General features: G+C 37.3%; 11 protein-coding genes across 18 annotated transcripts; all 11 read left to right on the top strand.

Annotated features, from left to right (window-relative positions):
• Positions 1-15,571: 15,571 nt before the first annotated feature.
• LOC110857195 (DBH-like monooxygenase protein 2 homolog) lies at positions 15,572-19,491 on the top strand. The gene is made up of 9 exons (XM_022105803.2): positions 15,572-15,948; positions 16,350-16,508; positions 16,617-16,744; positions 16,830-16,941; positions 17,011-17,256; positions 17,509-17,669; positions 17,930-18,249; positions 18,530-18,707; positions 19,041-19,491. The coding sequence occupies exons 1-9, from the start codon at positions 15,616-15,618 to the stop codon at positions 19,378-19,380; spliced, it is 1,977 nt and encodes a 658-aa protein (XP_021961495.1). The 5' UTR covers positions 15,572-15,615; the 3' UTR covers positions 19,381-19,491.
• Positions 19,492-20,694: 1,203 nt separating this feature from the next.
• LOC110857297 (oocyte zinc finger protein XlCOF28) lies at positions 20,695-22,469 on the top strand. The gene is made up of 3 exons (XM_022105914.2): positions 20,695-21,016; positions 21,089-21,487; positions 21,697-22,469. Exons 1-3 carry the CDS (start codon positions 20,909-20,911, stop codon positions 22,021-22,023), a joined length of 834 nt encoding a protein of 277 aa, XP_021961606.1. The 5' UTR covers positions 20,695-20,908; the 3' UTR covers positions 22,024-22,469.
• Positions 22,470-23,820: 1,351 nt separating this feature from the next.
• Positions 23,821-24,981, top strand: LOC110857203 (RE1-silencing transcription factor). Of its 3 annotated transcripts, none has more exons than XM_022105814.2 (3): positions 23,821-23,882; positions 23,970-24,157; positions 24,226-24,981. In XM_022105814.2, exons 2-3 carry the CDS (start codon positions 24,029-24,031, stop codon positions 24,535-24,537), a joined length of 441 nt encoding a protein of 146 aa, XP_021961506.1. In that variant the 5' UTR covers positions 23,821-23,882; positions 23,970-24,028; the 3' UTR covers positions 24,538-24,981. The 3 variants fall into 3 exon arrangements, with proteins under 3 accessions (XP_021961506.1, XP_021961504.1, XP_021961505.1); XM_022105812.2 differs by having other exon boundaries at positions 23,821-23,900; XM_022105813.2 differs by having other exon boundaries at positions 23,851-24,157.
• Positions 24,982-27,321: 2,340 nt separating this feature from the next.
• LOC110857202 (zinc finger protein 431) lies at positions 27,322-30,479 on the top strand. 3 transcript variants are annotated; one of them, XM_022105811.2, is made up of 5 exons: positions 27,322-27,649; positions 27,731-28,222; positions 28,902-29,096; positions 29,165-29,554; positions 29,700-30,479. In XM_022105811.2, the coding sequence occupies exons 3-5, from the start codon at positions 28,965-28,967 to the stop codon at positions 30,036-30,038; spliced, it is 861 nt and encodes a 286-aa protein (XP_021961503.1). In that variant the 5' UTR covers positions 27,322-27,649; positions 27,731-28,222; positions 28,902-28,964; the 3' UTR covers positions 30,039-30,479. The 3 variants fall into 3 exon arrangements, with proteins under 3 accessions (XP_021961503.1, XP_035713712.1, XP_035713711.1); XM_035857818.1 differs by lacking the exons at positions 27,322-27,649; positions 27,731-28,222 and having other exon boundaries at positions 28,768-29,096; positions 29,700-30,072; positions 30,197-30,479; XM_035857819.1 differs by lacking the exons at positions 27,322-27,649; positions 27,731-28,222 and having other exon boundaries at positions 28,765-29,096; positions 29,636-29,903.
• A 1,113-nt stretch (positions 30,480-31,592) lies between these two features.
• Positions 31,593-33,225, top strand: LOC118438075 (zinc finger protein 708-like). The gene is made up of 3 exons (XM_035857820.1): positions 31,593-31,867; positions 31,936-32,325; positions 32,478-33,225. Exons 1-3 carry the CDS (start codon positions 31,748-31,750, stop codon positions 32,808-32,810), a joined length of 843 nt encoding a protein of 280 aa, XP_035713713.1. The 5' UTR covers positions 31,593-31,747; the 3' UTR covers positions 32,811-33,225.
• Positions 33,226-33,760: 535 nt separating this feature from the next.
• Positions 33,761-35,623, top strand: LOC110857313 (zinc finger protein 629). 2 transcript variants are annotated; one of them, XM_035857817.1, is made up of 4 exons: positions 33,761-33,820; positions 33,915-34,096; positions 34,165-34,599; positions 34,744-35,623. In XM_035857817.1, exons 2-4 carry the CDS (start codon positions 33,986-33,988, stop codon positions 35,071-35,073), a joined length of 876 nt encoding a protein of 291 aa, XP_035713710.1. In that variant the 5' UTR covers positions 33,761-33,820; positions 33,915-33,985; the 3' UTR covers positions 35,074-35,623. The 2 variants fall into 2 exon arrangements, with proteins under 2 accessions (XP_035713710.1, XP_021961618.1); XM_022105926.2 differs by having other exon boundaries at positions 33,783-34,096.
• Positions 35,624-38,466: 2,843 nt separating this feature from the next.
• LOC110857120 (GDNF-inducible zinc finger protein 1-like) lies at positions 38,467-39,090 on the top strand. Its single transcript, XM_022105724.1, has 2 exons — positions 38,467-38,643; positions 38,716-39,090. Exons 1-2 carry the CDS (start codon positions 38,467-38,469, stop codon positions 39,088-39,090), a joined length of 552 nt encoding a protein of 183 aa, XP_021961416.1.
• Positions 39,091-39,680: 590 nt separating this feature from the next.
• LOC110857119 (zinc finger protein 799-like) lies at positions 39,681-40,348 on the top strand. Its single transcript, XM_022105722.1, has 3 exons — positions 39,681-39,791; positions 39,868-40,251; positions 40,331-40,348. The coding sequence occupies exons 1-3, from the start codon at positions 39,681-39,683 to the stop codon at positions 40,346-40,348; spliced, it is 513 nt and encodes a 170-aa protein (XP_021961414.1).
• Positions 40,349-41,550: 1,202 nt separating this feature from the next.
• On the top strand, positions 41,551-44,221 carry LOC110857118 (zinc finger protein 182). The gene is made up of 6 exons (XM_022105721.2): positions 41,551-41,951; positions 42,135-42,177; positions 42,311-42,474; positions 42,537-42,659; positions 42,737-43,138; positions 43,266-44,221. Exons 3-6 carry the CDS (start codon positions 42,397-42,399, stop codon positions 43,512-43,514), a joined length of 852 nt encoding a protein of 283 aa, XP_021961413.1. The 5' UTR covers positions 41,551-41,951; positions 42,135-42,177; positions 42,311-42,396; the 3' UTR covers positions 43,515-44,221.
• Positions 44,222-47,022: 2,801 nt separating this feature from the next.
• On the top strand, positions 47,023-49,070 carry LOC110857320 (zinc finger protein 888). 3 transcript variants are annotated; one of them, XM_035857822.1, is made up of 4 exons: positions 47,023-47,096; positions 47,169-47,350; positions 47,429-47,824; positions 48,084-49,070. In XM_035857822.1, exons 2-4 carry the CDS (start codon positions 47,234-47,236, stop codon positions 48,330-48,332), a joined length of 762 nt encoding a protein of 253 aa, XP_035713715.1. In that variant the 5' UTR covers positions 47,023-47,096; positions 47,169-47,233; the 3' UTR covers positions 48,333-49,070. The 3 variants fall into 3 exon arrangements, with proteins under 3 accessions (XP_035713715.1, XP_021961625.1, XP_035713716.1); XM_022105933.2 differs by having other exon boundaries at positions 47,054-47,350; XM_035857823.1 differs by lacking the exon at positions 48,084-49,070 and adding an exon at positions 47,904-48,040 and having other exon boundaries at positions 47,054-47,350.
• Positions 49,071-49,340: 270 nt separating this feature from the next.
• LOC110857309 (gastrula zinc finger protein XlCGF7.1) lies at positions 49,341-51,397 on the top strand. The gene is made up of 4 exons (XM_022105924.2): positions 49,341-49,458; positions 49,531-49,721; positions 49,806-50,213; positions 50,425-51,397. The coding sequence occupies exons 2-4, from the start codon at positions 49,602-49,604 to the stop codon at positions 50,833-50,835; spliced, it is 939 nt and encodes a 312-aa protein (XP_021961616.1). The 5' UTR covers positions 49,341-49,458; positions 49,531-49,601; the 3' UTR covers positions 50,836-51,397.
• The last annotated feature ends 2,910 nt before the right edge of the window (positions 51,398-54,307 follow it).

The following is a 54,307-nucleotide window of genomic DNA, read 5'->3' as shown; positions in this document are numbered from 1 at the left end:
ACTGCCAGTTGAAAAAAAGTTTTTAAAATCAACTTTTTCGCCGCTAAAGTTCAAAAAGGGGAGGTAAATGTGTTTTTTGTGGTAAAACATTAATTTTATGTGGCGAAAAGCATTGACCTGTATTCCCCCTAATTATTTATACATTTTTGATGTGTAAGTCAAAATTTTGAAAAATTTTGACATTAGTGGTTGACCCTTCTCATAAGCCGGATTGAGTAAGTTATGCACGGTGCGGTTGAGGCCGAGATGATGAGAAACTCGCGGCCTCCTTCACTCAATGGTCTGGATGGAGGTAAAGGTTTCTCATCATCTCGGCCTCAACCGCACCGTGTATAACTTACTCAATCCGGCTTATGAGAAGGGTCAACCACTAATGTCAAAATTTTTCAAAATTTTGACTTACACATCAAAAATGTATAAATAATTAGGGGTAATACAGGTCAATGCTTTTCGCCACATAAAATTAATGTTTTACCACAAAAAACACATTTACCTCCCCTTTTTGAACTTTAGCGGCGAAAAAGTTGATTTTAAAAACTTTTTTTCAACTGGCAGTTGTTTCTCTCGCCTTGTGATTTTTTAAAAATACTTCCACTTTTTGATCAAGACTGCATGCATGACCCCCCAAGAATAGCAATTGCTGTTTCGCTGTCGGTTCTGGGAAAACTCTCTTGTGGTGGGCCTCTGTAACAGGAACGTTGTAAAGTCGTTCGCCACCGAGGGAAATATTGTAACGACGGAAAATTTGAATTGATCGAAATTCACGGCGTATAGACCATAATTATATTTTACGATTGAGTTCAAGGTCTTATCGAAAAGTATAGTGCTGAAGCTAATACTTCCGATCATATCTCTGCTCACGGTCTTGTTGATTACTCTCCAGTGGGAATAAGTGAAGTTGAATTTTTGTTAGAGAACGGACAACAGGCAAAACTCGGATGAATGAATGGCATAAAAATTTCTTAAAGCTAGGGTGCAATCACCCTCTTGCTGAATACTGACAGCACCAAAGTGTTGCACTATTCTCCTCCGGAGATTCAAATTTTGAGCGTCCCACGCTAAATCAATTTGACGAAGGGTGAACGCCTCGCTGAATTTTTCTTTAATTAATGTACCATCCTTAGAAGGACAGAGCAGACATGGTATAAACACCGATTCTGGGTGATTGACGCTGAAAAGGACTAATTTTGAAGGGCCGTGTCCTTTAATGTAACGGTCGTAAATATCTCGGTTATGGGGATTTTCGACATATGCGAATATGTAATCAGCGGCGGGAGAACGTCGTAATATCTCCCAGAGAACGTAGCAGTGTTCCACTATTTTTCCTGATTCGGCGAGATCCACGAAGACGAGGAAGGTTCGAAATTTGTGGAAATATGGGATCGAAGTAAGATACGGGGGAGCAGGATGCTTAGAAGATGGGTCAAGTATGAATGTACCGATTAATTGTGGTGCGTAATTGTTATGGCGGGTCATGACCTCGTGTAACGCGTGGGAGATTTGAGACTTATCATTATTTGTGAGGAAGTGGAGGTCACCACCGCGAAATATGTTTTGAAAATCCCACACAGCTTGTATCAGTTGGTAAAACAAGGTAGCTAGTAGGATACACTGATAATTCATTTTTCCTATTGAGCCGGGAATATCAGTAGAGTTTACAACATTTGAAAACTATCTACCCAGACTACCAGTTTGTACTATAAATTTATTTGTACTATATTAGGAGACTTTAAAAATGCAAACTGGGTTATGCATGCGCAAAATTATTTTACCGATAATTTGCTTGTTTGAATTGTTGATTAATTTACATATCAATTTCCAACGCGGTTGATAACGCTTTTATTCAAATACTACTTAAAAGTGTGTTAAAAACCAATTTTATTAAGCACTTCAATAAAACAATAGATTTTGGCTAGAAATTTGCCTTCAATTTTTATTGAGAAAAATTGCTACTCATTTTCATTTGAGGAAAAAGTTTGTGCTCGCACACTTTGAGCCATTAATTCTATTAAACTTGCACAAATTTATATGTATTTATCATGCCTGGAATTTCTTACAAGAATTTCGAAGTGTTCTCCCCACCACTTATAAAAGTGTTCTCCCTACAATTTTTTTGAAGTGTTCTCTGCAAATGGAGAAACCTCATTTTATGACGATTTTCGCTGCCCTTGTTATGAGAAAAGTTGTAAATAGCCCCTTGGCTACCAGATCACACACATTTGCGCAGTATTGGATTTTCCGTTGACGACGAAACAAATCTGCGTTCTGTATAAATTCCCCTACACTAAAATTTCTTAACAAAGTATTTCCTTGGTATTTTTCGGAAAACTTATAAACTGGTAAAAAGCGTGTATTTTTTTCCAAATTTACCATATACTGGAAAGTGTTTCTAAACTGTTTCTAAAATCTCAAAAAGTGAATTTTTCGTAAAAAATTCAAAAATTGAAAACTTGTTGAAATTTTTATTGGTTTCTATCAGGTGTAAGTATGAAATCAACATCATACATACTGAAGGGAAACATTATTCTAAAAAAATACTAGAGAAGTTAAGAGAGAGAGGAGAGTCAGAAATTTTCTATTGTCATAAAAATATATTTGCATAAGTAAAACTTACAATGCAGGTCTTTCATTTGTAAATGTCAGATTTACATGGGACCAATTTTGATTTGTCCACCACAAAAAATAAGCATAACGAAATACTTCGGTAATATTTCCGAGCATATATATGCACAGGCAGTCACGTTTTTATGAAGTTGTTATTTCGATTTTGACCAGACTTATTTTAAACTTTGCACATCGTATCTGGCTGTCCAAATTTTTTGCTTTTTATTGAATAACACGCACGTGTTATGGTTGGTGGTGGAATTTAAAAACAATTTCAAGCAGGATTAGAATGTTTCAAAACGATTGAAATTTTTGAATTTCAACCAGATCTTGCAGATTAAAAAACAAGCTCAAATAGCTTTGATGTTGAAACTACTGATTCTGTTTCAATTTGTTTGATACATACATACATATTTGCATAGATATTTGATGTATTTCATTTAAATTTTCAAAATTAAAATTGAATCTTCTCATTGGAGTATTGCCACAGTTTCACGTGGTCTTTTCTTACGGATACCCTTCCCTAATTTTCGGGGTACAACAAAAATTACTTGCATAATACAATTACTTAATTTTTAAAGATTTTGATAAATGGTTGGACTTTAAGCGGTTCTCCTATCAAGTCAGAAATTTAAGACGTTTTCATATTTCGCTTAAGATTTTATCAGTCAAGATTCTTACTCACAATGCGATGACGCCAGAGCCGTCTCGCTCCGATTTTGACGAAACCATGAAACTGTGTATGAAGCCTTGGGTAAATAATTAAGCAGGTGTTTCATAATGCTCAGTTTAAACGAAATTATGACGGAATTTCCATTTTTACAGTTAATATTTCTTGCGAAGGACCTTCGCATCTTCATGCATCGCAGAATCTGTTTTCCTCCTTCGCCGAAGGAGGAAAACAGATTCTCGCTTCCGGATTCCATTAAAATTAACTTAAAATGCGTGGACAATTGCCCACACCGAAATTACCTGATCCGTGGCTTTCCTGAATGCGCGTGTTTTCGATTGTGGCGTAGTTTTTAAATATACTTTCATCCAAAATCAGGATTATTCAAAAAGCTGTGAATTTTGTAATTTGAATGCTATTTTAAAAATGAGGGAACATGTTTGCTCAAAATTACTTCCTTGAAATTATTTCTGATGAGTTTTAAATTTTAATTGTAGTTTGGAATTTTGAACAATGTTTTTGAAAGAAAAGTTTTCTTAAATTACTCAACGTAATTCTTAGAAAGAATGTTCGTTCATTTTTGAAATCGGATAAATATTGGAAAATCTTTATTTTTGATGAAAATTTATTTTTTAAATTAAGATAGAAACACGTGCATACTGGAAAATGCAACATGTTTATGCATGTTTCCTTATGTGAGAAATTTAAAATGGGTACACCCAAAATTCGAGAAAACCACTCCCGCATTTTAAGTTTAAACAAAACTATGATGAAATCTGTAAGAGAAAACCTGTACTTTTCTCCCTTGTGAGAAAAATTGCACGATAAAAATGCCAATTCTCGCATAAAGATTCCGTCATAATTTCTTTAAGATTGAGAATTATGAAAAATCCCGAAATATGTTAATTATTTGTCTAAGGCTACATAATTATTATTGTTTCGTCAAAATCGGAGCGAGACGGCTCTGGCGTCATCGCATTGTGAGTAAGAATCTTGACTGATAAAATCTTAAGCGAAATATGAAAACGTCTTAAATTTCTGACTTGATAGGAGAACCGCTTAAAGTCCAACCATTTATCAAAATCTTTAAAAATTAAGTAATTGTATTATGCAAGTAATTTTTGTTGTACCCCGAAAATTAGGGAAGGGTATCCGTAAGAAAAGACCACGTGAAACTGTGGCAATACTCCAATGAGAAGATTCAATTTTAATTTTGAAAATTTAAATGAAATACATCAAATATCTATGCAAATATGTATGTATGTATCAAACAAATTGAAACAGAATCAGTAGTTTCAACATCAAAGCTATTTGAGCTTGTTTTTTAATCTGCAAGATCTGGTTGAAATTCAAAAATTTCAATCGTTTTGAAACATTCTAATCCTGCTTGAAATTGTTTTTAAATTCCACCACCAACCATAACACGTGCGTGTTATTCAATAAAAAGCAAAAAATTTGGACAGCCAGATACGATGTGCAAAGTTTAAAATAAGTCTGGTCAAAATCGAAATAACAACTTCATAAAAACGTGACTGCCTGTGCATATATATGCTCGGAAATATTACCGAAGTATTTCGTTATGCTTATTTTTTGTGGTGGACAAATCAAAATTGGTCCCATGTAAATCTGACATTTACAAATGAAAGACCTGCATTGTAAGTTTTACTTATGCAAATATATTTTTATGACAATAGAAAATTTCTGACTCTCCTCTCTCTCTTAACTTCTCTAGTATTTTTTAGAATAATGTTTCCCTTCAGTATGTATGATGTTGATTTCATACTTACACCTGATAGAAACCAATAAAAATTTCAACAAGTTTTCAATTTTTGAATTTTTTACGAAAAATTCACTTTTTGAGATTTTAGAAACAGTTTAGAAACACTTTCCAGTATATGGTAAATTTGGAAAAAAATACACGCTTTTTACCAGTTTATAAGTTTTCCGAAAAATACCAAGGAAATACTTTGTTAAGAAATTTTAGTGTAGGGGAATTTATACAGAACGCAGATTTGTTTCGTCGTCAACGGAAAATCCAATACTGCGCAAATGTGTGTGATCTGGTAGCCAAGGGGCTATTTACAACTTTTCTCATAACAAGGGCAGCGAAAATCGTCATAAAATGAGGTTTCTCCATTTGCAGAGAACACTTCAAAAAAATTGTAGGGAGAACACTTTTATAAGTGGTGGGGAGAACACTTCGAAATTCTTGTAAGAAATTCCAGGCATGAACGATAACTTTAGAACGGATTCGAATTTCGACATCCGGTTTTCGTCAACGTGTTTCTAATTTTTGGGGACGGGATGAGTTCGAAGATGGGCGTTGTAGGTCGTAAGGTCACGGCGCCACGGTGATGACGCCAACGGTCAAAGGTGTCGAATTTTTTGTTGCCACCGTTTTAGACGTATTTTTGGATGGGGATTTCAGAAATCGCCATCATTTCGACGTGCGATGACCGTGTGACCGTGTAGACGACGCCAAAGTCGAAAATTGTCGAATTTTTTGTTGCCACCGTTTTAGACGTAATTTTTGGCGGGGATTTCAGAAGTCGTCATCATTTCGACGTGTGACGACTCCATGACCGTGTGGGAGGTGTCGAATGTCTAAAAAAAAGACTTGTCATGTGGGGTGTCAATTGAAAGGTATTGTCGTGTACGTTTGAAGTACGTGGCTGGGGGTGTCATAACGGGGCAAAATGAGATGTGGGGTAATGTGAGACAATGACGGGAAAGTGCAGTAAGACGTTGTGGGCGTGCCACAATGACAATTCCGTGTGTTTTCACCCCTTTGCTACATTTCGTTTGCAACGGTTTATTACTAGATACAATTCAAGTGGAAAAATATATTCGTGCATGATTTCCGTATGCAAACAGTAGTGGAAAATTGACATTTGACGAATGCAAAAATCCTGCCAAATACATAATCATTCTTAAATAGCATAGCATAATAGTATGTTCTGGCTTCGTCCCTCCGTCTAGGTGATATTTAACTCCAGAAGGGTAAACGAGGTTTACTAAACTTCGTCATGTTTCAGACGGATGGGTGTGTTGTACCCGAGGTAATGGAAATTGGGTATTCCGTCTTTCCATTACTAATAAATAAAGCCTTACGGTTTAACCTAATCGCGCGAGGACAATTGACAGTAAAGTAAGGAGCGATATTTATTTAGGAATTATGTGTCTGTATTCATAAAGCGTATTTTTTATTACATAAACATAAATAGATTTGCTTTTTTCACATTATGATTACACACAGGTTATCATATACACATTATCATTATGCGTATTCTTGTATTCGTTCTCTGACAAGGGAACATACGATGGTGCCCAATGAGTTGAGGATCGACACCTACATACATATACCAAACTGACCACAATACATTACTTATTCTACGAATTTTTGTGTAAAATTCACTTTTCACTTTCGTCAAGTATTTATATATCTGACAGTATTTACCAAGCGTGTATGACAATCGGGTTGCCAGCGGGAGAGGTCGGCCTCTGATCCATCAGGTCGCATACATATTCTCTTCAGAGATTAGTCGAATTTTTTCGAATTTCAAATAATTCGCATCTAAACATATCTATTGATTTTGTACAAAGGTATTACCTTACAAATTTGTTAATTATGGTTTTGGTTGCCACATTGTACGGTTTTCCCACTTCCTGTTTTATAACGCCTTTACACGCCTTTTCTGTAACATAGACACATACATTAATAAAAAAATGGATTCTTACAAAATCCAGCTGTGGTTCGTGACGAGATAATTTGCTATCGAGCTAAATAAATAGGTATGCTAAAATAATTGCCACCGGTCACTTCATTTCCATAGATAGAACTACATATGCCCACTTTCTGCGATAAAGGATTTCAATGAGAAGTAAACATTACGCAAATGAGCTTGCACGCTGGAATAATTCTAAAGTAGGTATGCAATTAACGTTATGTTATTCTTCTTGGAAACCTAGCCAGGGCTCTCCATTTATTTTAATATGTATGTTTTGAAACATTTTGCCAGTATAATTTCGTTAATAAGAAAAAACTAAATATGTAAGCTCAAACTTATGTCAATGGTGATGTTAAGGGCATTTCTTATTTTTCTTATAACTCACTTTGTATTCCGGCCTAGAAACATTAAGCTTCTTTAACTAATGTTATTATGAAGCCAATAAAACATATTATATGTGTGCCAAAGTTGTCAACCTAAATTGATCTCATGCAGTTTAAAAATAAAAATGTGGTCCATTATTCTGAGTATTTTGATGGTCACTTTGCATTTACACGTTGTTTCAACGAGTTTTTGGTTAACTCAAAATTATTTTGGCCAATGTATCATTCAGTTTGTGACGTTTAGCGAAAATATTCGACCATTTAAGGATCCCCCTACATATTTCTACGACATTTCAATTAATAACCCAACTTCGCCTGCGATACTCAATCATATTCAAATTAACGTCACAGATTTCCTAACACTGGGACCCGTCAAGTCAATGACGTGGCTAAACTCACGATCAGGTCGAGAATTGATTTCCGTACTTCATATTGACAATGCAATGATTGCTAAAACACTGGCGAATAGACCAATGCACTATTACATTCAACTAAAGATAACTCGAAATTTTAATCCAGAATATATATTTCAATACACACACGAAACTTTTAACTCGATGAATTACAAACATTATTTTGAGCATATCGGTAGATCCAAAATTATTATTTTCAATCTAAACTTACCGGGACAAATGTTTATACCATGCATAACGTGCTCTGGTTCAACTAGTTCACAAATAAGTACGATGCCAGTGAATGAACTTGATAAAGTTTGGTGGTCAGAGAACAAAAACTTCAGGCAAAGAAAAGTCGACGGACCGGAGGCATATTCCTTAAACGAATTTAACTGTGACGTTAACTATGTGATAGAGAAAAACACAGATTCTGGCTACTGTAAAATTGTACACCTCTCTAAAACCTTAAACTTTTCAATGGTTCCTTATCCTAATTCAGGAAATCAAGTCTCTGGTTTGGGAATGCGGAATACACTTGCAAAGTCCATCAAGGCCTTAGTCAACGATCCACGTTTTTATGAACCGTTTTCAGTTGAGTTCGAGTATGTCAAATTTTCGATTGTATCACAGTATCCCCATGCATTGGAAGGTATGGTAGCATTTTTATTACCGCTTAGTGGTTCGGTTTGGATAGGTCTTTTAGTATTTTGTGTAGCAATATGCTTGATTTCACAAGTAGGAAAAGAGGAGATAAATCCTACCCTAATAATCAAAAACTTTTCTGTAGATATTATAAATACAACTGCCATACTGCTAGGCCAGGTAAATGAAGACAATTTGAAAATATTTACCAAACGAACTTCTGGAGCTTCCTTAGTCTTAGTTTGGCTATTTTGCGGACGTTACATTATTATGGATAATCTGTACACGGGATCCATATTCTCTTACTTGAGTGCTATTCAACCTCCAGTTGTCCCAAATACAATTGCGGAATTGGTGGATAGTAATATTCCAATTATTACCATGAGCGGATTAAGAAGCAATACATCAATTTTGAAAACGTTCATCATCCCAGCACAAGTAGAAAGTTTGAAAACTGAAAATAAATCTTTCGAGCTATTCTTGAAGTTAAATGCAAAATTAGTCTTTGTCGATGCATATAGCTCGTTCGTTCAGTTTATTCAAAATATTTTAAATTTGGACGTATTAACACATTTTAAGGCATCGGTGGACACAAGCAAAACATATGCCCTTATGGATACGACTAACCAATTTAAAGTTTTTACTGATCTTTTAATGGCAAACGGAAGCCGTTTAATTATAAATTCGAAGGACGATTCACCTTTTGTTTCTGTCTTGGTAAATTTTGGTTATGGAAACTGTTTTCATGCACTATTTTCAAAAAAGCTGCATCAATTAAGTGCTTCTGGCATTGAGTCAAGGTGGCCGAAACTCGAACAAATTGGTGCTGCTGTACATGCCATGAGTAGACTTTATGGTTTCAGTTACAAAAGACATTTTGTGCAATACGTGTCAACAAGTGCGGATTTCAACGCTCCAATAAGTGAAGAGGAGTCCATTAAGTTGAAAACTGTTCAATCTATTTTTATTTTGTGCTCCATCCTTCATGTTTTTTCATTCATTAGTTTAGTTATAGAGTGCAGAGTAGGACTTATTTCGTTTCTTAAGCGTATTATAATTCAGGTCACATACAGTACAAAATATCTACTCACTGCTTATCCTCATCTGATGTGCGTTCAACGTGCAATTAAAATAATTGCTAATTTATTTTGCCAAATACTTACATGTTAACGAATTATTCTTCCGATTAAGAAGAATTCTGAAATGGCTGTCTGAACAGGAACCTCTTTATTTTCTAAGTATGTGCACAACATATACATACATTCTCAAACTCATTGTAGTTTCGCTGATTTACTTCGTTACAAGTAGCAAAGACATCATTTGCCTCAAACAGAATTCTTGCACGACCAGAGGAGTTAGCACTTCAACAAAATTATTGCCAAACTGCAACCTCAGCGGTCTTAAAGACCTGTCAAATTTTTTGGCATATTTCGTCCTGCTGTCTCCTCTACAATCTGTTATCCACTTTTGACTCATTCCGTAAACCTTAGCAGCTACGGAAAACATTAGTAGAGTGAAACTCAGCGCCAATAAATAGCTCCACATGAACACCCCTGCTATCAATTCATGGCCCGAGTGCAGCAACTTTATCGCCGCGAAGGAGATCACGATTTGCAGAGTAGGTATCAGAATGGCTGTCCTAAAGAAAATCTTGTCACGGATGCAAGCGTTCAATAATTTTTCGAGGACTTGTACCCTCCTGTAACCCGTATTATCTGCGATTTCCACTTCCCACTGCTTTACAAAAGTTCCAAACTCCATCCAAAGAAAAGCGGTGCCAGTTAATAGAACCGTTACGAGATAGTATCCCGCCCCTGCTCCGCCTTGCATGAAGACGAGAAACTCTAAAGCCGCGAAGGTAGCCCGTAGAAGGATGCAATTTTGAAAAACTTTTCTTGACGAGCAAAGCATCGTACTGGACAGGCCGGGTTGGCAAGGGAGGAACATCACGAGTAACGCATGTGCTATAGAGACACTGAAGTAACCAAGTTCCAGAGCGTGAAAGAATAGAGTGAGATAGATGAGGAAATTGTTCTTCTTTTTAGGTTTCTCGTCATCTGCAAACAAGAAAGTCATATTTTCATAAGAATAGAAAACTAAAGATGAGTATGTACATTGAGGCATTTCACGTGAACCTTCGGAAGTCCGTAGCCACGTAAGCTTATACAATTTACGAACATCTCAAGTTCATTGTGCTTGTGAACCCAAAAAACCTTTAAAGGCATGTATTTAGTCGATCTTCATACGATTATGTGGTTACGTGGACTTACGAGGGTTGACGTAAATGCCTCATTATTTTTAAAAATTTTTTACAAGGGTAGCCTTTTGTGAAAAATATGTAATTGAGGAATTGTGCTTGGACGTAGTCAGGGAATGTGTTACATCGTATCAGAAACGTTACAATGGTCAAGGATGCTATCGCCGTGCCGAGGATTTTTTCCGAAAGACTTGTCACGCTTTTTGTAACCACTGACCAAATTTTTGCGGTGATGACAAGAAATTGCAAAAATGTGAACGTCTGCACAAACATTGCCTGCCTTTTAGAAACTGTAGTTATTTTGCCAGACGTCTTATCAAACTTTACGAATACACAGTGAAATTTATTCCCTAATGCTAAATGGTGTTTTACTTGTCGGAAAATTAACATTTTGCTCATTTTTATAAAATATGGTGCGACCTGGATCTTTATACGGTGTACACGTAAATGAGCAACGAGTCATGTAAGCTTTCCAGGGCAATGGAGAAAGCTTAAATTAGAAAGTAAATTGTATCAAATGTTTGCCAATGTAAGGGTAGGGACATATGTACATATCCATGACAAGGATAAACATTTAAATATTTATTAGATATGTTAATCATCATTAGAATCCCAGGGTTAAGTCGGAAGTGAATAAAGACATATATTTGATTATTTCGGACAACTGGAACTCACTTAATGTGGAAAATTATGTGTTACACGTTAAATACATAGCATTACATAATTGCTTCCTTGCGCAGAGGTGACCTTCCAAGAATAAATATATAAAATGAATGTCTTGATGTTAATATAAACAACGTGAAAATGTTTATACGGTGAAATCATTTGTGTTAGTCACCTCATTTGCATATTTTGACGCATTCGCAAGAGAAATAGAGTTTATGGAACATGGAAAGCTGAACAGAGGCATAGTGAGATTTATGCAAATGAGTTGGCACTAATAATTCCACTGGTACATATGTACGTAGACTACCTCACCGTTAATTGTACATATAGGAGAGCGTAAAATACGAAATCATTAATTTCGTTTGTGAAATACTTATCATCCGGAAGTCCATCATGCTCAGGCTCAACAACTTAATAACTTTTCTTGTTCTCTTGGGAATATCGTCTTTGCATGAAGACTTGAAGTGACCACGATTTTTTTAATACTGATGTATTTAGATGCATGCACTTGATACAAATGGAAATTCAAATCGAGTCATTCCATTGGAGTTTATGTATGTATGTACATAGATTTAATTTTATATTAATAGGTATTCATAATTTATCAGGATTTCAAGGCATTTTTACACAAAATTCAAGTCAAACTTATGAATCAAGTTCTGAACGAAAAGCCATTTCTGGATATTTCCATTATTGTAATTACCTAAATGACTTTTGGGAAGAACATTTTGAGACAATAATTGTCAGTTGGGGGCAGGGTTTGCTACCCCGGGTTTTTGTGGGTTGGGGTTTTTGGGGTTTTTGTGGGTTTTTGGGGTATCAAATCTCCGGAAAAACCCTAATGCTTAATGGGGTTTTTGCGGGTTTTTGTGGGTTTTTGTGGGTTTTTGTGGGGTTTTTGTAGGGGTTTGAGGCAGATTGAAACAAAATCCCTTAAACTACAACGTAGATCAATGCTAATTAACTTTTCTGCTTCATCTTGAAATTTTGAGAATTTTCATTTGCGACTTGAATTTCCAAATATCATTGCATATTTCCAGGTTTACATGTCAAACATGAATTTTCGATGTAAAAGTCCAAATCAATGATAACGGTTAAAATTGCATGTTAAAATTGTATACTAAACAAGTCGCCGCGGCATTAACAAAATCTTTGCATTGTTAACAAAATTCCGAATTGCTAACAAAATTTTGTGCTGCTTTCAAAATTCCTAATGACCAAAAAGCTCATCCAACTACTACATGCATTGTATAATTAGACCTGCAATATTCTAAATTTCAATTTCGAAAGAAATTCATTGAATTTTCTGGAAAAATTTCTTTTGGAATTGGTAACATTTGTTTATCACTATGAGGTATAATTAAGCAATACATTAAGAACCTTTAATAAATACCCTAATTCCATCGTGGAAAACTAATATGGAAATTGCAATTATTTTGCAAAACTCAACATATTGGAAAATGGGGGTCCGTAATCGAGGCAGCGGCCAAATTCTGGTGCAAAATTATTTTCAAAATTATTTAGAGCCATACTAAAGCAAAGGTTTAGTCAAAACTTGAATATCTCAAAATTGGCAAAAAATTCGCACATTTTGGCCCAGATCTCGAAAACTGCTGGTGGACCCCCCCTTTTTTATTACGAATTCATTACCTACACAAAATTACGCAACTTTTAAGCTATCAAACTCGAAAATCGTTGGAAGATGAAAAAAACACTATTTCATTGTATATATCTATCTTAATTAGTTTATCTCTAATATATAATTTTAGGAATTCTGGTTCAACCTGCCCAAAAATCTACAAAAACCCACAAAAACCCAAAAACCCACAAAAACCCCAAAAACCCCGGAAAAACCCCCCGGGGTTGGGTTTTTCTACAAAAACCCCGGGGTTTTCCGAACCCTGGTTGGGCGTTTCTAATTTATACTCACACCTACATAAATAAGTATACCCTCGAAATATATAGGTACATATGGACCTATTTAGGTAGTCCACAATTTCTACTGATTAAATTGACACTACTGTAGGTGGGTTGTTGATATAATAAATATGTAAATAAGTTTAACCTGCCTATTCCGGTGGTGGCATAAAATATGTATAAATGATTCCTTCAATTTTCATGACAAATCAGAACTTCACATCGTTCTCTACTTTTGTCAATAATACGATGCAATTTTTTATTAAATAGTAATACAACTTGAAAATAACTTATTTTAGTAAACGTCGACATAGTTATGTGCATACGTAAGTATGAATATTTAATTGATAAGTAGGCAGCATTCCCAACTTACTATAAAATATAGGAAAAAAATAAAACTTCGATAGCTAAGGGTTTATAAATTTTCCATATTTTTCCATCTATGGGGCGTTATTGTCAGTAGAAAATTATTTATCAACTGTTTTCCATGGAAGCGGACGAAAGGTTGAAGGTGAAGTTTTAAATTTGCCAAATTTCAGATTGTGTCCGGATGTCATACAATTCGGTGGTGACACTGACTAAATAAATATTAAATAGATACTTGTTGTAAGAGTGAATATGTTACATATTCACTCTTATTCATATTTTAAACTAATTTCACGAACAACGGGATTTGTCGGTGCTAAACAAACAAAAATCCAATATAGAGAAGAATATCCATAAATTAGGCGTAAGATGGAACGTATGTAAATTACTATATGAAAATGTTAAAAGCTTACCTGACCTTAAAGCACATTCTCTATTCTGGCATACAAATAAATTTACAAGTACGACAGCGTGTTAAATTTCCTGCAAAATATTTACTTGCCATAAACTCATTTCACGTTTTAATTGTTAATTAGAAAGTGATGAAAACTGTTTGCTCTGCTGAATGTATTTAGAGAATGGAATTCTGTCCATCCTGTCCATCTATAAACATATGGAATCAAATTCCTAAGCTCATTTTTGTTTACCCTGGAAAATTGTGCTGGCCTCTTAATAATTGAAATAACTGTAAATCCAAGTCAGAATATGATTTCGCAAACCCGTACAAATAATTCCGTTTCCTGCTTGGATTTAGTTCCCATAGATTATCGGGAATTTCTAAAGTGTTTAATACAGAAGATGAATTTTCAAAACAATCTTGCGGAATAAAAGCATGCATGCTTGGTAAATTTCCGAAAAACTCCTATGGTGTTCCAGCAAAAGTTTCGCAAAACCTTGCAACCTTTACAAGTCATATTGCTATGCTTAATTTGCGAGATATACGAAGGTTAATATGAGTACGCTAATTAGTCATTAGTACTAAATTATTCGAGCAACTTGCGATATGGTAATAAATTAATTCGTTTAAATGATGCCATAATAAATCCTTAGGCATTGCAAGAAATGATTCACATCCTTACAGAATGAAGTTTTTATCAGTTCTCTCATTATCAATTGTATGACTCATTAGCACCCATAAATCCGAATGAAACATGTCACACGCTTCAGGTACATCACGACGCAGATTTATGTAAATAAGCTATCAATGACTAATTTGCAACCCACTCAACAGGTACATACATTCATACCTGCATAGGAACATTATATTGTGTTGACAAATTATTGAAAAGTTCACTGTCGGCAAATGTATATCTGTTTGCTTTACAAGCCATGTGCCACGAAATGCAGATAATTGAGACAATGCGAGTCAGGATCAGAAAAGCATGACCTGTTGTGTCACACACTTTATAATGGACTTAATAAATTTATTTCCACGGAGGGTTGCAACATATCAAGGGCGACTCAGACTCAAACAAACTTCCCACGTTTTGGGTATTTCCCTAATTGGGGAATTAAATGGGGCAACTATGTAGAATGCCCAAATTAATTCTACATGGGCACATTTGTGGATGCGTATGTATGTACAACTCGATTACGAAATAGGACCCGTGAAATGTTGCAATTTTTCAAGAACTACAAATCTATCTGTATTTCAATTATATGTACGCATCGAAAATCTCAATTTCGACTGGATATACATACATAAGTTCATTAAACTTTGTGTGTAAAAATGGATATCCATTTTCCAAATTTATTCGTCCCTCAATTTTTTAGCGTGTAACTATTGAACCTGAGTTTTGCGATGCAAATAGTGTACATCCAATATCAAATAATTATACACTTAATCAATCCAAAGTTAATTAAGATAACAAAATCCATGACGTTTACACTTAACCTGTCCATAAAAAGGCGTTCAATTCCCTCGTTCATTCGTCACTATTATCTCCGCATTTAATAACTTCACACGTTTACCAATTAAATAAATAAAATGTCCAATTTTACTCTATTTTGCTCTATTTTTTCCGTGTTCCTCATTCTCGCCAAGTTTGATCAGACCTTAGCCACGTCATTGCTTCGTGGTCGCCAAGACAACCAAGATCCGCTCCGTTATGTAAGAACAACCTCAAACTGGGAGCAATTAGATCATGAGGGAAGAGTTCTGCTGGGTTGGACCGTGAACACGGACGAGGGAACGATTACCTTCGAAGTAGAAGCGGAAACTCATGGTTACGTGGGAATTGGCATTTCGCCGACCGGAAGTATGACCGGGGCGGATATTTTCATCGCGGGGGTGCATGATAATGGAAGTTCGTACTCTTCCGTAAGTCAATAAAAATATGCTGCCAAAAATTTATATGGACAATTAATCTTTGGGGCAATTCACGCAGTCATTTGTAACTCATAAAATCTGTAAGTTTTGAAAAATGATTTTACAAAGTTTATCAAAATAAAAAGACCTCCTGGATCTGAGTACATACATATATTTACAAAAACTTTGAAGCTAAATTTTCCTTAGAAATATTTGTAAAGTTTGGAAAACTCCGCAAGTTTAGACAATTTACAGACTTTACAATGTTAGAAAGGAACACGTGAATTGGTTCTTTGCGTAATGAAATCGCATCATAATTTGTTCGAAATAAATTGATTCATGTAATTTAACCAACCATTAACCATTTTTATAGCTATTTTCAAAATAAATATGAATATTTTTCGAAATTTCAGGACAATTATGCCACCGGATTTTCGAAACCAATCCAAGACACGCACTCCGACTGGGTGCTCCATGAGGCAAGAGAGTTCAAAGGGCTTCTCTACAATCGTACGTACCTCAAATTTTCTCGACTTCTGAACACCTGTGATGATCAAGATTATCCAATCGGGGTAATAAAATAGCGTAAATTTTATAAATTCTAAATATGTATGTATGTACGTGGATTCATGTTTCATGTAAATACTTATGTTATTAACCCTCAAAAATAATTTATTTAGATGGACACAACCAGATTAATTTGGGCCCTGGGTACCTCGGATGAGATCGAATATCACACTTCTAGCAGTAGGGGAACCAAATCCGTAAATTTATTGGGAGCTCCCATGCCGGAAGTGGACTTAACAAAGTATGTACTGATACACATATTTGCATATTATTTGGGAAAAAAACTTCAAAATTAATTGTACAAATTTTTACACTGATGTATGCAGAACGACCGAGTGGAAGATGACGTTGGATATGGAGATGCCACAAAACGATACCTCTTACTGGTGCAGTTTCCATAAGGGACCCCAACTCGCGGGGAAGCATCACATCGTGGCGGTAAATTTAAATTTAAATTTTAAGCCAAAAGTGAAATTTAATTTACCTATGTAAATATTACTTCTTTAGTTTGACGCCTTTGTCCCTACCCTCTCCGCACTTGCGCATACGCATCATTTTGTTCTCTACAACTGCTACAATCCCCTAAATTCCACCCCTGTTGGCGATTACTTGAGAAATTACACAGTTGACACTGGCTTCAAAGGGGATCACTGCTACGTACCGTATGATCAAGATGCGCCTGCCGATAATCAGATGGCGTTTTTAACCTTCTTTTGCCAGGAATATTTATACGTTTGGGCTAAAGGAGGAAAGGTGAGACATTTAAATACACACCTATCATTCGTTCAAAAATAAGTAGAGACAAAGAAATCTGAGAGGTTATCTGGCAGATTAATAGACTCTCAGATGTTAACCTTTTGAAAAAATTAAGGCTTAATTTTGTCGCTATATTTTTTGAACGAACAGTAGAAATATGAAAGACAAATTTTGATGGGCTAAACTCAGTAAAAAATTGACGGGGATTTTATAAAAAAAATGTCTAATTACGTTTTTATGCACATCTAGAAAATGACCTTCCCCCCGAATACGGGGTATCCAATCGGCGAAGAGGAAGAAACTGATCGCGAATATTTCTACATGTTAGAGGTTCACTACGACAATCCCGACGAAATTGCTGGTTTAAGATTTGAAACTGGAGTCTCTTTCTACTATACGAATGAAATACGGTATGTAAAAACCGAAGTCAATTAGCAGTTTCATTAAGTCATAGGCATCCAAATAAAATTCAATCTTGTCTAAAACATGTTTTGGAAAATCAAAACAATCGAAAAAATCGCTTTCACTAAAAGTTGTAACACCTTGTCAAAATCGGATAAGATCAAAATTTATTTAGCTAAAATCGGATAAATCTAAAACCGATTTTCCAAAGTCTTCCAATTTCGGATAATCCATTAATTTTTTCTCAGACGAATCTATTATTTTACAGTGAACATGACGCCGGCCTTCTTATGGTAGGTCATCAGGTCAACCAAGCTCTCACCGTGCCCCCGAACACGACCAGTTTTGTCACCGTGGGCCACTGTGCGTCTTCCTGTACGCAAGAAAAACTTCCGCAAGATGGCATCAAAGTCTTCAACTCGCTACTGCACTCCCATCTGTCGGGCAGGAAGTTGAAGCTTCGTCATTTCAGGGGGACCGAGGAACTCCCCTGGCTCGACTACGATGACCACTACGATTTCGACTTTCAGCAAAATAAACACTTAAACAGCGAGATCGTCGTGTTTCCAGGGGATCACATGACTTATGGTGAGAACCAAATTACCTACATTTAGTCGTTGAGCAACTAAAGGAGACGAGTGACTTAAATTTGCGTAACTTGATAGATTTTTAAACATGGAATAGATGCATCATTTCTATATACAAAAATCTGCGAGGATCATTCGTCTCCGTTTTGGTTCCTAAACAAGTTTTGCTTGACACCTTTTGATTTCCGATGTACAGTAGAAAGATTAAATTTTGCAATGGGTCGATTTATGCGAATTAGTCTACATATTTAGTGCTAATTCGTAAATTTTATTTTGCACAGAATGTACCTACGACTCCTCCTGGCGAAAGGGTCAGGTCGTCATTGGGGATTTGTCGACCAGGGACGAAATGTGCGAGGCCTTCATGTGGTACTATCCCAAGATTAACGTGGACATTTGCTCGTCAAGCTATAACGTCGAACAAAGCTTGGCGGACTTGGGAATCACGAATTACACGTAGTAAGTAAATTTTTCATAAAGTTTTCACGTGCACGATTGTAACGTAATCAATCAAACATCTTAAACTTGCCAAAGTAGATTTCCGCCAAGTCAATAAGTGACCTCAAATACATACTATTTTTTGCAATATTTTGCGAAAAATAACACACGTTTACTCTAACTAACCAAGATTTTGAATGTACAGAATCAATTTACTCAAATCATATTGTAAAGTTACACAGTTTTTAAAACGGAGAAATAATTTTGCAAAATTTGTTCAAGTTAATTTCTTCCTGCCGAACTTATCGTAAAAATTTTCTTGGCCAATCTAACTATAAATATTCCTAAATTTAGTGTCGATAAGGTCGGGCAACCTGACATTTACATTATCGAGCCCGCCAATTTGCGAGGGGATTATGAAGACTCTCTCGCTAACAAGTTTGTCTGGACGGAAGAGTTCAAGCGGGAAATGGAAAATAAGCGAAGAAACAGTTTACATGATGGACAATGCTTCGGATTAAAGGATATGGAAGCACCAGCCGAGTTCAGGGTGGGTTACCCCGAGATAAGCAAGATTTACGAACCGGAAGATATTTGCCAATCGTATGTTCCACCCACCACACCATCTGGAACAGGAAGAAATACAATTTTCTATCCCACCATTATTCTGCTTTTAATATGTGGCTTATCCTAAAATGCGCAAGTCGTTTGTAAGCTAACTACTTATATAAATGCACAAAGAAAACGTCCTCAGAAATATATCGTTAATAGATGGAATAAAAGCTTGATTTTGTCACAAAATACACATTTTATTTATTTATCCGAATTTTGTTTTTATCCATGTTTATGTAATCAATATAAATTTCGTTCTTACTTTAGAGGTAATATTCCCTTCTTTCCACATTCCCTCACCGAGCAAATTCCTTTCATTTCACGTACATATATACGTGACTTGGCTCTCTGTATGAGAGTCAGGATCGGAGGTCAGGATCGGAGTCAGGATCGGAGGTTTGAGAAAGCTATGAAAATTTTGTAAGATATTTAATATGTTTAAGATACTTCAATAGAAGAAAAACGTGTTAACGACTTAATTATTAAGTAGCGTCAGCTACTTATTGTGATCGTTTTGTCCGTCCGTCTGTCCGTCTGTCCGTCCGTCCGTCTGTAAGCAGGATATCTCCAGAACGAGTCAACATAATCAAACCCTGTTTTCGCCATTGTGCTTCTAATTTTTAGTTCTCGGTCGAGTTCGAAAATGGGGTCAGTCTGACCACACCCCACAGCGCCAGGGGGTGTGGTCCAAAATTAAATTCACTTTAATTATCATATGGGGTATCATTTGAAAGGAAATTTCGCCGCGAATTCGAAGACGTTAATATTTTTGACCTTATGACCTTGGCGACGAGGTCAGAGGTCAAAAAATGCATAATTGTCATATGGGGTGTCATTTTTAAGGAAATTTGACCGTGGTTTTGGAGACGCTGATATTTTTGACCTCATGACCTTGCGGACGAGGTCAAGGGTCAACATAATATATAATTGTCATACGGGGTGTCATTTTAAAGGAAATTTTACAACGATTTTGGGGACGTTAATATTTTTGACCTCATGACCTTGAGGACGGGGTCAAGGGTCACAAATAAATAATTGTCGGATACGGTGACACTTTAAAGGAAATTTCGATCGGTCTGACGCTACTTTTTTACATTCGTTTGTAAGGGTTTATTTTAATCGTCAATCGAATCATTTGCATTACTACCGAATCTAATAAATACAACTACATATTTGTGAAATGTATGTATACATACATTTCCAGGTATCACTATGAACTATTCACACTGAACTGAGTTCTTATAACCTCTGTATTTAAAGCAAAGATAATGGATATTTGATTTAAAGCATTGGTTATTTTGGTCCGTTTAATCACCATTTTTCCTTCAGTTTTACACCTGGTAGCTGTAATTTAAAAAGGCAACCTTTGTCATACCATGCAACCCACCACTCGTGTCATTTAACATTAACATTATTCCTCATGAGCACTGGGACTACTGAAGTGACCAAAATAAAACTAGATAATTTATCACGCATTTTAACACCCAAACTTACTCATTTAACACTGTGTTAACCAAGTCGGATATATATTTGCACATTAAACAGTCGCCGTTTGGACAATTAAAAACATAAACACATACTCACAGTGGCCAGATGGTTTGGACCTAGGAATGAATTGGGAATTCCCTGAGTTGTCAGAAATGTTCGAATTCGAATTTGATACGAATTATGCTCAGCGTCCCGTCGCGCATGACCTCGACGCGAATGTGAATCCTGAGGTGAGGAATTATCTAAATTTAGAAGATGGACGCTAATTTTATTTTTTACCTATCTTAAAAACTCTGGTTTAGAATCACAGCAATATTTCGGAAACCCCTATTTCTACCTTACCCGCCAACATGAAAGCAATCCACGCCACCAGTTGCGACAATAGTGACCAGGTTTGCTCCTCCACTACAAATTTACCCAACGATGTTGAAACCATCCACAGCACGGGGGAACCACCCCGTTTCCCATGCACGATTCCCGGTTGTGAGAAAACCTACAAAAACAAGAGACATATTTCGCTGCACGTGAAAACTGACCATGTCGAGAATCCGGTCCGATTTCGGTGCACCCTTTGCGAGAAAGAATTCAAAACGATGTCAAATCTTGGGAATCACAGATCCACCCATGCGAACGTGAAACCGTTTAAGTGTGCCACTTGTGGGGGGAATTTCGCCCAAAAATCTGTCTTGATCCGTCATGAGGTAAATATTTATCAGGGAATAAATATCCCAAAAGGTTCTGGTTTCATTTTTTAATTGAGAGACTTTTACAAGCATAGCAAAGTAGGAATCTCTCTGGGACGGAGAAATTCAGACGATGGCCTCTTTTAGTATGCACTTAGTTCACAAAGCGGGAAATTTTCCGTCCCGCACAGATTTTTACTTTACAATAGCTGCATACTCCTTTACAGACGACACACTTGGATAAATCTAGCCGGGAGATCTTCAAGTGTCACCTTTGTCCTGTAACTTCCTTCCGGAACTGTAACTTACAACGCCACATCGAAGTTGTGCACGAAAATCGGAGAGCTTATTCGTGCTCATATTGCGAAAAAAAGTTGGCGAGTGTTCGCGGTTTAAAGCGTCACGTGGAGGCGAGACACTCGGAAAACAAAGAGGTTCATTCCTGCGATAAATGCGAGTACAAAGCCCACTTGAAGCATGATTTAGCACAACACGTGAGAAATCACCATATTGCGAATACTTTCGATTGTGACTTGGAAGTTTCGCGAATTTGATTTGTTAGTCCATCACTACTGGCGAAATCATGGAAAAGGAACATTTAAGTTGACATCTTTTGATTTATAATTAGGATATTTTCAAGCGAAGTTTGTTTGCCACGTATGAATTTTTGTTAGTTTAAAGGTTAGAGCTACCGCCCTACAGTTCACTTGCTGCAGGCTAAACAATGTAGCCCAGAACATTGGCTGCATATTATCAGATACATTTTATTTATGTTCAAGTTTTTTTTATTTGATGACGACCTACGGTCGAACGTTGTAGGTATGTTCCAGAACTCTGATAGATCACAGAAATCTCTAAACATTCTTATCTATTGTTATATATTTCTAGATTTTCAAATAGGCAATGTTTTACATAGATATCGTTTTTTAACTAAATACATAATATACATAATATACAATTAATTCAACTAGGATAATAAATATGTTTAGTTTTAATTTTATCTGGAAAGTATTTGCATACATATGCAAATAGTTCTCCAATTTTTTTTAGCCTTTGACTTCACCTTTTTCTAAGCTGCTGTGCCAATAAAAACAATAATTTGTTTTTCGACGGACATTGGCGAATCATCTTATGCATACATTTATGAAAATACATACATGTAGCCACTATGTACACATTTATTTGAACATTCACATAAAAATCGTTATATCTCAATGGACATGAATTGACACCATGCATATCTCCACAACCAATATATGCTTAACAGTGCATGGTACGGAGGCCGGCGAAAACCATAATTACCCCAGTCGTTGCCAGTGACAAAGACTTTTAACTTTCGATGACTGCAGCGTCCGCAGATGGCGCGCAGCTGCACAACAGCAAATTCGATTGAGATGCAACACGAGTCGAGTCAAAACGCGAGCTTTTCTCTGCCTCTCCTAACACATGCTATATAACTCTGCCGTGATTTTTACAAAAAAATACAATCCTCGACCAATTTTGAAGATATTTTGATGTTCAACATCTTAAATTGTTCACAAGAGGATGCACTACAATTTTGTTAGACGGTTTGTTAGATTTTTGTTTCTAATAATTTCTACACCAATGCAAAGTTTAAACTTGTAGTGGAACTTGATGGAAACAAGATTCCAACAAATCGTCTAAGGCAATTGTAGTGCATCCTCTCGTGAACAATTTGAGATATTGAACATCAAAATATCTTCAAAATTGGTCGAGAATTGTATTTTTTTGTAAAAATCACAGTAGAATTATTTAACATGTGTTAGGATAGGAAGAGAGGAGCTCGAGTTATTGATTCTACTCGCCATAAGAGGTCGCTGGTGGTGGGGGTTATTTGCGGTTAAACATATTTTTGTACAATGTATTCATGCCTGCACATACGAAATACACATGTGTTTATCCATCCATCCATAAAAGGTATTCCATAGGACATATTCATGTGGAAATGTTCATCTAATAAACAAAGTTTTGCGTAATTCTTTACTAGCTTTACCAGTTTGATGTTCTACCGCGATGGAATTACAATGTTGCGATAGATTATTTAAAAAAGTAATCATACGATTGTAATCAAAACAGTTCAAGAAATGCAGCGAATCTAATAAATAAGTACGACTGCAGTTCGTGACGCACATTTCCAGGTATCATCATGCATAAACTTTTCCACATTTCTCTGCTCTGACTCTTTGCAACCTTTCTAAGTATTTAGAGCAAAGATAGCGTATATTTAAGCATTGACTATTTCGGTATAAAGGATTTTAATAACCACTTTTCTTTCAGTTGTACCCATTGTGGCTGTAATTTAAAAAAATCAACCTTTTTTCATACCACTCACGCAACCCGCCACTCATTCAATTTAACACACATTCTTCCTCTGTCCACTGCCACGACTCAAGTGACCAAAATACAACCAGTAACGCATTTTAACACACTTACTTATTTATTCAAAACTTTGTTAACAAACTCGGAATTATATTTTCAGACTAAACTCTCGCCGTTAAGGTTTTGACAAGAAAATACGTACTTACACACAGAATCCAGATGGACTTTAGTTGGGTTCATCCTGGGAGGAATCTAGAAGATCCAAAGTGCCCAGAAACGGTCGAATCTGATACGAATTGTGGTCATCGTCACGTCACGCACGACCCCGACACGAAGATGGAATGTGAGGTGAGCAATTAAATTTAGAAGATTGACGCTAATTTTATATTTACTTATCTTATAAACCTCTCGTTTAGATTTGCAGCAAAAGCCCGTCTACCTTATCCGATCACGTGAAGACATTCCACACCAACGGGGAAGAACAAAGTTGCGACCAGGCGTCTTTCTCAACTACAAATTTACCGAACGATCTTAAGGCCGTCCACAGCACGGTGGAACAATCTACTTTTCCCGACGGTAAAAAATCCTACCTGAGCAAGGAGGAGATTTATTCCTGCGACAAATGCGAGTACAAAAGCCACGCGAAGTGTATTTTAGCGCTACACGTGAGACTTAAACATATTGCGAATCCTTCTGCGGCAGGAGGCTTGGCGAATTTTACCGTTTAATTCGTCACTACGGGAAAATGCATAGCATGGAAGAGTAACACTTAAATAAGTAAGTTTTCGCTGGTCACATGTTGGTATCTTTTAATGTATATTGAAGAAATTTTTAAGCGTTTGTTTACCTTGAAAGATGCATTTTTTATGTTAGTGTAAATCTTTTGACTTTTATAATTCCTTGGACAGAACAATGTTACTGGCTGAAGAAAAAACAATTTATTTAGCTCACGACATATTTTCAGACATATATTTGTAAATTTTCAACTTTTTCGTTCGATGACGACCTACTATTTGCGTATGTTTTCTAACTCTTATAGGTCACACTTGTTCAATACAGTTTTATCTATTGTAGCATATTTCTAGGTTTTCATATATTTAAATAGTTATTAATTTTTACGTTACATATTGCTCGAAAAGTGAATAAATCTTTTAGATATTTTTTCAGAGGTACATGTATTTATTTAGTAAATATTTTGACGTTTTTGTCGTAAATATTAGATACATATTTCAGCGATTTTTCATAAATATGTGGATATCTGCCCTCTGTAATTAGGAATAAAATAGGCAAGCCGTCTTAAAGTCCACCAATCACATAAACCCATTTACTGAAATAGTCTTCAATTGTAAATTTGAATTCGAATTAATACGTACTACAATTACCTGTACAAAAATTTTTGGAAAATCTAAGATTACACCTTGTGCGTCACCCTGATGTCAGTAAGCAACACGAATAAGTTCAAATTGTGGGAATCAGCTTTCAGTTTAATTTTCTACAGCGGTGGAGTTACAATGTTACGATGGATACACGGTTAAAAATCTGGTAGTCACATACTTCGTACTGGAATTGATTTGGTAACAGCTTCCTGCCGGACTGGTAGTACATATGTAGTTTGTTCTTGAATGGCAAATTTTTCATTACCACACCATTACGAAACAGGAATGCATGTTATTACCGTGCCGATAGTGTCGCATTTGTACTTTGGTCAGTAGCGATCTAAAACAAGTTTGCTATGGGTGTACCATTAGAAAGCCATTTTACAACAAATGCAGTGAATCTAATATATAAATATGTAGATACATCTGCAGTTCGTGACACACATTTCCAGGTACACTCACCGGAACAATTATTTGGCAGAAGAAACGACGTGAGTTAAAACGCACATTCCTCGAAAAGTTCAAGAGATTTTTGGGAAAGTTTTTTTGCAATTAGTAGATCAACTTACTGGTAATGTCATACCATAAATTCATTTTCGAAAAAAAATCCTGAGTGGGGTTAACCAAGATTTTCCCACGAGCAGTTAAAATCAATCCCGGAACAATTATTTGGCATTTTCGTGTATTGAACGAAAAAATAGTTATTTCGAGTTGGTAAGCAATTTTTAAATTTTAAATAGCTAGAATATGTTTTTTGCTTCATTTCTACGCAATTCCGACATTTAACAGATAGCTCCAACGAAGCCGAAGAGAGAGTCATTGGACCACATTACCATTAAATCCTTTGTATGGGATGATACCAGCAGACCAAAATTTCAAAACTGCACAAAATACATCCAACAATAGTGTAGTATACAATTGCATAATCTTAATCCACCAGGTTGATTTAAATAAGCTCGGAAGAGACCAAGAGCCATTATTTCCCTCGACGGAGGCGTGTGCCATTGTCAAGAACATCATGCTCAACCCGAAAGTTTCAATTTCGCATATCGAAACTCAACATGGAAATCAAACTGACACCTCAGCTGATCAGAAAAACCTGATGAGACTGACCGATAAAAATTTTCCGAACTAGGAAGAAGCCCCCCATGTCAAACGGTAAAATCATCATATGGCGTGCGTTTGCTATGGGGCCCATCAACAGAGACCAAAATTTTTGGGACCCGGTTTTATCGTCTAATGAGAGTAAATACAACTATTTAGTAACGCCGGTCCATAAAACCGGGTCCCAGAAATTTTGGACACTGTTGACGGGCCCCATAGCCAATGCTATTTAAAATTTAAAAATTGCTTACCAACTCGAAATAACTATTTTTTCGTTCGATACACGAAAATGCCAAATAATTGTTCCGGGATTGATTTTAACTGCTGGTGGGAAAATCTTGGTTTACCCCACTGAAATTTTTTTTTTCGAAATTGGTATTTTGGTATGTCATTTCTTTATCTACTAATCACAAAAATAATCACCCAAAAATCTCTTGAACTTTTCTCGGAATATGCATTTCAGTACAGGTCGTTCTTTCTGCCAAGTAATTGTTCCGGTGAGTGTATGTATCATGCATAATAAACTTTTCCATACTGCACTGACTCCTTGTAACCTCGATTTAAAGCAAAGATCGCGTACATTTGATGCAAAGCATAGGTTATTTTTGTCCAAAAGGTTTACTACATAATCATTTTTTCTCCAGTTGCACACTTCCAGCCATAGATCGGATATTTTGCGTACTCCGGCCTCCGGCCGGCCATGCGTACTCCGGCCTCCAGAAAAAGTCGCGTACTCCGGCCTCCGGAGGCCGGAGTACGTACTCCAAGCCCGGAATTCTCCTATCTATGCGATCGGAAATTTTGCGTACTCCGGCCTCCGGCCGGCCATGCGTACTCCGGCCTCCGGCTGGCCACGTGTACTCCGGCCTCCGCGTACTCCGGCCTCCAGAAAAAACTGCGTACTCGGCCTCCGGAGGCCGGAGTACGTACTCCAAGCCCGGAGTACTCCGATCTATGCTTTCAGCCAGTGGTTGTTATTTTAAGAAGTCAACCTTTGGACACAACGCAACCTACCACTCATTTAAGTTTTACACACATTCTTCCTCTGGGCACTGCAACGACTCAAGTGACCAAAATAAAACTACTAATGTGATACCCATTTTACCACACTTACCTATTTATTCAACACTTTGTTGACAAACTCGGAAATAAATTTACAGATTAAACTCTAGCCGTTTGTACTGAAAGTTTTGGACGAGGAAATATCTACATACTCACACCAAGAATCCAGATGGACTTTAATTTGTATCCTGGGATGAATCGAGAACATCCAAAGGGCCCAGAAACGTTCGAGGATGATACGAATTGTGACCAGCGTCCCGTCATCACGCATGACCCCTACACGAAGGTGCCATGTGAGGTAAGGAATTAAATTTAGAAGATGGACGCTAATTTTACTTCACTTATCTTCACTTATCTTACATACAAACCTCTCGTTTAGATTTGCAACAAAAGCCCTCATGCGATCACACGATGACATTCTATACCAACGGGGAGCAACCACGTTGCGACATTTGCCACCAGGCGTCTTTTTTAACTACAAATTTACCGAACGATATCAAAGCCGTCCACAGCACGGGGGAACGACCCCGTTTCCCATGTACGTTCTCCGGCTGCAAAAAATCCTACCTGAGCAAATACCAAGTTACGGAACACCATAAAATTGAGCATTCGAAGAATCCGGTCCGATTCCCGTGCTCCGTTTGCGGGAAACAGTTCAAAAGGATGTCAGATCTTAGAAAACACAATTTCACCCATACGAACGCGAAGCCTCATAAGCATACCCCGGACAAATATTTTTTTATCCTACCCTACTCGTGTTGAGCTCAACATGAGTAGGGTAGGATAAAAAAATATTTTTCCGCGGTATGCTCATAAGTGTGCCACTTGTGGGAGAAGTTTCGCGCAGGTGGGAAGCATGAAACGCCACGAGGTAAATAAATATTTTATCCGGGAATAAATTGTCAAAAATTGATAAAATGGTAAAAATCGGTAAAATGATCAGATGTGAAAAATTAATATAACGGTAAAAATCGGCAAAAAGTGGTAAATAATGAGAAGTACAAAATTTTGACACCCCTGATGCGAGCTACTAAAAAAACAAATATGTACAACAAAATTTGGCAAATCTAAGATTACACCTCGTGCGTCACCCTTTCGCTAATAAGTTGAATTGTGGGAATGGGCTTTAACAGTTTGACTTTCTATCGTGATGGAACAATGTTACGATGGATTAGAAAAGCTTTCCAATCACACACATTTCCAGGTATCACTGTAAACTTTTCCACACTGCAGTGACTGCTTGGAACCTTTCTATTCAAAGTAAAGATAGTGTACGTATATTTTATCTAATGCATTGGTTATTTTGGTTCAAAGCATTTTACTAACCATCTTTCCTTCAGTTGTACATATGTATGGTTGATGTCATTTAAAAAAGACAACCTTTTCATACCATGCAACACACTTCTCATTTTATCAGCATTTAACATGCATTCTTCCTCTGAGAACTGAGACTGAAGTGACCAAAATAAAACCACTAATGTGAAACCCATTTTAAAACACTGACCTATTTATTCAACACTTTGTTAACAAGCTCGGAAATAAATTTACAGATTAAACACTTTGTGTAGTCAAAGGTTTGGACAAGCAAATCCATACTCACACCCAGAATCCAGATGGACTATAATTGGACTCATCCTGGGACGAATCGAGAAGATCCAAAGGGCCCATTAACGTTCGAGGCTGATACGAATTGTGACCAGCGTCCCGTGATCACGCATGACCCCTACACGAAGATGCCATGTGAGGTAAGGAATTAAATTTATAAGATGGACGCTAATTTTATCTTCACTTATCTTATAAATCTCTCGTTTAGATTTGCAACAAAAGCCCGTCTACCTTATCCGATCACGTGAAGACCTTCCACACCAACGAGGAGCAACAAAGTTGCGACCAGGCGTCTTTCTCAACTACAAATTTACAGAACGATACTAAAGCCGTCCACAGCACGGGAGAACGATTCCGTTTTCCATGTACGTTCCTCGGTTGCAATAAATCCTACCTGAGCAAATACCAAGTTACGAGACACAAAAAAATTCAGCATTCAGTAAATCCTGCCCGATATCCGTGCACCGTTTGCGGGAAGAAGTTCAAAAGGATGTCACATCTTAGAACACACAATCTAACCCACACGAAAGAGAAGCCTCATAAGTGTACCACTTGTGGGAGGAGTTTCGCGCAGGTGGGAAGCATGAAACGCCACGAGGTAAATAATTATTTTATACGGGAATAAATGACTCAAGTTTTGGTTTGATTTTTAAATAAGACACTTTTTATTACACGTAAGGCTTATAGTGGGCAGTCTCTTAACTATTTAAAAATCAAATCATGCCGCCGCATTTTATTTCCAGTGGACACACTTGGAAAAATCGAGCCGAGAGATCTTCAAGTGCAACCTTTGTCCTGAAACTACCTCCCGGAAACATAGCTTACATAGCTTAAAATACCACATCCGAGTTGCGCATGGAAAGGGGAAGAATTATCCGTGCTCATATTGCGAAAAAAAGTGGGCGAGCGTTCAAGGTTTGAAGCGTCACGTGGAAGCGAGACACTCCGATTACAAAAGGTATCACCACTGCGACAAATGCGAGTATAAAAGCCACGTGAAGTTTTATTTAGAGCGACATGTGAGAATTAAACATATTGCGAATCCTTCTGCGGCAGGAAGTTTGGCGAATTTAACCGTTTAGTCCGCCACTATAGGAAAATGCATACCATGGAACGGTAACATTTAAGTTTTAGTTGGTCACATGTTGATATCTTTTAATTTATGATTAAGATATTTTCAAGCGAATTTTTTCCCCCTGAAAGATGTATTTTATATTAGTTCAAAAATTCTGATTTTTAGAATTCCTTGGCCAGAACAATGTTACCCTCTGAATAAAAAACAATTTATTTAGCTCACGACATATCAGATATATATTTGTTAATTTTCAATTTTTTCATTTGATGACGACCTACTATCAAAATATGTATGTGCGTATGTTTTCTAACTCTTATATGTCACAGATATTTCAATACAGTTTTACCTATGATTACATGTTTCTAAGTTTTCATATATTTAAACAGTTATTAATTTTTACGCTACATATTGCTCGAAAAGTGAATAAATGTTTTAGATATGTTTTCAGAGGTTCATGTATTTAGTAATTATTTTGACGTTTTTGTCGTAAATATTAGATGCATATTTTAGCGATTTTTTGTGGATATCTGCCCACTGTAACCAGGAATAAAATTGGAAAGCCGGCTTAAAGTCCACCATTCACATAAACCCATTTACTGTCCCTGATGTCAATAAGCAATCACAAATAAGTTTGTGGGAATGAGCTTTCACAGTTTAATTTTCTACATTGATGGAGTTACAGTGTTACGATGGATACAATGTTAAAAATCTGGTAGAGTCATTGATTGAGTAGAGTATTGATGGTAGAGTATTGATTTGGTAATAGCTTCTGGCCGGACTGGTAGTACATATTTAGTTAGTTCTTGAGTGGTAAATTTTTCATTACCAAAACATTACGAAACAGGAATGTACATATGTTACTACCGTGCCGGTAGTGTCACATACGTACTCTAGTGATCTGTTTAATACAAGTTTGCTATGGGTGTACCATTAGAGAGCCATTTTACAAAAAAAATGCAGCGAATCTAATATGTAAATACATCTGCAATTCGTGACACGCATTTCCAGGTATGTATCATTTATAATAAACTTTTCCACACTGGACTGACTCCTTGTAACCTTTCTATTTAAAGCAAAGATAAATAGTCTACATATATTTGATTTAAAGTGTTGATTATTTTGGTCCAAAGGAGTTTAATAACCATTTTTCCCTCAGTTTTACATCTGGCCACTGTAATTAAAAAAAGGCAACCTTTTCATACCACGCAACCCACCACTCATTTTATTAAGGGGTGAAAGCCCTTTATAAGATCGTTATGTCCGTCTGTCTGTCCGTCCGTCCGTCCGTCCGTCCGTCTGTCTGTCCGTAGCTCCGATAACTTTTGAACGAAAAGACATAGACACTTGAAATTTTGAACGTAAACTCCTAACGTCAATAGAGAGGACGAGTTCGAAGATGGGCACTGTAGGTCACACCCATCAAGGTCAAAAGGTCATGAAATGTCATTTAAAGGTCAAATTGCATACATGCATCAATTTGAATTGAAATACGGATAACACACTTCTTTCACCCCTTGGTTACATTCGTTGTGACGGTTTATTTAACACACATTCTTCCTCTGAGAACTGCCACGACTGAAGTGCCCAAAATAAAACAATTTAACACACTTATTTCACAAATTGTTACTCGGAAACATATATTTGCAGATTAAACTTGCTGTTTGTACTCAAAGTTGTGGACAAGTAAATATCTGCATACTCACTTTCAGAATCAAGATGGATTTTAAGCCCGAGGTGACTGGAGAATATCCCAAGAGTTTAAAATCGTTAACAACAAACGCGAACCTTCCCACAGATCTCGCCACGCAGGATCCCGACGCGAAGGTGAAATGCCAGGTGAGGAATTAAATTTAGAAAATGGACGCTTATTTCATTCTTACTTATCTTAGAAACCTCTTGTTTAGATTTGCAGTAAAACACCGTCTACCTCATGCGATCACGTGAAGACATTCCAAACCAACGGGGAACAACAAAGTTGCGACCAGGCGTCTTTCTCAACTACAAATATACCAAACGATATTAAAGCCGTCCACAGCACGGAGCAAGGACCCCGTTTCACATGTACGATTTCCGGCTGCGAAAAATCCTACCTGAGCAAATACAAAGTCACAAGACACCAAAAAATTGAGCATTCGGAGAATCCAGTCCGATTTACGTGCACCGTTTGCAGGAAAGAGTTCAAAACGATGTCACATCTTGGGCGACACAGTTACACCCATACAAACGAGAAGCCATTTAAGTGTGCCACTTGTGGGAGAAGTTTCACGGGCAGGAGAACCATGCAACGTCACAAGGTAAATAAATGTTTTCTCTAGGAATAAATGACCCAAGAAGTTGTGGTTTGATTTTTTAATAAGAGATTTATAACACAAAAAGCTTACATATTATATAGCGGGTTGTTTGTTTTTTTAAAAAATCAAAGCAAGCCGATGCATTTTATTTACAGACGACACACTTGGAAAAAGCGAGCCGGAAGAGTTTCAAGTGCAACCTTTGTCGTAAAACTTTCAACTGGAAACAAAACTTAAAATACCACATCCGAGTTAAGCATGAAAATGAGAAGAATTATCTGTGCCCACATTGCGGAAAAAAGTCGGCGAGCGTTCAAGAATTGGAGCGTCACGTGGAAGCGAGACACTCAGATTTTGAAAAAATTTACTACTGCGACAAATGCGAGTACAAAAGCCACACGAAGTATAATTTAGAGCAACACGTGAGAACTAATAAACATATTGCGATTCCTTCTGCGACAGGAAGTTTTGCGAATTTAACCAATTAACCCGTCACTACGGGAAAATGCATACCATGGAACAGAAACATTTAAGTTGTCATTGGTCACATGTTGGTATCTTTTAATTTATGATTAAGATATTTTCAAGTAAAACGTGTTTTCCTCGAAGGATGTACTTTTTTTATATTAGTTCAAAACTTCTGATTTTGATAATCCTTTGAACAGCATAATGTTTCTCGCTGAAGGAAAAACAATTTATTTAGCTCACGATATATTATCAGTTGATGTACTATTTGTTAATTTTCAACTTTTTCATTTGATGACGACCTACTATCAAACTATGCGCGTACATATATTATCTAACTCTTATACATAGGTCACAAATATTTCAGTACAGTTTTACTTATTGTTTCTAAGTTTCCATACAGTTAAATAGTTTTTAATGTTTACGCTACAAATTTGTGGAAAGGTCAATAAATCTTTTATATATTTTTTTAGAGGTACACGTATTTAGTAGATCTTTTAACGTTTTTTTGTAAATATTAGATACATATTTTAGCGATTTTTGGTGCATACATTCATTCACGGTTACTTCCTAAGTACTTACAGCGTACCAAAATTTGGTACCGTACAGATAAACCTCCTAAGAGGATAAAAAAGGGTGACTTCATAATTTCAAATCCACAGATATGGCATATTTTTTATGGAAATTCAAAAATCTAAAATCCAATTGCCAAAACTTACCCCATTTGACATGGACACCGTCCACTGCACTTCGTGACGTACATATCCAGTTATCACTATAAACTTTTCCCCACTGTTCTCACTCCTTGTTACCTTTCTATTTAAAGTAAAGATAGCATATATTTGATTTAAAGCATTGACTATTTTAGCCCAAAGGAGATTAATAACCACTTTTCTTTCAGTTGAACCCATGGTGGCTGTACTTTAAAAAGACCAACCTTTTCATACCACGCAACCCACCGCTCATTCAATTTAAAACGCATTCTTCCTCTGAGCCCTGCCACGACTGAAGTGACCAAAATAAAACCACTAATGTGAAATCCATTTTACTACACTTATTTAAAAAAGAAAAAATAATAATACCTACGTAATTAACACTTTGTTAATAACTCGGAAATATATTTGCAGATTAAGATCTTCCCGTTTGAACTCAAAGTTTTGGACCAGGAAATATCTACATACTCACAATCAGAATCAAGATGGATTTTAAGCCCGAGATGAATCGAGAACGCCCCAAATGCTCAAAAACGGTCGAACCCGGTGCTCAGCGTCCCGTCACGCATGACCCCGACACGAACGTGCCATGTGAGGTGAGGGATTACATTTATAATATGTAGGCTAATTTTATTTTTACTTATCTTATAAACCTCTCATTTAGATTTGCAGCAAAAGCCCGTCTACCTCATGCGATCACGTGAAGACATTCCACACCAACGGGGAACAACAAAGTAGCGACGTTTCCCACCAGATGTGTTCCTCCACCACAAATTTACCGAAGGATACTAAAGCCGTCCACAGCACGGGGGAACGACCCCCGACCCCGGAACGACCCCCGACCCCGGAACGACCTCGTTTCCCATGTACGTCCCCCGGTTGTAAAAAATCCTACCTGAGCAAACACGAAGTTACAAGACACAAAAAAATTCATCATTCGGATAATCCGGTCAGATTTCCGTGCACCGATTGCAGAAAAGAATTCAAAACGATATCAGATCTTACGAAACACAGTTCCACCCATACGAACGAGAAGCCCTTTAAGTGTACCACTTGTGGAAGGAGTTTCTCCCAGATGGGAAACATGCAACGTCACGAGGTAAATAAATATTTTATCTGGGAATAAATGACTCAAGAAGTTCTGGTTTTAATTTTTAAATTAGAGATTTATAACACAAAAAGCTTATTGCGGACTGTTTCTTTTTAAAAAAATCAAATCATGCCGCTGCATATTTCTTTGCAGACGACACACTTGGAAAAATCGAGCCGGGAAAGTTTCGACTGCAACCTTTGTCCTTCTACTTTCACCCGGAAACATAACTTACAACGCCACATCCGCATTACGCATGGAAAGCAGAGGAAGTATCCGTGCTCATATTGCGGAAAAAAGTGGGCGAACTCTCAAGGTTTGCAGCGACACGTAGAAGCGATGCACCCCAAAGGCAACGAGCTTCAGGCCTGCGAAAAATGCGAGTACAAAACCCACGCGAAGTATAATTTAGAGCAACATGTGAGAGCTAAACATACTGCGAATTCTTCTGCGGCAGGAAGTTTGGCGAATTTTACCGTTTAATCCGTCACTTAGGGAAAATGCATACCATGGAACAGTAACATTTAAATTTTAGTTGGTCACATGTTGCTATCTTTTAATTTATGATTAAGATATTTTCAAGCGAAATTTGTTTTCTGTGAAAGATGCATTTTTTTATATTAGTTCAAAACTCTGATTTTTATAATCCCCTAGATAGCACAATGTTATTTGTTGAAGGCAAAACAATTGATGTATTTAGCTCGCGACATATTACCAGATATTTATGTATTTGCAACCTTTCACAATATTTTTATCATTGATGAGTGGATGGAAAGATGTCATAAACTACTTGGATATATATATTTCTTACATACTGTTTTAAATTTTTTCATTTGATGACGACCTACTCTATCAAAATATGTGCGCATGTTTTCTAACTCTTATACATAGGTCACAAATATTTCAATACAATTTTACCTATTGTTACATATTTCTAGATTTTTATACATTTATTAATAGTTATTAATGTTTACGCTACGTATCTATTACTTGAAAAGCGAATAAATCTTTTGAATATTTCTTCAGAATCAAATACATGTACTTCGTAAATATTTTGACGTTTTGTCGTAAACATTAAATTGTTGACCTGGGGAAGGAAGTTTTCATACATTTAAATAGTTATCTATCTTATAAGCTGGAAATGTCTGTCCGGGACGGAAGTGAAAGTAAATTTTCCGCAACGGAAGTGAAAGTAGAGAAAGTCGAGTTTCGAATGGCGCGAAAATTCAAAATACATGAAATTCAAAAAATTAAACGCCTGATGGTAGTTATCTTTGGGGGTTGTCTGGGAGTGGTTGTCTGATGGTGCTTATCTGGGAGTGGTTGCCTGATGGTGCTTATCTGGGAGATGTTGTCTGATGGTGCTTATCTGGGAGTGGTTGCCTGATGGTGCTTATCTGGGAGATGTTGTCTGATGGTGCTTATCTGGGAGTGGTTGTCTGATGGTGCTTATCTGGGAGTGGTTGTCTGATGGTAGTTATCTGGGAGTGGTTGCCTGATGGTGCTTATCTGGGAGTGGTTGTCTGATGGTGCTTATCTGGGAGTGGTTGTCTGATGGTGCTTATCTGGGAGTGGTTGCCTGATGGTGCTTATCTGGGAGATGTTGTCTGATGGTGCTTATCTGGGAGTGGTTGCCTGATGGTGCTTATCTGGGAGTGGTTGTCTGATGGTGCTTATCTGGGAGTGGTTGTCTGATGGTGCTTATCTGGGAGTGGTTGTCTGATGGTGCTTATCTGGGAGTGGTTGTCTGATGGTGCTTATCTGGGAGTGGTTGCCTGATGGTGCTTATCTGGGAGATGTTGTCTGATGGTGCTTATCTGGGAGTGGTTGCCTGATGGTGCTTATCTGGGAGTGGTTGTCTGATGGTGCTTATCTGGGAGTGGTTGCCTGATGGTGCTTATCTGGGAGTGGTTGCCTGATGGTGCTTATCTGGGAGTGGTTGTCTGATGGTGCTTATCTGGGAGTGGTTGCCTGATGGTGCTTATCTGGGAGTGGTTGTCTGATGGTGCTTATCTGGGAGTGGTTGTCTGATGGTGCTTATCTGGGAGTGGTTGCCTGATGGTGCTTATCTGGGAGTGGTTGTCTGATGGTGCTTATCTGGGAGTGGTTGCCTGATGGTGCTTATCTGGGAGTGGTTGTCTGATGGTGCTTATCTGGGAGTGGTTGTCGAATAGTAGCTATGCTGGGAGGTTATTTCACTGCGAAGTGAAGTGGAAATTAGTTAGATTCAGAGTTTCGCCACTTCTGTGGGAGTGAAATGGAAGTGAAGTGTAAGTGAGTTGACGGATCCAGAGTTTTGTCACTTCTGTCGAAGTGAAGTGGAAGTGAAGTGGAAGTGAGTTGATGGATCCAGAGTTTTGTCACTTCTATGGAAGTGAAGTGGAAGTGGAGTGGGAGTCAGACACGAGCACACAGAAATGTCACTCTACCACTTATCTTTTACTTCCATTGCCGACAGATATTTCCAGCTCTTATTTTCGCTCGCCCGGCGGGAGACGGGCTTATACGCTAGTCAATTTATGATTTGAAAATTGAATAAATCTTCTAGATATTTTTCCAGAAAGGCATGTATGTAGTAGATATTTTGAAGTTTTTGTCGTAAATTTTAAGTTTTTACATGTATGTAGGTAGCTATGCATAAAATGGGCCAGCTTAAAGTCCACCATACGAATAAACCCACTACTGAAATTGTCTTCAATGTGTCTTCTGTGTTATACATGCATTCAATTAATCGTGAGAATATCAATTTGTTCGCAAGACAAGACGTCCAAACTTGAAGTTTGCATTTGTCCTACATAATTATTGGACGTATTAATTTTGTGTCGTTAACGGAGCTAAATAAATGGCGAAATACATAGATACGATTCCCTGGAAACGGATTCGCCTCGGTAGTAATTGACAGAATAATTCGATAAGTTGACGAAAATCAGTTGAATTGAATACGTAGCTTATTTCGAGGACCGACGGAAGCTTATCTATCTGCAAATTGAAGAAACATTCGTCATTCGTGAGGTGCAGATGTCCTGGCTTGGATTAAATTGCACGGTGGCAATTATTTGATAAGTTTAAAAGATTCAATTCAAAGATTCGATTCGATTCAAAGATTCATTTTCTAGAAGTTACGCCTTGATTAAAGAAAAATTGGGACATGATTAAGAGTGCCGGGGCAACACTAGGTTTATCCACGTACTAAATATTAAATTGTTTATAATATAAATAAAATCAGTAATTTCGAATGCACTTATAATGCTATTTATTTATTAACATAGTAAAATTTGAGTTAGAAATATAGTTATGTATTAGCATAGCTTTTGCAAACATTAGGGTCTTTAGTGTATATATTCATCAGCTACAACGTATCGATAGGGATTTTCCTTAAGAATTTACCGTCTACTTTAAATGATGATCAGCTATTAATATACAATTCTACAATCCATGCTGAGAACTTTTTTCAACTCGTCTAAATAGAAAAATATAAGTACATTTCTTGTCAAAAATCAAATCAAAATTAAGAAAACAAGATAATTGTCAATAAAATTCGTAATTACCTGCAGCATTCCAAAAACGAACCCCTCCAACGTTATTCTCCAAAATTGCTACAAGAGCACCCTCAGTAGCGTTTCTGCCATTTTGCGTCGCTACCCATGTATTCAGCACCTAGTTTTTGATATACATACATAATTTTACACAAGGATGAGAAGTTTATATGAATATAAATTGTGTTATGAAATCATTATACACATTTTCTTAAAATGATGTACAAAAATGTATAGGATTTTGATTATTAAAGCTTGGATTTTTTAAAAATTCATGAACCCCAGGGTCGGTCAAACCTGTTTGACAACCTCTCTCGGATGGGAAACTCCCAGGGTAACCATGTTTAACCCATGTATCACATCAGACAATTTGAGTCCAGGAAATCCGCGTATTCACAGCACGCGGGAACAACCCAGTTGTGACACGTGTCATGGAGTCTTCTCCAAATTGGTCGGGTTACGGCTGGACGTTAAAGCTGTCCACAGCACCCCGAAGGGATCCATGAAAATTCACGAGGTAAATTAGCATGTTGTGGATAGAATTACTTATGTAGATGAAAAATTACTAATGTGAATATTAATTTCATAGGTGACGCATTTGCAGAAAACTACACCAGACACGTTACAGTGTCACGTCTGTCCTCAAGCCTTCTTAAGTAGGAGTGCCCTACAACGTCATATTCGGGTATTGCATGAAAATCGGAGGAATTATCCGTGTACATTTTGTAAGAGAAGATTCTCCATCTCATCGAATTTGAAGCGTCACGTGGCGATGAAACATGCTGCGAGCAAGGAGAAGATTCATTCCTGCGACAAATGCGAGTACAAGAGCCACTCAAAATTCAATTTAAAGCAACGCCACAATGCTACGAAGAGGCACGAGTGTTACTTTTGCAAAAAGCTGTTTGCCAGTTTCCCAGCATTGGTCAGACATTGTAGTCGAGTTCATACTCTCGAAAAGTAAAAACAAATTCTATGCAAATGTGTTTCATTGTGCTTGTAATTTTATTTTCAGTTTACTCTACCATTTTTTATGAAGAAATGTTTTATTTTTAGTCTGGGTTAGATTATTGCAAAAATCTATTGGCTGCAAATTTTGATGTTTGGGAAAATTATTCCTTTGGTCGGAAGAAAATAAATTTTTTAGCACTATAAATTTGACCCGATTATTACTTACTTTTTTTTAAATGGGCACCTCGGTGTCCAAAAATGTTAATTTGGTTGGCGTCACTACATTGTTGGAATACAAAATTCCTTCTTGGTTAAGTTTGATTAGCAGATCATCCCAAATTATCGTTTGGAATTCTTAAATAGACCTAGTTGGTCATGATTTAGACGATAGTGACCAGTTTACTCCGCCGTAATAATTCGATTTGATTATAATGCATTCTTCCTCTGAGCCCTGCCACGACTGAAGTGACCAAAATAAAACCATTTTAAAACACTTATTTAACACTTTGTTAACAAACTCAGAAATACATATTTGCAGATTAAACTCGCCGTTTGTACTCAAAGTTTTGGACAAGTAAATAGATACACAAAACCAGAATCCAAATGGATCTTAAGCCTGGAATGAATCGAGAATGTCCCAAGAGTTCCAAAACGTTAACAACAAGTCCCCTAGATCTCACCAAGCAGGCTTCCGACACGAAGGTGAAATGCGAGGTGAGGAATTATTAAATTTAGAAGATGATATTATGGACGAATTTTATTTTTATATACTTATAAACCTCTCGTTTAGATTTGCAACAAAAGCCCGTCTGCCTTACGCACACACATGGCAAACGAGCGACCCAAATGTGACATTGCCCCCCAGATGTGTTTCTCCACTACAAATATAACGAATAATACTAAACCCGACCACAGCACGGAGGAACGATCCCGTTTTCCATGCACGTCTCCTGGTTGTGAGAAAACCTACCTGAACAAGCAACACGTTTCACGCCACGTGAAAATTGATCATGCCGAGAATCCGGTCCGATTTCCGTGCACCCTTTGCGGGAAAAAATTCAAAAGGCGGGATCAGCTTAAGAGTCACGTCCCCATCCACACGACTGAGAAGCCTCATAAGTGTGCCACTTGTGGAATGAGTTTCAGACATCTCGGAAATTTGAAGAGTCACGAGGTAAGTACATATTTTATCCAGGAATAAATCACCCAAGAAGTTGCGGCATGATTTCTTAAATAAGAGATTTATAACACAGAAAGCTTTTAGCGGTTAATTTCTTATTTAGAAAATTAAATCATGCCGCCACATTTTATTTCGACGACGCACTTGGGAATATCGAGCCGAGAGATTTTCAAGTGCGACCTTTGTCGTAAAACTTTCTCCTGGAAATATGACCTACAACGCCACATCCGAGTTACGCATGAAAAGGAGAGGACTTATCCGTGCCCAGATTGCGAAAAAAAGTGCGCGAGCTCTCAAGGTTTGAAGCGACACGTGGAAGCGAAACACTCCGGTTACAAAGAGTCTCACCACTGCGACAAATGCGAGTACAAAAGCCACGTGAAGGTTAAGTTAGAGCGACACGTGAGACGTAAACATTCGAATGTTACTTCTGCGGCAGGAAGTTTGGCGGATTTAACCGTTTAATCTGTCCCTACGGGAAAATGGTATTTAAATTTTCGTTGGACACATGTTGGTATCTTTTAATTTATATTTCAGATATTCTAAATCGAAATTTGTTTTCTTTGAAAGATGTATTTTTATATATTAGTTCAAAACTTCTGATTTTTATAATCCCTTGGACAGCACAATGTTACTCGCTGAAGGAAAAACAATTTATTTAGCTCACGACATTCGTTACAACATATTCGTATATCTGTTATTCTTCAAATTTTTCAATGATGACGACCTACTATCAAACTATTTTTTCTAACTCTTATACCTAGGTCGCAAATATTTCAATACAGTTTTACCTATTGTAACATACTTCTAGGTGTTTAATGTTAAATGTTTTAAATGTTTTTATATGCTACATGTATAACTTGAAAAGCGAATAAATCTTTTAGATATTTTTTCAGAAAGCAAATGCACGCATTTCGTACATATTTTGACGTTTTTGTCGTAAACGTTAAATGCATATTTTAGCGATTTTTCATTGCCATATGTATGTACATACATATGAAATTCATTGCCACCCACTGAATTGTATGGTACGTGTTTACATACGTACATATGCATATCACTATAAACTTTTCCACATTGCACTGACTCCTTGTTTCCTGACTCTATTTAAAGTTAAGATACGTACATACATTTTATTTAAAGCATTGACAAGTTATTTTGGTCCAATGGATGGTAATAAGCATTTCTCCTTCAGTTACACACCTTGTGGTTGTAGTTAACTTAAAAAGTCAACCTTTTTCATACCACGCAACCCATAACTCCTTTTATTTAACACGCATTCTTCCTCTGGGCACTGCCACGACTGAAGTGACCAAAATAAAACCATTTTAACACACTTGTTTAACACTTTGTTAACAAACTCGGAAATATATATTCATTCCCCGTCAGCGCGCCAACCGAGGAGGATTTGCTCGTGCACGAGCTCCTCTAAATTTATTTAATTTTTATTCTAATTTTAATAAATTTAATTGGTAATATCTTCGATTATAATTGGAAATGTGTGAAAATCCCTCATCGTCAAGCTGAACAACTATTTCAGCCAAAAAATTGCATTTTAAATCTTTATTTTAGAAAATTAGAATTACCACGTGGCTTTTGCCTGTCCACTCGGTTGGTTGGGGAATCAAAATTGGTTTGTATTTCAAAATTAGGTTGGTTTTTTGGTGCAATTTTTCCAACAAAAATAGTTTTAAGTAAGTAAGCTTAAGTTGACATAAATTATAATTGGCTAATGATTTGGAATTGTAATAATTACAAGTATTGTATCTAAATTTACAACTTAACCAGACTTGGTATGCAACCAACTTTGTCGCGTTCCTTAGAGCTGCGAGATGGTTATGTTTGTTCATCTTGCTAAATTATTAATTTGTTGGTAGAAGTATTGGCTTAGAGAGGATGTAAACTGACGAAACTAGGCAAGTAAGTTACTTTAATTTGTTAAAATGTTTAATTTAGAGCCTCCTTCTCTAGTGTTAAGCATAAAATTTTGTATTTCTTGTACTAATAAGCCAGTATAATAAAGCGTTCATTCATTCATTCATATATATTGTAGATTAAACTCGCCGTTTGTAATCAAACTTACAAGTACATACTCAAACCCAGAATCCAGATTGATCTTCAGCCCGAGATGGATAGAGAATGTCTCAAGAGTTCCAAAACATTCACGTTCCCATAGATCTCACCACACAGGCTCCCGAAGCCAAGGTGAAACGCAAGGTGAGCGGTTCGACTTGTAAAATTAAAACAGATTTCACAATTTCCAACGTCCACAAATCTAGATGGGTTTTAAGCCTGGGATGAATCGAGAAGGTCGCAAGTGCTCAAAAACGGTCGAATCTGATAAGAATTGTGCTCCTCAGCGCCCCGTCACGCATGACTCCGACAAGAAGGCGAAATGTGAGGTGAGGAATTATTAAATCTAGGGGATGGTCGCTAATTTTATTTTTATTTATCTCTTACTTAAAATCCTCTCGTTTAGATTTGCAGCAAAAGTCCGTCTACCTTATGCACACACATAGAAAATCTCCACACTAACCAGGAGCGACCCAAAGGTGACATTGCCCACCAGGCGTCTTCCTCAACCACAAATTTACCCAACGATGTTGAAGCTGTCCACAGCACGAAGAAGGAACGACCCCGTTTCCCGTGTACGTTCCCCGGTTGTGAGAAATCCTACCTAAGCAAATCCAAAGTTGCAAAACACTACAGAACTCAGCATTCGGAGAATCCTGTCCGATTTCGGTGCACCGTTTGCGAGAAAAAATTCAAAACGAAGGCAGACCTTGGGCGACACAGTTCCACCCAAACGAACGCGAAGCCTCATAAATGTGCCATTTGTGGGGGGAGATTTGCCCACAAAGCGGCCCGAAATCGTCACCAGGTAAATATTTTATCCGAGAGTAAATGACCCTGAAAAGTATTTTTTAATTTTTACACGCCAAGCTTATAGCGGGTAGTCTCTTCTTTAAAAATTCAAATCAGACCAATGTATGTCCCAATATTTACAGACGATACACCTTGAAAAATCGGCCCGAGAGAGTTTCAAGTGTCAATTTTGTCCTACGACTTCCTTTCGGAGATCGAACTTACAAATCCACATCCGGTTGATCCATGAAAATCAAAGGAATTATCCGTGCTCATTATGCGAAAAAAAGTTGTCGAGTGTTCAAGATTTTAAGCGTCACGTGGCGGTGAGACACTCCGAAAACAAAGGAACTTCAACCGCTATACGAGTACAAAAACCACTCGAAAAATAATTTAGCACAACATGTGAGAAGTTACCAATATTTTCGATTGTTACTTCTGAAGTTTCGCGAATTTGATTCTTTAGTCTGTCACTACGGGCGATGACACGCCATGGGAAAATCACATTTAATTTTTCACATGTGGATATCTTTTGATTTATAATTAAGATATTTTCAAGTGAAGTTTTTTTTCCCTAAAATATATTTTTATAATAGTTCTGATTTTTATAATCCTTGCACAATGTTACTCGTTGAAGGCAAAACTAATTTGCATAGCCCACAACATATTATCAGATGCATGCACACGTCTTTATTTTGAACTTTTTCATTTGGTGACAACCTACGGTCAAAGTTTGTGCGTTTGTTCTCTATTTCTTATAAGTAGATGACAAAATTTCAAAACATTTGGTATTATTTATCGTTACATATTTCTAGATTTTCAGACATTGATTAATTTTTGCTACTTGGTGCGTAAATACATAAAACTTTTTTTGTGACTGCATATAGATATATCGTAAATATTCTGGTATTTTTGTCGTAAATATTAAATGCATATTTCAGCGATTTTTCCTAAATACATAGCCGTTCTCTAAATACTATGTAACCAGACATAAAATTGGCCGGCTTAAAATGTGCCATGCAAACAAGCCCATTCACTTAAATAATTCCTTAATTATATAATTTTTATTCTAATACGGTAATAAATATTTTAGTTTTAATTTGGTCCGGAAAGTCATATGCATATTTAGTTCTCCGTTTTTTCTACCCAACTGTAGAAATAAATTTGTACGCTAATTTGAAATTTGCGGAGAATTTAAATGGAGGGCAGATCTTGAGCAGCATTCTTACCCATACGACGGAGAAGCCGTACAAGTGCTCCACGTGTGGGGGGAGTTTCGCCCGCAGGGGAAGCCTGAGAACCCACAAGGTAAATAAACGGCTTGTGGAAAAATTTGGTGAACAATTATCCATGTTCATTTTACATTTTCATTTTTTTTTTATTTTACAGATGACACGTTTGGTCAAATCCTAAGGAAATATGACCTACAACGCCACACCCGAGTTTTACATGAAAATCAGAGGAATTTTCCGTGCACATTTTGTGACAAAAGATTCTCAACCACATCAAACTTGACGGTTCACTGTGGAGGCGATCCATGCCACGAATAAAGAGCTGTTCCATTCCTGCGACAAATGCGAGTACAGGAGTCACTCGAAACTCTATTTAGCTCAACACATGAGACGTCACAATATTGAGAAGAGGCACGAGTGATACTTTTGCAAGAAGCAGTTTGCCATCCATTAAAGATTGATCAGACACTGGAGCAGGATTCACTGTCTCGAGATGTGAAAGAGTAAATGTATGCTTTTAATTAGGGTTGCCCCGGGTACCGGGTAACTACCCGGTACCCGGCATACCCGGCCTATTTCGGGATACCCGGTACCCGGCCGGGTACACTTAAGTACCCGGCCGGGTACACTTAAGTACCCGGTCTACCCGGCCGGGTAATTGAAATATTCAATTTTCTTACTTAAAATGCAAAAATCTTACAAAAAATATAATCCGTCGGAGTTCATTTTTCTACTTGGTATAAAATAATATATTTGGAAACAATGGGTACAACCTTGGCCAACACTTATTTGGAAATTATGATACAAATTTCAAAATTAGTTTGGGCGCACTCACGTGAGCGAATTATCAATCAGTGAATTTGCATATTTCGAACATTAAGCATAACTTGCGAAGTTTTTAGAAATTTGCAAGATCACTCAAAGCTTTTGCTAAAAAGCCATTGTTTTTTCGTAAAATTATTTCGCAGGCTCATCCTCGCAGTCATCAGCGAGAGAAATTGCGAACCCCATGACTAAAAAATCAAAATAGATATAGTTGATTTGAGAGACTTTCGAAGTGTTATCTTGCTAATCGATTCGCAAGATATCACGTTGAAAGTCTCGCAAAATTTGTTTTGTGAGGTAATTCCTTAAGAAATAAATTTGTTACGCCTAACAAGTTTGCTAATTGATTGCGATGATAAATAAGACATTGTCATGAGTACGCTCTTTGTGTGTCAAACAGGAAACTTTCATTTATGTAATATCCACTTTCTAGCCCGATTCGTTGAAATTTTTAGCACATGCATATTGGACAAAGACATGGCAAACAAGTTCAAAGATAGGCTACATCGGTCACCAAGTTGACCTTTGGTTGGGGGTCGTATTGGAGCAAAGTTTAACCATAGTGAACCGAACCTTAGAGAATGCGACCCGTACCAAATTTTACAATATATTACTTTCATTTGAAATTTGGTACGGAGGTTAAAAATGAAGTCTGCACTGTAGAAATTTAGCTTGTAATTTTTAAAACTTATAAAATTGTTGCAAATTCTAAAAGAAGTAGACAATTGCCCTTATTTTTAATATTTAAAATTACCCGGTACCCGGCCGGGTAGCCGGGTACCCGGCAAAAAGTTTAGGCCGAGTACCGGGTAGCCGGGTACCGGGTAGTGCCACTACCCGGGGCAACCCTACTTTTAATTTGAGATATTCTTGGTTTATTGTAGTAATTTTGTATGTAAACAGGAGCTACTCGAAGCACAATTTTGTCATGCACGTAAGACGGCACAAGGCTGCGAATCATGAATGCTATTTCTTTCGGAAGAAATTTGCTGCTTTTCAAAATTTGGTTGGGACACAGTGGCACTAATGCCTTGGAAAGAAGTCGACGAGTGCCACGTGGAGGCGAGACACCTCGTGGACACAGAGAAGATTCATTCCTGCGACAAATGCGAGTACAAAAGCCCTCACTCGAAGTATTATTTAGCACGACGCGTGAGATATCACAATGTTGCAAATTGGCGCGAGTGTTACTTTTGTAAGAAGCAGTTTTCCAGCTTCCAAATATTGGCCAGACACTGTCGAGTTCATACTCTCGAGAAGTACAGATAAAAGAGTACATTGCGTTTCGATGTGGGTACAATTTTGTATGCAGTTTTTATTCAGAAATTCTTTCAATTATGCGTAGTTTGGTTTTATTTTGTTACCCTGCGTGTGATCCAGTTGGAGGATCGTAAGTTTGAGGAAGATTTGAAAATTTTGTTAGCGCTTATCGATTTTTAACTGTTTAAGAATTTTCAGAACAATAAAAACGTGTCAACGATTGAATTTTAATGTATTATGTTTAATCTTGAATAATTCCCACTTGATAATAATTCCGATTGATTTTTCACCCATCGCACACACCCCAAAAAGGAGTTCAAAAATGCAGCGAATCCAATAAGTACAACTTTACTGCAGCTCGTGACGTGCATTTCCAGGTATCGTGCATCAACTTTTCCCATGAATCTGTATTACACCATACAGATTCATGACTTTTCCACACTGCACTGACTCCTTGCAACAATAAAGCAAGGATAGAATATATTTGATTTACAGTATTGGTTTTTTTGGTCCATGCAAAGTGTTTTAATAACGATGTTTTCCTCCAGTTGCACATAGGTGGGTGTAATTTAAAAAATGCAACCTTTTTCATACCACGCAAGCTACCACTCATTTTATTTAACACGCATTCTCCCGCTGGGCACTGCCACGACTAAAGTGACCAAAATAAAACCATTTTAACACATTTATTCAACACTTTGCTAACAAACTCGGAAATATATATTGCAGATTAAACTCGTACTTTGTACGAACCCCTCTGGACAAGCAAATTCATACCCACAATCAGAATCAAGATGGATAAGCCTGGGATGAATCGAGATCGCCCCAAATGCTCAAAAACGGTCGAATCTGATACGAATTGTGCGCAGCGCTCCGTCACGCATGATCCCGACACGAAGGTGGAACCTGAGGTGACGAATTAAATTTAGAAGATGGACACTAATTTTATTTTTCTTTTCTGTTACTTATCTTATAAACCTCTCGTTTAGATTTGCAGCAATAGCCCGCCTACATCATGCGATCACATGAAGACATTCCACGCCAACGGGGAGCAACCACGTTGCGAAATTTCCCCGGCGTGTTTCTCCACTACAAATTTAGCTAAGGATATTAAAGCCGACCACAACACGAAGGATCTACCCCGTTTCCCATGCACGTTTCCCGGTTGTGAGAAAACCTACAAAAACAAGAGACACATTTCACAGCACGTGAAAACTGACCATGCCGAGAATCCGGTCCGATTTCCTTGCACCCTTTGCGAGAAAGAATTCAAAACGATGTCACATCTTGGGCGACACAGTTCCACCCATACGAACGAGAAGCCTTATAAGTGTACCACTTGTGGGAGGGGTTTCGCCCAAAAATCTGACCTGATGCATCATGAGGTAAGTATTTTATCCGGGAATAAATATCCCAAAAAGTTCTGGTTTGATTTTTTAATTAAGAGACTTTTTACACGCATAGCTGATATTGCAAGGCAACAATCTCTGTGGGACGGAGAAATTCAGACGATGGCCTCTTTTAGCATGCATTTAGCTCACAGAGCGGAAATTTTCCGTCCCGCGCAGATTTTTACTTTACAATAGGGGGCAATCTCTTCTTTAAAAAATCAAATCAGACCAATGTATGTCCAAATATTTACAGATGACACACCTTGAAAAATCGGCACGAGCGAGTTTCAAGTGTCAATTTTGTCCTACGACTTCCTTTCGGAGATCGTACTTACAAAGCCACATCCGGTTGATCCATGAAAATCAAAGGAATTATCCGTGCTCATTATGCGAAAAAAAGTTGGCGAGTGTTCAAGATTTTAAGCGTCACGTGGCGGCGAGACACTCCGAAAACAAAGGAGCTTCAACTGCTCCGCGTGTACAAAAACCACTCGAAAAATAATTTAACACAAAATGTGAGAAGTCGACATCCTTTCGATTGTTACTTCTGAGGTTTTTCGCGAATTTGATTCTTTAGTCTGTCACTATGGGCGATGACCCGCCATAGAAAAATCACATTTAATTTTTCACATGTTGATATCGTTTTATTTGTAATTAAGATATTTTTAAGTGCAGTTTATTTTCCCTAAAATGTATTCCTATATTAGTTCTGATTTTGATAATCCCTGCAGAATGTGTTACTCGTTAGAGGCAAAACTAATTTGCATAGCCCACAACATATTATCAGATACCTGAATATACACGTGTTTATTTTGAACTTTTTCATTTGATGACAACCCACGGTCCAACTTTGTGCGTGCGTTCTCTAACTCTTATAAGTAGTTGACGAAATTTCCAAACATTTGTAATTATTTTTCATTACATATTTCTAGGTTATCTGACATTTATTAATTTTTGCTACTTGGTGCGTACAAACATAAAGCTGTTAGGTATTTTATAACTGCATGTAGATATATCGTAAATATTCTGGCGTTTTTGTCGTAAATATTAAACGCATATTTCAGCGATTTTTCCTAAATACATACATGTATGTATAGCCGTTCTAATACTATGTAACCAGTAATAAAATTGGTCGGCTTAAAGTGTGCCAAGCAAACAAGCCCATTCACTTAAATTATTCCTTAATTATACAATTTTTATTCTAATACGATAATAAATATTTTAGTTTTATTTAATTTCATCCGGAAAGTCACACACATATTTAGTTCTGCATTTTACCCGTTCCATACATGGATTATGACATGAGATTCCATTACTCTAGTTGGAATCTATATTCTGCGGTTGCCATACAGTGCTGAACTTCTGCATACACAGACACATGCAACACACTGCACTGACTCCTTGTAACTTTTCTATTTATAACAAAGATAGCGCATGTTTGATTCAAGGTATGGGCTTAGTATTTTGGTCCAAGGGATTATAACAACCTTTTTTCTTCAGTTGCACACTCGGTGGCTGTAATTTAAAAAAATCAACCTTTTTCATACCATGCAAATCACTACTCATTTTATTCAACACACATTCTTCCTCTGGGCACTGCCACGACTGAAGTGACCAAAACAAAACCAGTAATGTGTAACGAAGTTTAACACACTTAAATATTTAACACTTTGTTATCAAACTCTGAAATATATTTACAGATCAAACTCTCGCCATTTGTACTCACACTCTTGGAGAAGTAAATATCTACATACTCACAATCAGAATCCAGATGGATTTTAAGCTTGAGCTGAATCAAGAACATCCCATGAGTTCCGAATCGTTAATAACAAACGCGCACGTTGCCACAGATCTCGCCACGCAGGATCCCGAAGCCAAGGTGAAATGCCAGGTGAGCGGTTCGACGTGTAAAATTAAAACTGATTTTATAATTTCCAAGGTCCACATAACTCACAATTTAAAATAAATTCCTTAGGTTTGCGGGAGAATTTTTAAACATCTGCCCAGCCTACGGGCTCACACTAGAAGCTTTCACACCAACCGGGAACGACCCAGTTGTGACACGTGTCATAGCGTGTTCCTCAATTCGTACAACTTAAGAAACCATATTAAAGCCTTCCACAGCACGGAGGAACGACCCCGTTTCCCATGTACGTTCTTCGGCTGTGAAAAATCCTACCTGAGCAAATACGAGGCTACAAGACACCATAAAATTGAGCATTCGGAGAATCCGGTCCGATTTCCGTGCACACTTTGCGAGAAAGGGTTGAAAACAAGGAGAGGCCTTGAGCAACACCGTTCCACCCATACGAACGAGAAGCCGTTTAAGGGTACAACGTGTGGGAAGAGTTTCGGACACCTCGGAAACATGAAAAGTCACGAGGTATTTAAATAAGTATCTTATCCGAATTAATAACCCAAGAAGTTTTGGTTTGCTAATTTTTAAGATTTGAGATAAGATTTAAGATTTGATTTTGATTTGAATTTTTGAGAATTTTACCAGGAAAAGTTTATAGGTTTATAGGAAAAGGTTTATAGGACAAGTTTACAATTTCTTCTTTAGAAAATCAAATCACGTCGCATTTTATTTACAGATGATACACATTGAAAAATCGAGCCGAGAGGTTTTCAAGTGTCACCTTTGTCCTGCAACTTCCTCCCGGAAAGATAGCTTACAACGCCACATCAAAGCTGTGCACGAAGAACGGAGGAATTATTCGTGCTCATTTTGCGAAAAAAAGTACGCGAGTGTACACGGTTTAAAGCGTCACGTGGAGGCGAAACACCCAATTCATTCCTGCGATAAATGCGAGTACGAAACCCACTCGAAGCATGATTTAGAACAACATGTGACAAGTCACCATATTGCGGATACTTTTGATTGTGACGACTGCCCCAGGAAATTTCGCAAATTTGAATTGTTAGTGCATCACATCGGGCGAGAGCATATGAATGAAAAGGAAGATTCAAGTCGTGAAATCTTGACATCTTTGATTGATAATTAAGATTTTTTCAAGCGAGGAAGTTTGTTTTCCTTGCAACCCATTTTATATTAGTTTAAAGCTTTCTATTACAATGACCTGGACAGCAGAATGCCACTTTCTAAAGTCAGAATTACATAGCCCACAACTTATTATCAGATACATTTTATTTATATTCAACGTTGTTTTATTTGATGACGACCTACGGTCAAACTTTGTAGGTGTGTTCCCGAACTCTGATAGATCACGGAAATCCCTAAACATTCTTATCTATCGTTATATATTTCTAGATTTTCAGACATTTGTTAATCTTTTCGGTATATGTCCCTTGAATAGTAATTGTTTTTTAATTATGTATAAGTACTTCTTAAATATTCTGGCGTTTCTTGTAAGTATTCAGTGCCGCGACAAAGGTGGATTTGACTGGATAATGGTTTCCAGGCCGTACGGCCCGAAGGGCCGTACCGGGCCTGACTAAATATGCACTAGATAAAATCAGGTTTTATGATTAAACTTTTGAAATCATGAAGTTGTTAAGTTTTGATGAAATTGTTAAAGAATTTAATTTACGCTAACGTCAATTGAATTCATTCATCTGAATCTATTCCAACCATTTAGTTATAACATATTAAAACTTTTTCATAGACATTTAGCCATTTTACGTAAGGTATGTGTTTTCCATTTCAAAACTTTTTTTTACCAGAAAATGAGGAAAAAAGTGGTAAAGGGGGGAAAAAGGCCTAATGATGAGCAACCTCAGAAGGCCCCTCGAAAAGTGAGGCCTACGACCTCGCATGCCGAGAAAGCTCAAGGCCTTGACCTCACAATTTAAGTCTTGGCCTCTGGTCGGAAGCTATATTTCTCGACCTAGGCCTAACGGGTTCCGGATTGATGGTCGACAAACGAGTTGTCGACACCTCATCGGTCGACAAATAACAGGTCGCCAAAAGAACTAGTCGCCAATCTCAACTTGTCGACAGATGACTAGTCAACGCAGTAGATCGGTCGACATGGGATATTTGTCGCCAATTTCAATTGGTCGACAAAATATGTTGGTCGACACTGAATATTACAGGAAATGCATATGTACATAAGCGTACGTATATGCATACGTACGAGTTGACTCCTACAATTTGTTAATATATTAACAAATCGAGTTAACTTTTTTGCCCTTCATAATTCCTAGAACTGGACTTTCTAATCTAAATTTAATGTGGAAGTATAGTATATCTTAATCCATGACTCAGAGTTCCACCTTCTACGAACTACACTTGTTTAGTTCAAGTTCAGAAGTTGACCAAAAGGCAGTAATAAATTATTGAATAAAAAATACACAATGTCTAGTTCGGAAGAAATAAGTTGGGGAAAAACTGAGAGGGGGACTGCGTCGTCCAAAAAAGTACTCACAAATTGCCTTGGATGCTCGTTTGCGTAATCTTATAAACTCTTTCTCCAAGATGGAACTTTCTGATTTTTTAACTGGAGTAGCCTATAACATGATCGGAACAAATTGTAAACGCCAGCGAAAAGCTGCACGTGGCGAAAAACGAGGTGACGAGTAGAGGTGAGCTGGATCGTCATTTTTTGAGATCCAATCCATCCAAATCCATTTCACCCAAAAAATTTCAGATCCAATCCATCCAAATCCAATTCATCCAAAAAATTTCAGATCCAATCCATCCAAATCCAGTTGGCCCAAAAAATTTCAGATCCAATCCATCCAAATCCATTTGGCCCAAAAAATTTTAGATCCAATCCATCCAAATCCAGTTGGATCGGATCAGGGCATGGATTATCCAAAGAATTATATATATAAACTCATGGTTAGTGTTCGGGATAAATCTGATTGGACTATATATATGTCACAGTGTGTGCCATGCAACAAAAGTATGGCCCAATTACTGTTAGGATGAGATCGGAGTGTTAAAAAGAACACTTCCTGATATTCTTTATGGTGACGAAATTTATCCAATTAATTCGACCAAATCCAATCCACCCAGATCCTATTCATCCAAATCCATTTCACCCAAAAAATTTGAGATCCAATCCATCCAAATCCATTTGGCCCAAAAAATTTGAGATCCAATCCATCCAAATCCAATTCATCCGAAATTTTTCAGATCCAAACCATCCAAATCCATTTGGCCCACTGTGCTAGGTCCACTGTGGGCGCAAAGCAAATTCGTTTAAGTTAAAAATTGTAATATTTTTAAAATTTCTGGAAAATTTGTACCAATAAAATCAAGTGCTTGTATATACAACTTCCCTTGCAAGTATTTTTTACAACTTTTAATTGGCGTCGACATATTTACTGTCAACCAGTTGAGATTGGCGATAAACATGCCATGTCGACCGATCTACTGCGTCGACTAGTCATCTGTCGACAAGTTGAGATTGGCGACTAGTTGCTTTGGCGACCTGTTATTTGTCGACCGATGAGGTGTCGACAACTCGTTTGTCGACCATCAGCCACCAACCCAGGCCTAACATCGGGAATCTTACGCCTCGGCGAGGCCGGTCTCGGCCTCTCTAGTTTTCAAAATATCGGCCTCAGACCTCATTGACGTCGACCTCAAAATCTTTAAAAAGGGTTAGGCCTAAGGCCACAAAAACTTATCAAAGAGCCCAAGGCTTCCCATCACTTGAGGCCATGTATTTTTTAGTCCTTGAGGAATCCATATTTTCGTACTTCAAATTTGTATCTTCGTGAATGCCGCCTAGTTTAACCTATTATTTTCCTTCCCAGATAACAATTCGAGATTTCGCTGTGGATTCCCTAGCGAATTCGCAGCGAAATGTACGCCGATTCGCTAGCGAATGCGTGGAGAAATCGTGGAGTCGCTCCGACTTCGGTGCGAATTCATGTAGTCGCTACGAGTTCGCTTTGAATTCGCCAGCGAATCGGCGGACATTTCGCTGCGAATTCGATAGGGAATTTACAGCGAAATCTCGAATTTTTATCTGGGTTCTAGTGTTTCTACCATTTTATTATGTATATACGTATATTAAGTGAATTTCAAAAATTTCTCGGACTGAGCGTATTACTCCAATGTTCTCGAACTTATGAACTTAACCTTATACAGAGATAAACCAGACCAAGTGTTCCATAAAATCATTTTCCATATTTCGCGAAAGAAAGTGTTAAACTCGGGTTCTGGTGGGTATCAACTACCATCGCGAGTCAGTGTCGTATCCGTCGCACTTTGTCGCGCTCACTAAATCATGCGTCTCATTTAATTAAACTATACTGGTTACTTAAATGTTAGCTTATCAAAATACAAAAAATTTAAATGTTGGTATATCATTAGCCCTCGTTTGTTACGGCACTTGCCGTATAACCCCCTCCCTCAGAAACTTTGACCCTAAAAAACTCCTTGCCCCAGCCATTTGCTTCGGACAACAAAAGCTGAAAAAGTAGCTCTTCCCAAGAGGAAAAATCTGGCATCAGGTTGCCAGAAGAAAATGGCTGGGGCAATGAGTTTTTTGACGATTTCTG

The sequence above is a fragment of the Folsomia candida genome, unplaced genomic scaffold (genome assembly GCF_002217175.1).
Source record: "Folsomia candida strain VU population unplaced genomic scaffold, ASM221717v1 Fcan01_Sc018, whole genome shotgun sequence".
In the NCBI taxonomy this organism is placed as follows: domain Eukaryota; kingdom Metazoa; phylum Arthropoda; class Collembola; order Entomobryomorpha; family Isotomidae; genus Folsomia; species Folsomia candida.
The sequence above is the reverse complement of the archived record's forward strand: the minus strand, read 5'-3'. Positions and strand labels throughout refer to the sequence as shown.

Coding starts and splice junctions, on each gene's coding strand:
- LOC110857118 (XM_022105721.2), top strand. CDS start 42,397: ATGTCTCAAGAGTTCCAAAACATTCACGTTCCCATAGATCTCACCACA. Junction 42,475..42,536: donor AAGCCAAGGTGAAACGCAAG/GTGAGCGGTTCG, acceptor CCACAAATCTAG/ATGGGTTTTAAGCCTGGGAT. Junction 43,139..43,265: donor CGGCCCGAAATCGTCACCAG/GTAAATATTTTA, acceptor CAATATTTACAG/ACGATACACCTTGAAAAATC.
- LOC110857202 (XM_022105811.2), top strand. CDS start 28,965: ATGGACTATAATTGGACTCATCCTGGGACGAATCGAGAAGATCCAAAG. Junction 29,097..29,164: donor ACACGAAGATGCCATGTGAG/GTAAGGAATTAA, acceptor TCTCTCGTTTAG/ATTTGCAACAAAAGCCCGTC. Junction 29,555..29,699: donor GAAGCATGAAACGCCACGAG/GTAAATAATTAT, acceptor TTTTATTTCCAG/TGGACACACTTGGAAAAATC.
- LOC110857119 (XM_022105722.1), top strand. CDS start 39,681: ATGGATCTTAAGCCTGGAATGAATCGAGAATGTCCCAAGAGTTCCAAA. Junction 39,792..39,867: donor ACACGAAGGTGAAATGCGAG/GTGAGGAATTAT, acceptor CCTCTCGTTTAG/ATTTGCAACAAAAGCCCGTC.
- LOC110857195 (XM_022105803.2), top strand. CDS start 15,616: ATGTCCAATTTTACTCTATTTTGCTCTATTTTTTCCGTGTTCCTCATT. Junction 16,745..16,829: donor CCGGAAGTGGACTTAACAAA/GTATGTACTGAT, acceptor TGATGTATGCAG/AACGACCGAGTGGAAGATGA. Junction 18,250..18,529: donor AGGGGATCACATGACTTATG/GTGAGAACCAAA, acceptor TATTTTGCACAG/AATGTACCTACGACTCCTCC.
- LOC118438075 (XM_035857820.1), top strand. CDS start 31,748: ATGGATTTTAAGCCCGAGGTGACTGGAGAATATCCCAAGAGTTTAAAA. Junction 31,868..31,935: donor ACGCGAAGGTGAAATGCCAG/GTGAGGAATTAA, acceptor CCTCTTGTTTAG/ATTTGCAGTAAAACACCGTC. Junction 32,326..32,477: donor GAACCATGCAACGTCACAAG/GTAAATAAATGT, acceptor TTTTATTTACAG/ACGACACACTTGGAAAAAGC.
- LOC110857309 (XM_022105924.2), top strand. CDS start 49,602: ATGGATTTTAAGCTTGAGCTGAATCAAGAACATCCCATGAGTTCCGAA. Junction 49,722..49,805: donor AAGCCAAGGTGAAATGCCAG/GTGAGCGGTTCG, acceptor TAAATTCCTTAG/GTTTGCGGGAGAATTTTTAA. Junction 50,214..50,424: donor GAAACATGAAAAGTCACGAG/GTATTTAAATAA, acceptor TTTTATTTACAG/ATGATACACATTGAAAAATC.
- LOC110857203 (XM_022105814.2), top strand. CDS start 24,029: ATGGACTTTAGTTGGGTTCATCCTGGGAGGAATCTAGAAGATCCAAAG. Junction 24,158..24,225: donor ACACGAAGATGGAATGTGAG/GTGAGCAATTAA, acceptor CCTCTCGTTTAG/ATTTGCAGCAAAAGCCCGTC.
- LOC110857313 (XM_035857817.1), top strand. CDS start 33,986: ATGGATTTTAAGCCCGAGATGAATCGAGAACGCCCCAAATGCTCAAAA. Junction 34,097..34,164: donor ACACGAACGTGCCATGTGAG/GTGAGGGATTAC, acceptor CCTCTCATTTAG/ATTTGCAGCAAAAGCCCGTC. Junction 34,600..34,743: donor GAAACATGCAACGTCACGAG/GTAAATAAATAT, acceptor ATTTCTTTGCAG/ACGACACACTTGGAAAAATC.
- LOC110857297 (XM_022105914.2), top strand. CDS start 20,909: ATGAATTGGGAATTCCCTGAGTTGTCAGAAATGTTCGAATTCGAATTT. Junction 21,017..21,088: donor ACGCGAATGTGAATCCTGAG/GTGAGGAATTAT, acceptor ACTCTGGTTTAG/AATCACAGCAATATTTCGGA. Junction 21,488..21,696: donor CTGTCTTGATCCGTCATGAG/GTAAATATTTAT, acceptor ACTCCTTTACAG/ACGACACACTTGGATAAATC.
- LOC110857320 (XM_035857822.1), top strand. CDS start 47,234: ATGGATAAGCCTGGGATGAATCGAGATCGCCCCAAATGCTCAAAAACG. Junction 47,351..47,428: donor ACACGAAGGTGGAACCTGAG/GTGACGAATTAA, acceptor CCTCTCGTTTAG/ATTTGCAGCAATAGCCCGCC. Junction 47,825..48,083: donor CTGACCTGATGCATCATGAG/GTAAGTATTTTA, acceptor AAATATTTACAG/ATGACACACCTTGAAAAATC.
- LOC110857120 (XM_022105724.1), top strand. CDS start 38,467: ATGTTTAACCCATGTATCACATCAGACAATTTGAGTCCAGGAAATCCG. Junction 38,644..38,715: donor GATCCATGAAAATTCACGAG/GTAAATTAGCAT, acceptor TTAATTTCATAG/GTGACGCATTTGCAGAAAAC.